A 72,089-nucleotide genomic window follows, 5' to 3' on the forward strand; every position below is an offset into this window, starting at 1 on the left:
ATTCTGATACCACGGAGACACCTTTATTCAAGAGTCTATTTGAGTTTATACTGCTATGAATGAGTATATGTATATTTGTTCTAACCGTTTCTTTTCAGATCTCTCTCCCTACAGTTCCCTGCCCTAATTCCCTTCCCCCCGCCTGGCTTCATCATAACTCTGTGCTCTGATAGCTTTCTGAGTTGGTGACGCCGGGAGGTGGGCCTTTTGTTCAGCAGCTTGCAGATCCAGAGGAAAGGGCACTGTGACAAAGAGCCAGCAAAAACAGGAGGAGAGAGGGGCAGAACAGAAACCTACACCCCACGTGAGGGACTGAGAACCAAAAACAGACCAAGACAGGAGCCTCACAGCAGACCCATGACCACAACAGGAAGCAAATAACCCTGGTGGCCGGAAATACAGGCAGGGCCACACCTGGGAGCAAGGGAAAAAGCTGCGGCCTGCGAACACAAGAGGGGCAAAACTACAGAGAAACCCATAACAAAACCCCGTACCTCCGTGCGAGGGCCTGCAAATGGGACCAGCCAGAGGACACAAACAAAAAAAAGGCAAGGAAAAAACCCTGATACAGTAACAGCCACCAATAGAAAGGAAGAAGGAGAGACAGTGCAAGAACAACAGGAGGGTGACACATACAGAGACCCCTGTACCCCCGCCTACCATAGTGGAAAAAACTTGACTGTGCCCCAAAAAGGAGCAGGGAGAAAAGCCACAATGGTCAGGCAAGAGGCAACGAAACCAGGAAGACAAAGGGATAGAGGGGTATGATACAGGCACACCAGACACAGTCAAAGCCACTGTGACTGAACCAGACCACAAAGTGAGAGGAAAGGGGACCACGACCACACAAAGAGGGAAAAGACCACACGAACTGTGGATAGAATGACCCCGGACCGAGAACCTGCAGAGCAGACCAGAGGAACCACTGCCCCACCCACAAAGGCCCCTGGACTGGCACCCACCGGGGGGTTGGCACAACAAGAATCGCGACCCTGCACAAAAGAAAAAAACAAGGGGCACTGCCACAGCCAGACTGAGACCAGGACCGGGCCCAGGAACCCAAAGACCAGCAGGCAGCGCCACACCCCCTGGAAGGGGGAGCCAAGCGCCCGCCACAGACCGATCTTCGCACCCCACTGGGGGTGGGGGCAAAGCTCGCTGCCATCCGGGTCGAGGCAGAGGAAGAACCAGAGCCAGAGCTGCAGCGGCCCAAAGACGGCAACCAACCACTGATAGGAAACCAAAAAGGAAAAAAAAATCAGGGCCACCCAGGGTGAAGAGGAAGAGACCGAGGCCACCCGCAACCAGATGGGGCAGCCACAACAAACAGGGAAACGAACCCCCATCCAGCCAAGCATGGTCAAGCAGAGCCAAAGGACCAAGAAGTGAGAACCTGGCACCCACTGGGGCCAACAGGAGGAGCAGGGAAAGAAACATATGCCCCCAAACTAGGAAGTGGAAAAAGCAGGCAGGGCACCACAAGAGACCAAGCAGAAAAATAAGAGTGAAAGGGCCCGGAGTCACAAACACACAACACCAGGCCACTCCACAAAGAAAACACCGGAAAGCAGGAGGGCACCACCACCCAGGACGGGTGCCCCTGAAACTGCCCCCAGCAGAGACCGACTCCATCCTCCATAGGGGAAAGCCAGCAACATGGAAACCCAAGCCAGAGGAAAACCGGGTCACAGGGGCACTGGCGGACGCCAGCCAAATACCACCAGAAGGAGAGGGCTGGGTGGTTGCACCAGGAGAGCCACGAAAATGCCACCTCTGCAAGGCGCAGTGCAAGTACAGCAAAAAAAGCACCACACGCCAACTGAGTGCGCCACTGGGGCACCGGGCCCCACCAACCGCCCCCAAGGTCAAAGCACACAGAAGCCAGTACTCACCCCAGGGCCTCAGCAATGCAGGCACAGCAAACTTCAGCAGCCATGTCCAAGACACGCCTCACACGCATGCTCGGTGAACAGTGCGTCCGCGGAGGAAGTCAGGCAATGCCTGACTTCCCACATCCCGTGGCCAGCTCCTAGCAGCCCAACTGACCGGGAGATGGGAAAACGGCAGACCGCCTCAGTCAGCAATGAGAAGGGCCCTCCCAGTGGCCACAGCGAGGACCAACAGCAGTGCGAAACCCCAGCAAGCCAAGCAGGCCGGGAGGCAGTGCAACAGGAATAACCAGTCATCCAAGCTCAGCAGCGACGACCTCCACATGTCCTCGACCAGTTGGAAGATAGAAAAAAGAACAGGCGGAATGCTGGGTAAGTACAGCTTATGTGCTACCAGAGGGTGGGGCTGGGGAGGGGATATCCCAGCATTCCTCATGTTCTTTTTTGTGTCCTGTAGATAGTTATCTCCAATTAGTGATGACTGGGATGAGGACTGAGGGACCTGGGGGTAATTACACCCAGACATAATCACTGAACATTAAAAGTAATGAAAACGTACAATAAGATAGGACAGTAACTTGTGAGATAGTGGAGACCCGGCGTATCGCACATTTATAATTCTGTCACAGAAAAAGCACAGGAAAGTTCTTCAATGTGCCCGCTGCTGCAATCTAGGCATTATATGCAGGGCACAGGTCAGCTGTTTTTTACCATCCCCCTCCAACAACGTGAGCTTACAATGCACCGACCTGGCTGCACCTTTGCAAAATGGCATGGTCAGTCTTTGCTGTCAGCTTTGAACCTTCATGGGGGATTCCTTGTACTCAACAGTCTTAGCACACCTAGCTCCATTTAGAAACACTCAGGCTACTAGTATTTCACACTTCCCTAATAAATCACCAAGTAGACTAAGAGGCAAAGCCAATATTTTTTACCAGGGAAGGGACATTTTACATGGCTCACTGCCTTTCAAAGTTAGTTACAGCAGTTTGTTTAATATCATAAATTCATGAAACATATATATTTTAATCTACAACGATACATCAAGGTCAGGATTTCATAACCTATATGTGAACATTTATTGAAAGGTCTTGTGGGTACAGAGGCCATTAGTGCTACACACAACCCAGACATCAGCCACCTTGTCTATCCCACTACTGTGAGTAATTCAAAACTCTTTATTGTGCGCAGGTTCCTTGCAGCAGGCACATTAACCATGAGCGCTACCTTATCATGAGTCCAAGCTTCCACGAGACAAAAGTATGTTCTCTCTCCAGAAAGAACATTAATTGCCAGAATTAGTTTGACATGTTTACAATATTTGCACTTTGTGATTTGCCTAGTACATGTTCTTTGCAGCAGGCACATTAACCCTCTGTGCTATCTTTAATAATTGCAAGCTTCCAATAGACAAAAGTACGTACTCTCTCCAGAAAAAACATAAATTGCCAGATTTATTTTTACATTATATGCACTTTGTGATTTGCCTAGCACCTGTTCTTTGTAGCAGACACATTAACCTTCTGCACTACAGTATAGTGACTTCAAGCTTCCACTAGACAAACATATGTTCTCTCTCCAGAAAGAACATTAACCACCAGCGTTATTTTGACATTGTTACATTAGATGCTCTCTAAACAGAAAAACCTCACAAATGGAAAAAAAACAGCTGTAACAGTGAGTTGGACGGGTCGGAAGTTGCAGGACATCGAATATATAGGCCCGATGTAGCTTTAAAATTATGTTGCCTCAGAATTCAGTGCTTTAACATTTATATGCAGCAGCAGTTTTATTGCATAGCGCTTCAAAGCTATTTTCTGCTTTGACAACGTTGGTCTTTTTAGGCCTCCACTAATAATGAGTTATTTGTTTGAGCGCAATATTACAACTTTACTGAACTCCTTAATAAATACCTTTGAAACTTGTGCACTGCAGCAGCATCAGAACCCTGTGCGGGCAGCCAACCCCAACTCATGAGCTGTAATTGCAGTCCGTGATGAAAACAGTCATGTAAGGTGCTGAAATCCTGGCTTTGTTGTATTTTTACTATGATACACTACTATTCAACAGAGCATTCCAACTCTAATTTCGTAAAGTTGGAAGCCAGCTAGTATTCATAGAGTTGTCCAGCTCCCTAGTTTGAAATGTGATTCGCTCATTTAGGTTATGTTTCTGCTTTGCATTCTGGGACTTGTAGTTTTAGTTTTAGAACCTAGTACAAGCTGGAAACTAGCCCTTGGAGTAGTATTCGTAGAATTGTCCAGCTCCCGATGTGTGATTTGCTCATTTAGTTTATGTTTTTCCTACAAATACAAAGCAGAAACCTGACTAAATGAACTACACACATTTGAGTCTGTGAAACTTGAGCTGTGTGTGCACGTATTTATAAAATTAACCTTGAGGAGAGCTTACAGTTGATAATGCTATATAATGGTCACTATTTTATAACTAATATTTCAGTTCATGACTAATTGAGGATCATTAATAACAGGTGAGATGGCTCTTCTCAAGAGTGTGAAAAATCATTGGCCTTTTGTTTGACTCCCTACACTGCAGTAAGGTGACAATGATCCAGTAAGCATGTATTCTTGGAGTACAATTATTTATTCATTTCACCCCGGGCAATGTCACCTGTACCAACTGCCAAGTAAATATGTTTTGCACCTGGGAGTAGTTTGTGTTTTTAAGGGCTGTGTTTAAAAAAATACACCAGTAGGCATTTTAGCCCTTTAACTATATGCAGGGCCACTGGAATTATGTGGCAGAAAGGACCAAAATAAGCAGCATAGTTAACCAATTTTTGTGGCAAAAAAAGTCCAGTTATGCATCTACAGTGCCAATAGCTCCAACTCAAGTAGATGTAAGACCTATTGCATTTCAAATGCTTGTCTTGTCCGACATGCTTGTTCTCTCCCTGTTTTGCCTCCTGCTGCAGTTGCTTGCTTCCAGTAACCTCCTATAGACTCACAAGTGCCTCAGCACTGAGTGACCTTGGCTTCTCTGTGAGTACTTTGCTTTGGATAGGAAGCCTCCCCCCACCCCTCCCCCGATTTGCCAGTGCCATGATGCCCCTGTACAAGCTGCACCGCTCATTGCTATGCCCCTTTAACCTTAGTAAATTAGGTTTCACTTCAAAGTCTAAGTATATTTGTACCGATGCATCACAATTATTCTCCTTTAGTGCCCCCTTGATGCAAAGCGAACCAAAAGCAACACAAAAGTGCTTTGTGTAAGAAAAGGTCACCGCTGCAAAACACAATTTACATAGAATACCATTGAATAGCAAAGGACCATGAAAGACTTTGCATCGCTTTGCATAGCTTCAGCCTGTGTAAAGCCTTATTAAATATTGGCCTAGGTCGGCTGCAAAAGAAAATATAACACGCAACTGAGCCTCTGGCACAGTTCACTGCAGACTATAAACCAACTGAAAACTGCCAGAACAACATAAAGAAGCAATCTGAAAGTTACACTGAACCATGAGAGCAGTAAGCTGAATGTTGACACACCATCCACGCTCACCAAAATGCTAGGGTTTACTTAAGTGTCATCACAGACCCTCTGACTTCTAAGGCCAATCATTAGCTCATCAACACCGAACTGTTTGCTACTGTGGAGCCTGGGAAAGGCAGTCTGAGGAAACTAAAAAAGGTACATGTAACTGTGATACCTGTGTTTTTAAAGGGGGAGATGGGGAAGTGCAATGGGTAGCAAGGGGCAAGCAAAGAGTATCAGGCGCTAAGTTTGTCAATCTATATTGACAACCATGCTTGACAACCCCGTCTTTCCCCATGTTTCTTGCCCTTTTATAGAATGCTGAAATTAAAGATGAAGATCGACCCATTTTTCATACAATTTCTGAAGGCAGCCATCTCAGGAACCAGTTGCAGGCACGGCTCGTGGGAGGGAGAAAGGGCGGGCAGCGAAGCGTGGCAGTGGGGGTTGCAAAAAAAATCTAATAATAAAAAAATAAAACTTACCTTTTTTTCCGCGCCGCTCCATCTGCTCTGCTCTGTTCTGCCTTGCATTGCCTGAAAGCAGCGGTTTGATTGGACCGAGCTCCCAGCCAGGGCCCTTTGAGGCAGAGTGGGAGCCTCTGCCTGCTCTCTCTTACCCGGCAATGCAGTGCTGGGTTGGAGAGAGCCTGGTGCTCGTGTTTGTTTGGCCGTCCTGAGACCGCCGGCCAAACATACATGCGCACAGAGGGGGAGTGCTGTGCACTCGCCTTCTGTCCCTGCCATGCCTGTGGCTCCACCCCTTTTATAGTAAAAACATAATAAACAGAGTTTATTATGTTTTTACTCTAAAGGTTTTGCAGCTGCTGACGCAGGGGGAGGGGGGATGACGATCCTTTGCCATAGCGGAGGAGCCGCCCCTGAGTCCAGTTGCCACATGCTACTGACACTTGGTACAGCAACCAGAGGTGATTTGCACTGAATGGAAGATGATGGATGTACACACAGAAAAGATGCACAGAGCAGCCTCTCTTCCAAAAGGCATAGACCAAAGCGATATCTCAATATAGATTGCCTTTGGGAACGTGGAAGTTGAGGAAAGGCAGGAGAAATTGCATGGTAAATGCTACAAATCTGGATGATGCATCAGGCCTGGATACCACTATGACTATGTGGGTGTTTTGACCTACCACACTCGCCGGGTAGATTGCTATTTTGCCACCAGTTACACTCAGATTGGCCACGCGCTGACCAGACAAACAGCCGAGGGGTCCATGTGCCCAGAAAGAAGGCGTTTGGCATGCTCTGTGACAAATGCCAAAGCCCCATCTTCATAGCAGCAAGGCCTTTCTCCACTCTCCATCCTTTAGGCTGCAGCGTACAAGAGTTCGAAAGCCATTCGTTCAGCATGATGATGTGCAGCTTGTGTTATTATTAAGTCAGCCAGTGATCACAGCATTCGCCTTTAATGTGTCCCTGTTGTTCCATCTTGCTGCAGAGATGTATTACACTCACTTGTCTCAGCTGCCTACGGTCATCTTGAATGATAAATGAATTAAAGTGCAGCTATTGTCTAGAGTCATGTTTAATTGAGGCGCCAGAGTGAAAACAAGGTTACTCATGAATGTTTTTATAAAACGTAGTCCTAAATTAGCACTTGAGTCTTTATTACCATCGTTTTTCATCAGAAACCGCTCGTAAAATACAAAGAAAACATTTAAAAAGTATGAGTATCTCCCTAATTGTTCTACACACTATCTGGTATTATATATAATTTACAGATCCCATCAAATTCCAATTATGCTTTTAAAATATGATTGTTCTCTACCCAAAATGTTTTTCAAATATTTAATATTTTTATCTGCCGCTAAAAATCATTCCTAAGTGAATAGATGTGCTTTAAAATTAATGTCTAACTCAGTCGACGAAGAATCTAGCATGCTGGAGGATGATGGCAAACAACAAATGCTCATATCAGATAGGTTTCAGGAGCACAGCATTGGAAGCACAGCGGGCAGAAAATACCTTGTGTTTAGGTGCATGACATATTCTCACACTGATGATTCTAATTTTGCCAATAATTAAAGCATGTGTACACCTCCCAGACAAGGGGTTCTTTTGACATTGTTGCCAAAATTGTTGATTAATTTGGACTTTAGCCCACTCATTAACTGACCCCTCTACCCAGTGGTGGCTACTGCCAATTAAAAGTGGTGGGGCGAAGTGGGTGAGTGGGTATCGGAGGGTAGGTTTTGAGAGGGGTAAAAATAAAAATTTAAATAACTTACCTGCCACTGTTGCTCCTGGTCCTGCTGCAGGTGCTCTCTCTTTTCCCAGCAGTCACGAGTCACCACTAAAGCACAGGCTCCCAATCCAGATGCTGCTCTAAAAGCTAAACTAAGCATGAGAGCAGCCCCAGTATTGACCTGAGTGAGCTGGTTTGATGCTCGTTCAGGCACAGGGAGCCTGTGCAAGTTATCCAACCTGGATGTGTAACACAGCTGGGTTGGAGAAATATAAGTGAGCATGTCGGTTTGGCCAGCCTAAGACGGCCGACCAAACCAACATGCGCACTTTACAGTGCCCACCACTTATCCTCCCTAAGGCCCTACTCACCCTTCCCTAGATTCATCGGCTGTCAGAGAGACAGCGACAAATAAAATGATAATACATTTTTTTTATTATCATTTTATTTGTCACTGCCTGCCTGACTGAGCAGGGGGCGATGCTCCTCCACTATAATGGAGGAGTAGCCCCTGCCCCTTGAAAGTGAACCAGTGCCTCAATGTTTTTTTCCCGCTGAATGCCAATCGAGTTTGCTGCTAATGTCCCCAGCCAGTTGTCCTTACATGACACTTTCTCATTCTTTCTAGCCTAGTTGGAGATCAAAATCTGGAAATATCACTACATGGCAGAGACACTTTGAAAACTCTAATGTTGATGCCTATGTACCTGTCAACTGTACTGATAATCTCCATGACAATAACATTCTGGAAGACATTTTGTACTTATTAGAAAGCATTTTCCTAATAAGTATTGGCCTTCCCCAGGCTACACCTCACCTTGAGCTTCTCTCTTTTTATTTTATTCTTCCCCATCTTAGCTCAACTGTTCTTTCCTAGGACCTCTTCAGTTTGGTAGCTGTGTCTTGGGGCTTTTCCTCCCCACTTACCACTCCCTTTCTTTTATTTCCTGTCTACTCCTTAAGAACCTGTAGACACCCTTCATTCTCCCTGCCATACTACTACTGTATCTGCAGCTTTCTTTTGTAGCTTTTCTTGCTCATTGTTCTATTTATTTTGCAATGTAGCATCTCTCTGAATGATATCTACTTGCTTTTCTGTTCATTTTTTCCCAATAAACATTCTGTGCACAGAGTTCTGACACTGTTAAGGCCCGGTTCACACCTTCGCTCTGACGCAGACACGAAGGTAGTCTGCAGGCAAGGTGCTGATGCAGTAAGTGGACATAGAGACACAATGCTATTATAAATGGAGTGGCAACGAGTGGCTGCTCTGTCATTTATGTATGCCTTTGGGCTGTGCCCAGCCCTTGGGATGATGTGCAGCAATAATGTATGGAAGAGTCCCATTGGCACTCTACATCCCTTTCAACTTTTCTTAACTAAAACCAACTTCTTAGTTATAACACACATACAAAATCTCTCAGTCTGTGATGGTGCAGGATTAGGGCAAAGACCATACCTCTGACTTTGGCTTCTCTCTTCTCGCTTACCAGCCGACATTGATTGACCCGGCATAGGTGTCCGAGCGTTGAGGACCCCATGCAGAAGGAGGCCCACCAGCCCCTGGCATAGCCCCAGAATTACAAGGGCAATCTCATCCACCCTCCCAGGCAGCATTTCAGGCTACAGTAGTGTGGCCCCCCTGGGCAGTCATAAATAAACAGAAAGGGTGTGGGGGAGCATGGCAGTTACAAGAGTAACCCAATGCCAAGAAGTTGTGTTGAAAAGTTCAGTAAGGGGTTCTCCTTTTGTGGGAGAGGTGGTCTCACACACTTAATTGTGTCATGCTTCATCATTGACCACCTCTCCCCACCCTGGTAAGAAAGTACCACCTGGGTGGACTCTCAGTATACCTACACTGGAGAGAGTTCTTAGATAAACGATACTAGATAATAGGGGGATCTGGACCTGCTCAAAATACGTAACGGACTACGGGTCAATTCTACCTTTAATAGTGGTGTCTAGGGGTATGAATGAAAACACATTAGCAGTACCTCTGAGTGTAATGACTCAGCCCGTCTTAGAAAGCCAACATGTTTCTGCCCTCACTCTGAGCCTACACTGGTCGGGGACATTCTTCAGGGCTTAGGATCCCTATTGGGGAAGGGTGAACTATTATTACCTTCTTTATTATGTGAGCATGAACACACTCAAGTCCTAAGTGAAAGGACAACCATCTAGGCACCTAAACATTGGAAGAACAAAGCAAAGAAATTACGGCTAAAAAAACCTCCACAGCTCACAAACCTGCAAAGTATAGACATACACTCTTAGTGCAATGTCGGGAACACTGCAAACCACTGCAATCACTAGTGCCTAAGTAGTGCTAGCCACGACAACACAACATGCAACCTATAACTTTAAAAATGAAATTGTACTTTGGGAACTAAACACCAACAGTGAACTACTTCAAAGCCACCTTTAACATATCATTATCAAAATGTAACGTAAGAGATACTCCTTGTCTCTCTTAGGCAACCTTACCCTAGAATTTAAGGGTACAGGCTTCAGGTGTGGGGAGGTGTGGGGATAGGACGATGTCACACACTAAAGGAGAGAAAAAAGGAAGCAAAAGACAAGCAATGGCAGGAAATATCATACATGACTGGGGTTATGTGATCATAGGGGCAGGTGAGATATAATAGGCCTAGATCACCATCTCAACCACAAAATCTGTGTGAGGGGGTCGTGTGGGTAGGGTCCAGATGCCCTGACGTAAGCAATTGCAGGATATGTTGGCTTATGTAAGAAAAGGGGCAGGTGAAATATATTAGGCCTAAATCACCACCTGACCCCAGAATCTGTGTGGGGGGCTGTGGGGGCAGGGCCTTGAAGCCCCTGTCGTATGTAGTTTTTGTTAAAATCTGGAATGTACTGTGGTTAAAGTGTTGTTAAAATATATATCTAACATTGTTTCAACACTCCCTGGAGCCCACAAGGTTACATCACCCTTACCATCCTCTGTTCATACATATAGAGAGAGTGCAGAGAGGGTCTAGATTCCCTGTGGTAACCTGTAATGATTATAGTCAAGGAATCGCTCTGAGATAAAAAAAAAATCCAGGAATCCCGCAAGCTAATTTAGGCATAGCCTCTGTATCCTTTAGTCGATGGGAAAAGACAGTTGTGGCCCCCAGCACCCAACCCAGCATCTTGCCATGTTGTTAGTCAAGGGTAGGTACTGAAAGCAGCCCACAGGGTAATTGAGTTGAAGGGTAGATGCAGTAGCAGGAAAGAAACAGTTTTGGCCCGCAGCTTACTTCATCAAAACGTCAATTGTGCGGGTTCATCTAATAAAAGCCGCTCCTAGACACTTGTACACTGGTAGGGAACGCCACGCAACTATAGAAAGGCCACCGGGGTGTTGCTACAGTGTCGTGGGGCATGTTCACGTAGGGCATCCCAGACTCCCTCAGGGCCTGCGTAGCGCAGTCCAAAGGGTCCTGGGACAGGTAGTTTCTAGACTGTGTGAAGTGTCCTCAGGACGGCATTTGGAGCTCGGGGGTGGAGTAAGAAGAGGATACCCCTGTAAATGCTCCTTTTGTCATTTGCTTGGCCAAGCCCATCACAAGGTTGGGATAAATAAGGTGTACCTCTTGTCTCTCCTTTTGTGTATAGTGAGTCCACTGGGCAGTCACCATGGTCCCTTGAATATCCACAACATTCCCAATTTACTTCTCAAAAGGTGTGCAGAATGTCCACTGTGTGTGATGATTCCACATAGTGACCTGGTCACCCACTGACCGGTTAGGTGCCACTGCTCATCTGACCTGGCTAGCTCAGTTGTTTGTGTTCCTCTATTTCTACATAAAGAGTTGCATGTTGCAGCTAGGCCCCATCGGGATTCTGTCTCTGGTAAGCAACAAATCCATGGGTGCGCAGTTTGTGATGCGATGCAGATTTTGCTTGTATGCCGATAAGAATCTTCGGAGGCAGCACTCAGCACCTTCAAGAATCTGCAGAGGCAGCACTCAGCACCTTCACCCTGCTCAACCCCTGTGCAGAGTGCTTGGTTCAAAGTGCACATAAAGCGTTCCATCTACCCATTGGCCTGGGGCCACTGCAGAGTTACCTTGCATTGTTTGATGTTGAGAGACAACAGGTACTCTTGAAAATCTTGCCCTAGAAACAGGTGCCTGTTATCCATCTTCACTTCTTTGGGAGGAGCCCTAGCAGGCCAAACACCTTCTCCAGGACTGGTTTCACCTTCAAAATAGTAGTGGATTGCATCAGTTTGACTATTGGGAATTTTGTGTGACTGTCCACAATCACTTCCCTGAGCCAGCAATCTGAGAAACTCGCACAGCCCATGCTGGCCCAGTATCAGGGTCTTAAGTACAGTTCCTCCCTGATTATTTGCGCCTATAGTGGTTCCCCACTGGTATTTAGAAAAGACCGTCAACAAACAGCTGACCACCTTCCTGGAAGACAACAACCTGCTCGACCCTTCACAAACCGGATTCCGAACCAACCACAGCACGGAAACCGCCCTCATCTCAGTCACAGACGACATCAGAACCCTGATGGACAACGGTGAAACAGTCGCCCTCATTCTCCTCGACCTCTCGGCTGCCTTTGACACCGTCTGTCACCGCACCCTAATCCCCCGCCTACGCTCCACCGGGATCCAAGGCCAGGCCCTGGACTGGATCGCCTCCTTCCTCGCTAACCGCTCCCAAAGAGTTTACCTCCCTCCGTTTCGCTCAGAACCCACCAAGATCATCTGCGGCGTACCTCAAGGCTCATCGCTCAGCCCGACACTCTTCAATGTCTACATGAGCCCCCTCGCCGACATCGTACGCAAGCACGACATCATCATCACCTCCTACGCCGACGACACCCAACTTGTACTCTCCCTCACCAAGGACCCCGCCAGCGCCAAGACCAACCTACAAGAGGGTATGAAGGACGTCGCAGATTGGATGAGGCTCAGCCGCCTAAAGCTGAACTCTGAAAAAACGGAAGTCCTCATCCTCGGCAACACCCCGTCCGCCTGGGACGACTCCTGGTGGCCCACGGCCCTCGGCACCGCACCGACCCCCGCAGACCACGCCCGCAACCTCGGCTTCATCTTGGACCCTCTTCTCACCATGACCAAGCAAGTCAACGCCGTGTCCTCCGCCTGCTTCCTCACTCTCCGCATGCTCCGCAAGATCTTCCGCTGGATCCCCGCCGACACCAGAAAAACCGTGACCCACGCCCTTGTCACGAGTCGCCTGGACTACGGCAACACCCTCTACGCCGGGACCACCGCCAAACTCCAAAACCGCCTGCAACGCATCCAAAACGCCTCGGCCCGCCTCATCCTCGACGTACCCCGCAACAGCCACATCTCCGCACACCTGAGACACCTGCATTGGCTCCCAGTCAGCAAAAGGATCACCTTCCGTCTTCTCACCCACGCACACAAAGCCCTCCACAACAAGGGACCGGAATACCTCAACAGACGCCTCAGCTTCTACGTCCCCACCCGCCCCCTCCGCTCCGCTGGCCTCGCACTTGCTGCCGTCCCTCGCACCCGCCGCTCCACGGCGGGTGGGAGATCTTTCTCCTTCCTGGCGGCCAAGACCTGGAACTCCCTCCCCACCAGCCTCAGGACCACCCAGGACCACTCCGCTTTCCGGAGACTCCTAAAGACTTGGCTGTTCGAGCAGCGATAACCCCCCCTTTCCCCCCTAGCGCCTTGAGACCCGCACGGGTGAGTAGCGCGCTTTATAAATGTTAATGATTTGATTTGATTTGGTATTTGATCATGAGTGGCTGCCTCGCAAATTTTTTACCCACCAAGGTGTCCATTCTTGGGGAACCACATATCTCATAGCCTTGCTTTGATTTTCAACACATCTTTGTGGCCTTGATGAGCCAGGTTGATAACCCTGGCCCAGAGACGTTGGGGCATCATTATGCATCTCCCTCTTGGCAGCAGTATCTTGCTGCTACTGCTCAGTTTATCTCTGACCCTCCAGAGCCGGCCAACCATTGTCTGCTCGACTAATGTTAGTCACTTAGCTCCATCTAGGAAAGTTCTCCACTGTTTCCGGAGAAGCGTCACCTTGTCCTTGGACAGACTTGTGTCTGCCACAGTCGCCTCCCTCGATTGGCAGGGCTCGAGGGCATGCTTCATGCACAACCATGTGTACAAATTCTTCAGCCTGTTTACCTTCCTCTATCTCACTGTGGCCAGGCTGCACTTGTGGCTGTCATGAAAGGTAGCCCGCCAGATTGTACACACCAGGGCAATACACCACATCAAAGGAATATGGCTGTAGTTGCATAGCCCATCGCTCAATGTGGGACAGAAGTGCTACGACATTCCCACAGAAAGTGGGATAAGCAGCTAGTGATCTGTGATGATCCTGAATTGTTGTCCGCACAGGTAAAGATGAAAATTGCGGCTAGCCCATCTGATTGCTTGTGCCTCTAACTCGATCTGAGCATATTGAGCCTCAGAGTCTGACAATGCTCTGCCAACATAAGTGTTTGGGACCCACTACCCCTCAGTCTTCTTTCGCAGGAGAACTGCCTATAGCCCTAAGGGGACAGTGTTAGCCACCAGCTCTGAGATGGGCCTTGGGTTGAAATAGGCCCTGAAGGTGTCCATCAGCAGTGCGTCCTTCACCTAGTGATACACTATTTCTGTATGTGCGCCCCACTTCCAAGGGATGCCAGTCCTTGTCAAGACTTTCTGCAGCTTTGATAGGATGGCTAGGTTTGGGATAAACCGGCCACAGTATGTTGCCATCCTGAGAAAGCTCCTCACCTGTGTGGTAATTCAGAGGATCGAAGCCTTCCTTATTGTTTCAAGTTTTCTTAGGTCTACTCCCAGCCCCTCTCTCAAGAACACATAATTAAAGAATTCTACTTAGTTCTCTTAAAATGAGCACTTCTGCTTGTGTAGCATCAGCCCACAGTCTACCAGCTCTTTTAGTGTTGCTAGGAGCCTCACATGGTATTTCACCAGGTCATCAGAGGAGATCAGGATGTCATCGCTGATTTTTAAGACACCCACCAGGCCAGATAGGGTCTTGTGGACAGTTTTTTTAAACACCTATGCTGCCGAGGATATTCTGAAGTTTAGCCACTGATACGTTTGGAGGTCGATGTGGTTCAAGAATGTCATAATGTAACGGCTGCCCGATTCGAGCTCCAATTGGTGATAGCCGGCATTAAGCTCAAGTTTATAGAATCGATGATGCACCATTCAAATCAGCCATTATAGGGATAATGTGCAGGTCATGTCAAATGGCCTTGTTTGAGAGTTTAATGTCCACACATAGCTGAATGGCCCCAGGTTGTTTGGGCTTTAGTACAATTAAAAAAGGTGAGACCCAGGATGTGGGGACAGTGCCATTTTCAATTACCCTTGCTGTTCCAAATTCTGCAGCTCCTCTTCCATCAACAGTTGCGAGTGGAAAGGTACCTTCCAGTGGTAGAGCGCCGTGGGCCTCACCGTGTCATTATTGTGTAGCTGAACTTGTTGTCTTTCAGGCACACTAGCAATTAAAAAACCTGAGGAAACTCTTGTATAATGGAGGTGGCATGCAATTTATGGATTGCCTTGCAAAGATGAGCCTCAGGTCCTCCACCATGTCAACCTTCTCTCTCTCACCACCATCACTTCAACTACTCTAACCAATGGCAATGATTCAGTGCAGCTGTGCAAACGTATGTATTTATCGTCCCCCTAATATGAGCCAGTTCGAGGCCTGGCATCATCCTGTCAAACTGAGTATAGTCAACAACATTGACTTAGGCTCCAGTGTCAATGAATACTCTCATAATCATGGGCAGAGGGCATTTCCAGTTTCCTTATTTGCAGGCAAAGGAGATGGTGAAAAGCCTCGCTTTCATTGTCATCATTGAGTTCAGGGTAGACCATTGACTTGTTCCATGTTGATTGGCCCCTGGCAGCCTCTTTATCAATCAGCAGCTGTTTCAGTGCTATGATTAACTTGCCTTTGAACCCTGTTCTTGGCCCCTGCACTTTGCTGTGGTACACTTTGCTAAAGTGGTTCATGCACCCACATCAAAAGCACAACTGCCCTCCAGCATGGCAGATACTCAGCATTTGGTGTCCCAGATTGCAGTCGGTGCACCTGCCATTGGGTTGTCTTGGCGTGTTCAGGATATGGGGGTCATCTCTGAATGGTGTCTACTCACTCCTCCTTCACTTTTACAACGCGAGTAGCCTCCGGTGGGGGCCACCCCTCTTGCCCTAGCTACCTTTATGTCATCAGCATGACAATTTGAAGAGTTTGTGTGACTGTGCCAAGGCAAGAATTGCAACCAGGGAGATCCCTAGCTTGGATAGGATGACCCACCACCGGATTGCCCACATGCAGTCCTGTTTCAGCTGTGACTTGATCTCCTCAGGCTGGTTGATGTTGATGCACATCCTTGTTAGCTTCCTGAGGTGTGCGTAGAACACGTCCAGTGATTCATCCTCTGTTTCTAAAGGCTGTAGTAGTTTCAACTGCTCATAGTCTGGGTTATGCTGAGGGTGGAAATGTCACTTCAAAGCGACAACAGCATCATCAAAGTCTGTGTCACCACCTGTGTTGGACAGGTTTTCCAACAAGTCATACAATGCGGCCCTCCAAAAAGAAGTAAAAGTGACCTCTTCACCGCTCCATCCATTTTGTGGGTGGCACGTGAAGTAATGTGGCAGGTGTACAATTCGCCAGGTCCACCAGTTTGCTGAACAGCATCAGCAACATGACTGACGAGTGGGAATAGGGAGTGGGGGGTGGTGGGGTGTGGGCCTGCTGCTACTTGGACTTTGTGCGTTCTTTCTCCCGTAGTCCAAAAGCCTCTTGTAGCCTTTGACCTGGGCTGCTGCACCTCACTCTCCACACACAGGAATGTCCAGAGTGCCTTTTCCTGCCAAATCAGGAGTTGATGTGCCAGGCCAGTGTGCCAGGGCACTCACTCGAGCCAGACCCTGATGCGCAAGAGAATATTTTTACAGTGCTCACCTGCATCAGCAGATGGCTCAGAGTCAGGCTCCTTGGCTGTGCAGGGGAGTCACAGGAGTGACAATCTCCTGCAGAGTTGCGTACTCAGGCCCCAGATTTAGTACAGCATCATGCCTTGGGAGGGCACAGGGTGCTGCCAGTATCTCAATGGGGTGACAGACAGCAGGGCAACCACAGCAGAGGCAGACAATACTTGCAGGAGCAGCAGGCAGGACTGACACAGAGGCCCGATCACAGGGACGGATCCAGACTCGCTCTGGGCCCCACACCCCAGGCAGCACTCATCAGCGATGCACTGCCACACGTTGGCTGTGGAGATGGCACCCTCTGACTTGTGACTGTCCTCATCATCAGTGCCAAGTCCTCTCCAATGCAGACATGCAGGTAGTTCAAATGCGCTACACCGTTGCAGTAAGAGAACACAGAGACAGAATTCTGGTATGGTCGGACTGGTCATGAGCGCCAGCTATGTCTTTTATTTATGCTCTCAGGCTGCACCCAGCCCTCTGGATGAAATGCAGCAACAATGTATGGTAGAGCCCAGAAGGCACTCTACAGAGCAAAGCTATGACTGGTGCAGCAAGTGCAGTGGTATTGAGGACCAGAGGTCTAAAAGGCCTAGTGAACTATGATTTTCTTTGTATTTCATTAACCAAACATCAGTAGGGGGCATTTATTTGCTTGCACTTGAGCCCATGACACCACTGCTGTTCCACTCCTTCCCTTCTTCGTACATCTGTCTCAAGAAGTGAAATAACTCATTTCACAAACGGAGTTTCATGTATTTGCTATTAACAAGAGATCAGAGATATTGTTATCCTGAATCCTGAACACAAGTGTAATTCAGGAAGTAATCCTCTACCCCAATTGACATCTGTCCCCCAAATCTTCTTAATTAGAATGCCACTGACCTAAAACCCGTAAAATAATCCTTATGCATTCTATCACTCCTCTATTGAATAAATATAATAATAGTAAACAGGCATGCCTTACACAGCAAATGCCCTGGAAAATGATTCTTAAACCAAATTCCGTCCCAACTAGAGGGATATAAAGACACCTTTATGTACATTAGAGGAAAGCTACTAATAAGGAATTATGGGCCAGATGTATCAAGATTCCAGTTAGCGATTTCCAAATTGCGAATTTTAAGAAATCGCAATTTTAGAAATGCAAAACGCGATGTATCAAATTAGAAAATCGCTAAGAGTGATTTCTTAAAATTCGCAAACGCTATTTGCAAGATGCAAATACCGAATCGCAAAAAAAATCGTGATTCAGTAACTGAAAATCGCAAATAGAGAAAATGGCACACCGGAACAGCCTGATGACATCACAAGCAGGAAGTGAGTCAGCCCATGCTGTTTCCAGAAGCCACACCCATAGGAGCATTGAGAGAGACACAACCCAGCACCAGGGAGTCAGCATTGTGAGGAAGCCAGGATCAAACTGCAACATGGCCAATGCTGGCAATGGGAAGGAGAAGGGAGACAGGAAGAGGAAGCTAAAGTTCATTGAGAAAGAATTGGAGGTGCTCATTGAGGAGATTGTTGGGAACCATGATAGACTCTTTGGCAAGACCTCACTCCAAGTACCTGAGTGAGAAGCTGAAACTCTGGTCTGACATCCAGACAAAAGTTTGCGCAGTGGGTGTTGCACAGCGCTCTGTGGAGGAGATACGCAAGCGATGGTACGACTTGTGGTCCCATGCCAAGGGGAGGGTGGCCAGCAGCCTTAGGAAGGCGAGGAGCACTGGAGGCGGACCATCTACCCACACACCATCCACCCCTATGGAAGACCTGGTGGAGTCCACATTGCTGCCAGAAGCTGTCAGTGGTGTTACTGACATTGACACCTCAGGGACACCCAGCACCAGCAAAGGTAAGGCTAGTGATTATGTGTATCCCCACATGTGCATGTACACTTGCCCCTTAGGAAATAGAACATAGCTTGCTGCACAATGAAAAGTAGTCCATGTCACATCTTACATACAACACAACAGTGCCTTATGGGTCTGGTAGTACACAACCTTAAGGTGAATACACAACATAAATAGCAAGATAGTGGTCAGCCACATAGAGAAACACCACAAACGACGCAGGGTGACACAATTTAATTGTACATTTAAAGCAACACTGTGGAAATCTGTGACAAATGCTAGAACTGACATGCTGCACATTGTACTTGCAGATGACTCGGTCCCTGGTGCTGAAGGATCTGAAAAAGTGGGGGAAGCAGAAACACAGCCACAGTCTGACTCAAATACCAGTGAGTTCTACAGTACTGTTCTGACTAGACACAGGGCAAGGGTGTTACCACTGCCAGAGCACAACCTGGACTCAGATGAGATGCCAGAACACGAACCCACACCACCACCAGAGGCAAGTCCCACAGGAAGACAGCAGTCCCTGCACCAGCGCCAGCGTCAGTCAACTCCCCTCAGGAGACGCCACAATGCAGGCAGACAGGGCACAGAAGAAGGAGTGGTCCTATCAATCTTTGGAAGCCTGGAAGCTTCCATGCTGAAGGTTCAGCGCCTGCAATGCACACATTTGAAGTCACTGCACAGACAGTGGCCCTCATTCTGACCTTGGCGGGCGGCGGAGGCCGCCCGCCAAAGTCCCGCCGTCAGGTTACCGTTCCGCGGTCGAAAGACCGCGGCGGTAATTCTGACTTTCCCGCTGGGCTGGCGGGCGGTCGCCTTCAGACCGCCCGCCAGCCCAGCGGGAAAGAGGCTTCCACGATGAAGCCGGCTCGGAATCGAGCCGGCGGAGTGGAAGCTGTGCGACGGGTGCAGTTGCACCCGTCGCGTATTTCACTGTCTGCGCAGCAGACAGTGAAATACATGTAGGGGCCCTCTTACGGGGGCCCCTGCAATGCCCATGCCAGTGGCATGGGCACTGCAGGGGCCCCCAGGGGCCCCGCGACCCCCCCTACCGCCATCCGGATCCCGGCGGTCGGACCGCCGGGATCTGGATGGCGGTAGGGGGGGTCGGAATCCCCGCGGCGGTGCAGCAAGCTGCGCCGCCGTGGAGGATTCAATGGGGCGGCGGTACACTGGCGGGGGCCCGCCAGTGGTGCCGGTCCGACCGCGGCTTTACCGCCGCGGTCGGAATCCCCATTGGAGCACCGCCGGCCTGTCGGCGGTGCTCCCGCGGTCCTCCGCCCTGGCGGTCTTTGACCGCCAGGGTCAGAATGACCCCCAGTGTGTGTCTCACAATAGCAATATGGGGTTACAAAACAAGAACTTGGAGACCCAGATTGAGGGACAGCAAAGAGTTGTTGAAAACACCAAGGAGTTAACACAGGGGAATTCTGCACTGAGATACGGCAGGAACGGGTCAGCCAGTGCAGGCGCCATCACCAATATTTGGGAAAGTTTGATAGCTTCTGTAGATCAGCCAATCGGCTTGCAAATTCCACAGCCCAGATATCACAGCGTGCCGTTTCCACACAGGTGGAGATGCCACATTGCAGTCGGGACATTGCACAGGGACTGGTGCAAATTACCAACGTAGTGGATGCCATGCAAACAGCATGCATGACCACAACCAGCGAACTGGGTGTTGGTGACAGTGAGGAGTCCTCTAGCCTCAGCAGTCTGACATTCCCTGTGGTTGATCTGAGGCATCGTAGTGCCAGACACAGTACTGCATGTGAACCTGCTACTAGAGGTGCCAGCAAAGGCACTGAGCACTCAAGTGGAGTGGCTACTGGGGACCACATAAACATGTAGAAATAAAGTCATGCTATGATGCTAATAGTGTGACACTGTTAATAGTTCATGTCTGCCCATTGTAAATAGCTATGTCCTAATGACTCATTGTTTACCTGAAGTCAAGGTAATAAAGATACTAACTACTGAAATACATATTATTGAGGTGGATTTGTCATTACTTACATCAAAAATGGTTGCGCGTGATGTCAGCATGTCTTTGCCTGCCTTCTGCTGCACTGGTCACGTCTGCTGGTAGGAGAGGTGGTAAGGGATCATCCTCATCTGAGTCGGCTTTGTAAGTTCAACTGGTATGCCCCTGGTGGTTTCTATGTTGGGCAAGAAAGCACATGTGGCCACAATTTTGCATGTTGTCTCAGGGCTGTACTGTAGTGCACCTCCACTCCTATGGATGCACCTGAAACGGCTCTTCAGCAGCCGAAAAGTGTGCTCCACCACATTGCGGGTAGCCCTATGTGCAGCATTGTACCTCCTCTCTGCTGGAGTGGCAGGGCTCAGGTAGGGCGTTAGCATATAGGTGCGCACTGCGTAGGCACTGTCTCCTCAATGCACAGAGAGTAAAATGAGTACATTTGCTGTCTGATGTCATGCTTACATCAATGCATTATTCTGAACAATCAAATTACCTATTAGATATCCTTCCCCAAACTCCCCAGCTACAGTTGTGTGTGTATCCCGCTGTGGCGAAAGATGTAGGAGTCATGTGTGCTCCCTGGGTATCTGGCCACGAGATTGGTAATGATGTAGGAGGCATTGCATATCACCTGTATGTTCATAGAATGATGGTTTTTACGGTTGCAATACACATACTCCCTGGCCGATGGTGGACAGATTGCTACATGTGTCCCATCAATGGCACCTAGGACATGTGGGAACTGTGCTATCTGGTAAAAATTTAATTTAGTTTGTTGTAATGCCTGTGGGGTGTTGGGGAATGATATGTACAGTTGTATTCTGCTCCGCATGGCATTGAGAAATGCGTTGAAAAATCTAGAGAGGACTAGATCAATTTGACAGTCATAAGATCTTTGAGGAGGTAAGTTCTCTGCTTCCTTCTCATCAACTACATCTTCATATGACGAATACTGTTTGGGCAACTGAACTTCTTTCTCTGCGGCGGTAGCTATGTAAGAATGGCGAACTTCCGATTCTTGAGTTCTTTGGAGACAATGTTCTTTACATAGCACTGATGAGAACACGATCTTTCGTTCAGCCCAATTAATCTCTGGATTGTGATGAGTTAACCATGGCAAGCCAAGGATGATCCCATACTGGGGAGCATGGATCACGTCAAGGATAAGTTCCTCTTTATGTTTCTTTCTTTGATTTTTACCTTCACAAATTATTGTCAAGGGGACAGTCTGAAGAGATATCGGACTTCCAGTCAAGAGTTTTCCATCAACTGCCTGGATGGTTTCTGGAGTCTTATTTTCAATACATGAGATCCCCCATGCACAAACCAATTGGGCATCAACAAAGTTTCCGGTAGCCCCAGAGTCGACTAGAGCCTTCTTGAAATAGGTCTTTTTTTTAACCTGAACTCTTATTCCCAATATTAGATGTTTGGATTGTGAAGGATCCACAGTGACACCCAAGAGCAGCCCTTCTTTGCAACTTGGGTGCTTTAGATTTTCCGACTCGACTGATGCATTGGTTGCAACTATCTGAACTGGGCCTCGCTTGCTCTTTGTTTTGATTGGACAATCTTTGGCGAAATGACCTTTCCGCCCACAATAGAGACATTGCCCATTTTTTCTGCGTAGGTCCTTTTCGTCTTTGGTCAAAGGTCTCCTGATGGTTCCAATTTCCATCGGTTCCGGCGTTCTTTCTCTCGGAGTTCTTGAGTCTTTGTTATCATGAGCATGCCAAGAATGTTTTTCAGTCTTTTTACGCATTCCTTTTTGTTCATTTAAACAATGATCAAGCCTCAAGACAAGGTTTATTAAATCTTGACAGTTTGCAGGTTGTGGGTCGATTTGCGCTAAAATGTCTTTTAGCTCCTCTTTGAGTCCCCTGTAAAACAAGGCCGCTTGTTTTTCTTCAGGCCAGGATGTCTCAGCGACCAACTGATTAAAGTTGGCTAAATATGACACTAAGGGGGTCATTCTGACCCTGGCGGTCATTGACCGCCAGGGTCAACGACCACGAGAGCACCGCCAACAGGCTGGCGGTGCTCTCAAGGGCATTCTGACTGCGGCGGTTTGGCCGCGGTCAGAAAGGGAAAACCGGCGGTCTCCCGCCGGTTTTCCGCTGCCCTCAGGAATCCAGCTGCGCCGCCATGGGGATTCCGACACCCCATACCGCCATCCTGTTCCTGGCGGTTCGCCCGCCAGGAACAGGATGGCGGTATGCGGTGTCGTGGGGCCCCTGGGGGCCCCTGCAGTGCCCATGCCAATGGCATGGGCACTGCAGGGGCCCCCGTAAGAGGGCCCCACAAAGAATTTCAGTGTCTGCTTAGCAGACACTGAAATTCGCGACGGGTGCAACTGCACCCGTTGCACCTTCCCACTCCGCCGGCTCCATTCGGAGCCGGCTTCCTCGTGGGAAGGGGTTTCCCGCTGGGCTGGCGGGCGGCCTTCTGGCGGTCGCCCGCCCGCCCAGCGGGAAAGCCAGAATGGCCTCCGCGGTCTTTAGACCCTAAGTCCTGATTCCTTTGGCGTAAGTCTAATAATTCACGATCTACTGACTGTGTTACAGTTCAACGATCAAAAACTCTCTCAAATTCACGAACAACATTTTTCCAGTTGTACAACAGGGGACTATTTTTACGCACAAGAGGAATAGCCCAGGTAGCTGCATCTCCAGACAGATATGACAACAAGAAAGCTACTTTAGACTGGGCATCGGGGAAAGTATGTGGTCTGCAGGTGAAGTGAAGTTCCACTTGAACCAGAAAAGATTGCGCTTTCAAGGGATCACCTGAGAAGCCTTCTGGGGGAGCTAAAGGAATGGCTGAAGGAACATTGAGGGAAATGTTAGTCGGATTACCTCCAGAAGTCTGAGAAGAAGTACCTGGCCAAGACACACCTGTTGGACTTTGTTCTTTCTTCTCAACCTTATTCTGTAACTGACTCACCCTCTCAGCTAGACTATTTGTAAAATCCTTTGATGATACCACTTCTGACTGGAGCTGGGTGATAGCCTTGACTAGCTCGGCCATGCTGAGAACATACACAAACCAGGAGGATAATAATTCGTGGGCTCACTATTCTGTCAGAGTCACCAGATCCTCGGGGTCCGTGCACGTTCCCAACACTTCCACCACAAGACAGCTCCAATACTCTGATTAGATTTATCACAGAGTCTACGAGAGTCCAAGTGGGGAAAAGGGGATTAGGACGGGAACAGCTGGGAAGGAGACCTGTAGGAAGCAAAAGGTTAAAACACAACATCAAAATTACATCTCATGAAATCAGTACCATGCTACAACTCTAAGCTTTGTCTATTCCGAAAAACATGAACAACCCTAGAATAATCCGAAAACTGACTAGGCTTTAGATGACCGAATACCTGAGGAGGAAACAGGAAAAGTTAAATAGGACTTTCAGATTCAAGTACTTTCTTTAGCATGAGAATCAGGAAACACTCTGAGCAATTTCTAAACAACCATGTGAATCTCCTTTTAGGAATACATATCAGGAACACACAGCATTACATCTAGAACTCTGGTATTGTTGTGTTCATCTCAGAAAAAACATTGGGAAGTAAATTGCGCACATTGCATATTTTTATATGAGTATTAAACACCATAAAGGTTTGTGCACCATGAAATCACACAACGTAGATTCAAGGAATAAATCACGCGACGTGTCAACTTGAAATGCTACCAAGAAAATGTCTTAGAATGGTAGCGCACAGTAACTTACATTATTTATACACGAGGAAAGAATTGCGCGTCTTGCCGATTCAAATGCCACCATACAAATGCCAAGAAATAGTAGCGCACAATGAACAACATGAACAGCACTCCGGGAAAGAATCGCGCGTCTTGTCGATTCAAATGCCACCATACAAATGCCAAGAAATGGTAGCGCACAATGAATAACATGAAAAAACACTCAAGGAAAGAATCGCGTGTGTTTCCAATTCGAATGCCACCATGTAAATGCCAGAAAATGGGAGCGCACAATGAACAGCATGAATTACACATGAGAAGTGAATCGCGCGTTTCGCCGATTCGAATGCCACCATGTAAATGTCAAGAAAAGGTCGCGTGCAATGAACAACAAAGTTAAATGCTCATGAAACGAGTTGCACGTCTTGCCAACTCGTAAAACATCATGTAAATGTCAAGAAATATCAGCACGCAATGACCAATAATGTAATAATGAAGTCAAATCTTTATGGAATAAATTGCGCGTCCTCCCTATTTGCAAACCACCATACAAATGTCAAAAAATGGCAGCGCACAAGTAATCTGTCATTCATTTAAGAATTAAAATCAAGAATATGAAGATTCTCAATTACGGTGTTGGGAAATGTCCAAACACCATCTTACCGCCTGGAAACAATGATCACCAATGAGAGATGAGTGCAGAAGACTGGAAAATCCAAATAGGCCGCCAGGACTGGAGCTCAGGAAGAAGCTGCTGCTCTGCACCGGGACCTCTGAATAGTGAGCACTGGAAGTTGGGCTGACTCTCTTTTATAGAGTTTTGGCCCAGCCTAGAACCACGCCCAGGCATGTTGCAGGGAAAGTCTCCAGAAGGCCCTGGAAGGGACCACACCCTAACACACTCTGAATATCTGCAGCAATACATTGTAAATGTACAGTATTTATAAGCACCTTAAAAATGAATCTTTTGGATGGAATTCTGCAATGCAAAAGGTTAAACAATAACATATCATCACAATGCATAAATTACTTTATCTTGCGAGTGTTGGGTTTTTGCATTCTAGATGCCCGTAGAGCGCGCACTGTCCTGGTGTTGACAAGCATCCAGATAACCAAAATGGAATCCAAATCGTTTATTTCTCACTCACTACAATTCACTATCACAACTAATGGCCCTATTGGTTAAAGCTGACACTGGGTTCTGGCACCCCTCTTATGTCACTGTTGTAGTGGCTACGCTTAGACCAAGTACTAGTATATTAAAATTACAGCAAATCATGTTACCTTGCTTGATTCCCTTCCAGTCCTCAGCGTCATACTGACCCTTGCTCTCTCTCATCAGAAATAAAAAGACATTATCAACCAACCTCAACATTTTACTGACATGTCATGTATGTGTTTTGCAGTACACCATGCACTCCTTATTCAGAGTTAAACCGTGTTTAAGTTTTCAAGGTGCATATCTATTGTTTCAGTGTTGGTAGCACTCAGTTCTCGTACGGGAAGATTCTGGACCACTTTTCTCAGTTGCCATACGAGGATGTACAGCTTGTGAAGGTTGTTGTTTTGTTGATACAGTTTTGACAACAAGTATTCTTAATCTGAGGTGCTTTGTCTATCTGTTCTAGCTTTACGGGATGTATCAATGAATGTATCCTGACTTATGCTATTGTGATGTCTTCCACGTTGTGGTGGAGTACTCTGATTTTGGGATGGTGAAGCATATTTGAAACAGGAAGATGACTTATGAACAATTTAAGTATGCTTATGCTTGCTAAATAACATTTGTCTTCTTGATATTGTGTCTGAATGCAAAGTAGAATTTGTGGTGCACAAAGTGCTTGACCCTTGACTTTGGCTGAACCTTAGGTTTTCAATTAACCTTTTAGACGGCTTTTCAGGGCTAAGGTCTGCAGGCATATACTTTGGTATTAAATGTAAACGTGGAAGGAGCAGCTGTATAATGGTGACTGTTAAATCACTGCTTTGCTAAGTAAACCATTCAGGTTTATTGGCAGCATGTCCCCACATACTCGATTGATGAGTATGAAGAATTTAGTATTTTTGTGCAGTTAAGCATAATGTGGTATATTAGAGCTTCCCCTCCTCCTCTGTATGTGCCTCATTTTATTGTGTATGTTATGGGCTTGTTGGATAAGGATTATTAAGGATAATAATTGAGAACTATCTAGGATAGGTCACAGTGAGACCGAACACGATTTCCTTCTTTGAATACTTGCCTTTTAGCGCCAAAGGTATGTGAGTGGAAAGATGACTATTGGGGAAAGAGTTCATGTAAATGTTTCAGTTTGTGTTCCATAGCATTTGCTTCTGTGAGAAAATGCTTTTGTTGCTTGTCTGATAGAAAGATGTTTTGTGGGTCTTTCGGCTAGCTTACCAGTAACTGAAATGTTCTCATTGATGAGGGCCTGAGGGGCAGCCCTATAGTGGCTGTTGTCGGGGTGCTGATGTCTTTCTACTTTGACCTTCAGCTACGTTGCTTCTCAGCTGGTCATGTTTTGTGGTCGTGGTGGGGGGAGGGAGCTTTAGTGCATTTCAGGCACTTTACCAGTAGTTTGAAGTGACGCTTGAGCTTTGTTAGGAATTATGAAAATTCATCCAATCGTTAGTAGATTTGAGGTTTTAGAAGAAGATGTAGAAGAGCTCCTCAGAGCATCTTAGAATTGTGTCATAAGTCTGGACTGCTATACCACTAATATAGGTGTAAATCGATTGGCTTCGGTGTGGGATTAAAATGTGTGCGGCGAAGTGAGTAATTAATACATGGCTTCTAGATGGATGATATATATGTATATTTCTGGAAATGCAAATGTGAGATGATAGCTTTATTGATTAAACACAGTGCCTTAAATCTCTCTGTTTGTCCACTCAAAGACCAATGTGGTGTGTTTGAGGCCAGAGAAAGGTGGCCTGCTTTTTTCAGACATAAATAATACGTGCTGCGCAACCCGTGTTCTAAAATGCATGAGCAACCACTGGGTGCAATTTGTTTTTCAATACATCATGTGCTTCAAAAACATGCAATAATAAAACATACAACAGATGTCCTGAACCTTCTGTGAAGGGAAATAAACTTTTTGTATCACTAGTGGCCACTAAATAAACAAGGGAGTACAGATAGGGCAGCTAGACCAGTATGAACACATCAGTCCTGCATTTATATATAGCTAGTGTTGCTTACTGTTGTGGGTGTGTGTCAGGCAATCTGTGTTAGGCAATCAGCATTGTACTTATGACACTATGGCCCCTTCTAAAGGTGAACATGTATCCAAGTGTTGATCAAGCTAAGGGGCAGCAATGATTGATTGCAGTCAGTAGCAGTTGTAGCTGGTGACATTTGAAAGTGGTGGGGCTTAATGTTGGTTATGACCTTTATGTAGCAAGTGAAGCAAACAAGCTAAATGGACAAATGTGGGTTCCAAATGAGTCTTCCTCCCAAGGAAAAATTGCAAAAAGATTGACAAATTGTGCATTTAAAAGCAAATTAATTTATTGAGAAATCAAGGTTTATAAAGCAGTGGGAAAGTGTATAGTCTTGAAATATTAAACACATTAAAAACTGCCCTATAGCTTACTGCATTAGTACGTTTAACAGTTACTATAATGTGCAAATTGTACAGCGCACCAACTTCAGGCCCTTCAAGGTGTGTGCTTGCCCAGTATAGTGCACTGCATGCAGCATCAACTTTGGAAGAAAATGCTGTAACAAGGCATCAGGAAGTACCCACAACTGCTGGCTGTAATTAATCATACAGAAATATGTGCAGCTAGATCTTTAAGTGGGATGAAAAAAGTGTGGGTTCTCTAAAAGGGAATATGTACAATACATTGCTTTGATTCCCATAGTGTGCCACCAAGCCTGTATTTTGGTTTCTCTCTGAGATATTATTGCATCCAGAAATATAACACAACTGACTTTCGCCTAAAACCTGTCAGTACTATTGCCTTTGTCAGAGGTTGTTAGCTGTTAAAGATAAATGAACAACCACAATGATTAGTTATAAATAACTAACATTGGAAATGTTTCAATCCTGAAATTGTGAGACTGTGAATTAAATATTATTGAGGCCTATGGAAGGAGTATGGCCTTCAGTTATGTGTGCTTTACTTTAGATATCTATGCCCTTGTTCTCTTCACATCTCATCCATTTGCACATTTTCAACCTCTTCTCGTTCCTTTTCAGCACCCTCTTTACCTGAATGCACCCCCTCACATCATTTTATCACCCCAAACATACACTGCACTCAATCACATTTAAACACTTTATTTCGTATTGCTTTAGCCTTTAAATTTGTTTGACATCTACACACCCCTTCACACACATTTACACTGAATTTCATTTGCAACTGGAAAACATGACCATTGTTCTGTGTGCTCGGTAGAGAGATCAACCACCTGTCAGGCACTTTTCTCTGCCTTCAGCCTCAGCACCAGCATTCTCAATCAAAGCCACTCATAAACACCTGGCACGAGTCAAAGTATGCACTATGCAAGAGTTATACAATGCACAGAAACACAACATGATGAAACAGCTAACTCTCTTGGGGAATGCAACATTATGTAAAATGTGAAATAAGAGGAACTAAGTGGTGGACACACATTGCACACGTTTTAACATTCATTGTTCGCATATCAATCCCTGTTTGTGGCATTAATGTTAAGGGCATGGAGATAGGGCAAGTTTTAATGCCATACAGAAGATAACTGCCTTTAATGTAAGGATGTATTTCTCCCCTTGTGCTTGACTCGGATATTTTGACCCATTTTGGAAGGGAGCGAGAACCCTGCTCATCGTTTTGAACGTTACACTGTCGTGTGTATGCCCTGTCAGAACATGAAAATCAACATTTACGAAAATACTTTGATAAACTCTTAGAGAATGGTTTCATCCGCCCCTCTAAGTGTCCCACAGCTTCTCCTTTGTTTTTTGTTCCAAAACCGAACGGAGAGCTTCAAACTTGTATCGACTATATGGGCTTGAATAAAATCACCATCAAGAACAAATATCTTTTGCCTCTAATTCCGGTCTTACTGGAACAAGTAAAGAAAGCAAAAATCGACACGAAGCATGATCTTCGAGGTGCTTACCATTTGGTCAGAATGAGAGAGGGTGATGAATGGAAAACGGCATTCAAAACAAGATATGGCCTTTTTGAATACACCGTCATGCCTTTTGGTCTGTGCAATGCTCCAGCAGCATTTCAATTTTTCTTCAATGACGTTCTTAGAGAGTACCTCAATATCTTTGCCATAGTTTACATTGATGACATTTTAATCTACTCAGACGTTGAGAATGAACATGTTCAACATGTCAAGAAAATTTTGACAGCCCTACGTAAACACCATTTATATTGCCAGCTAACCAAGTGTGAGTTCCATTTTACCACAGTTGAGTTTTTAGGGGTTATCCTTACCCGTCAAGGTATGTTGATGGCAGAAAGGAAAGTAAAAGCCGTATCTGAATGGCCCATCCCAAAGAATGTTCGTGATGTACAATGTTTCCTGGGGTTTGCAAATTTTTACCGGAGGTTCATCAATCATTTCTCCCAGACAGTGACTCCAATTACTAAGTTATTAAGAAAGAAAGAAAAATTTGTATGGTCCCCAGAAGCAGACCAAGCCTTTTCAACTTTGAAAGAAGCTTTCTCCACTGCCCCAGTCTTGACTCATCCAGATGCGGATCAACCTTTCATAGTGGAAGATGATGCTTCAGATGTGGCGATAGGAGCAGTCTTGTCACAACGAAACAAAGACACTGGTCAGCTTCATCCTGTAGCTTACATGTCTCGGAAGTTGAACGAAGCCAAACAGAACTATGTAATTGCTGAAAAAGAGCTTCTGGTGATTCGTGACACCTTTAAAGAATGGAGACATCATTTGTTGGGAGCTAAATATACTGTCACAGTATATACTGATCATCGCAATCTTCAATTCATGAGTTCTGCCAGACTTTTGACTCCTCTGCAATTACGCTGGATGCTGTTTTTTGCCAAGTTTGATTTTGTGGTAACCTTCCGTCCTGGTAAAGATAATCGCAAAGCTGACGCCTTGTCCCGCCAAGAGTCTACCACATTGCCTGCAGTTCAAACCTCCAGAGCTATCATTGCTCCTGACAAGGTCCTATGTATCATAAAAACAGAAAATTTATTTGAAGACATTCGCAATTCATTCACTATTGAAAAATGGCAGGCGTGGGCCCAAGAAGATCCGAAAAGATCAATCAAGCAAGGATTACCCTTTTACGATGCTCGTTTGTTCGTGCCCACTACCAAACTTCGCAAGATAGTGTTTCATTGGTTGCATGTTATACCTACAGCAGGTCACCCTGGTACTCCTAAAACTCTTGAATTAATCCAACACTATTTTTGGTGGCCTACCTTAACAAAGGATGTAAAAACAATGGTAAACAACTGTGAAGTCTGTGCTCGCACTAAAACAAGTCATTCAAAACCAAAAGGGTTGTTACACCCACTCCCAACCCCAAGTTGTCCGTGGGAACACATCTCTTTAGACTTTATTACAGGTCTGCCAGTGGTTCAACAGCATTCAGTAATTCTGGTGGTAGTAGATAGTCTCACAAAATATGGACATTTCATTGCCTGTAAGAAATTACCCACCTCAAGTGAACTGGCAACTATCTTACTGAATAGAGTAGTTCGTTATCAAGGACTGCCAAAAGTGATCCTCTCCGATCGGGGATCGCAATTTGCCTCCAACTTCTGGAAGACATGGTGTAAAACACTCCAAGTGACATCTACCCTATCTACTAGCCACCATCCTCAAACAGATGGTCAAACGGAGAGACTAAATCAGACTTTGAAGCAATACCTACGTGCTTACGCTAAAAAAGCACTTAATTCATGGACATCAATGCCCTGGTTAGCTGAGTTAGCCTACAACAACTCCTTCCACACTTCTACTGGCGTTACACCCTTCTTTGGTTTGTTTGGCTATCATCCTGACACCTTGCCCATCACAATTCCTCAAGAAAGCTCTCTCACTCCAGCTGTGTCAGAAATCATTCAACATTTGCATCAAACTCAGAAATCGATTCAACAACATTTAGAAAAAGCCAAACAAAAATACAAAAAGCATTATGACAAGAAACATTGTGAGGGACCGCAGTATCAACCTGGTGACAAAGTGTGGCTTTCCATATAACATATAGACTTCAAGACGAAGCACATGTTCAACCCCAAATTTATAGGTCCTCACACTGTTCTTCAGCAAATCAATCCTGTGACCTATAAACTACAATTGCCAAAATCATTACGGATTCATCCAGTGTTCCATACTTCCCTCTTAAAAAAGGCAGTCCAAAAGGTCCGCCCTCATCCAGCTCCTGTTCTAGTACATGGAGAAGAAGAATATGAAGTCAAGAAAGTGTTGGACTCTAAACTGAAAGGGCGTAACCTATGGTACTTAATCTCATGGAAAGGTTATGGCCCTGAAAGTAAATCATGGGTTTCCGCATCTGATGTTCTTGCTCCAGTACTTGTGAGACGCTTTCATCGTCTCAATCCAGATAAACCAGGCCCTAGAGCGCGCCTGGGAGAGGGGAGTACTGTCAACACCAGGACAGTGCACGCTCTACGGGCATCTAGAATGCAAAAACCCAACACTCGCAAGATAAAGTAATTTATGCATTGTGATGATATGTTATTGTTTAACCTTTTGCAATGCAGAATTCCATCCAAAAGATTCATTTTTAAGGTGCTTATAAATACTGTACATTTACAATGTATTGATGAGGACATTCAGAATGTGTTAGGGTGTGGTCCCTTTCCAGGGCTTTCTGGAGACTTTCCCTGCAACATGCCTGGGCGTGGTTCTAGGCTGGGCCAAGACTCTATAAAAGAGAGTCAGCCCAACTTCCAGTGCTCACTATTCAGAGGTCCAGGTGCAGAACAGCAGCTTCTTCCTGAGCTCTTGTCCCGGCGGCCTATTTGGATTTTCCAGTCTTCTGCACTCATCTCTCATTGGTGATCACTGTTTCCAGGCGGTAAGACGGTGTTTGGACATTTCCCAACACCGTAATTGAGAATCTTCATATTCTTGATTTTAATTCTTATATGAATAACATATTACTTGTGCGCTGCCATTTTTTGACATTTGTATGGTGGTTTGCAAATAGGGAGGAAGCGCAATTTATTCCATAAAGATTTGACTTCGTTATTACATTATTGTTCATTGCGCGCTGATATTTCTTGACATTTACATGATGTTTTACGAGTTGGCAAGACGTGCAACTCGTTTCATGAGCATTTAACTTTGTTGTTCATTGCACGCTACCTTTTCTTGACATTTACGTGGTGGCATTCGAATCGGTGAAACGCGCGATTCACTTCTCGTGTGTAATTCCTGCTGTTCATTGTGCGCTAACATTTTCTGGCATTTACATGGTGGCATTCGAATCGGCAACATGCGCGATTCTTTCCTTGAGTGTTTTTTCATGTTATTCATTGTGCGCTACCATTTCTTGGCATTTGTATGGTGGCATTTGAATCGACAAGACGCGCGATTCTTTCCCTGAGTGCTTTTCATGTTGTTCATTGTGCGCTACCATTTCTTGGCATTTGTATGATGGCATTTGAATCGGCAAGACGAGCAATTCTTTCCTCGTGTATAAATAATGTAAGTTACTGTGCGCTACCATTCTAAGACATTTTCTTGGTAGCATTTCAAGTTGACACGTCGCGTGATTTATTCCTTGAATCTACGTTGTGTGATTTCATGGTGCACAAACCTTTATGGTGTTTAATACTCATATAAAAATCTGCGCAATTTACTTCCCAATGTTTTTTCTGAGATTAACACAACAATACCAGAGTTCTAGATGTAATGCTGTGTGTTCCTGATATGTATTCCTAAAAGGAGATTCATATGGTTGTTTAGAAATTGCTCAGAGTGTTTCCTGATTCTCATGCTAAAGTAGGTACTTGAATCTGAAAGTCCTATTTAACTTTTCCTGTTTCCTCCTCAGGTATTCGGTCATCTAAAGCCTAGTCAGTTTTCGGATTATTCTAGGGTTGTTCATGTTTTTCGGAAAAGACGAAGCTTAGAGTTGTAGCATGGTACTGATTTCATGAGATGTAATTTTGATGTTGTGTTTTAACCTTTTGCTTCCTACAGGTCTCCTTCCCAGCTGTTCCCGTCCTAATCCCCTTTTCCCCACTTGGACTCTCTTAGACTCTGTGATAAATCTAATCAGAGTATTGGAGCTGTCTTGTGGTGGAAGTGTTGGGAACGTGCACGGACCCCGAGGATCTGGTGACTCTGACAATGCTAAACAGCATCACTGTTCTAAACAACTCCAGTTGCTTTCTGGTGACTGACGGCAAGTAGTTTGCTTACTTGAGTGGTTGTATGAAGGCTAAGTGTGTCCTGAAGGTATCAATGCACCATTGTACCAAGGTAGCTTGGTTCAGAGATTACAATCTTACAGGAGGCGCACATTGCTATACAAGTCCGCAAAATTATGTGCAATTTGCAGCCCAGTAAATTCATCTATTGGTCTTAAAGCTATGTGCCAACGGAGGCAAAGGATGAACGCTGGTATGTTTTTAGCGCCAAAGTCCAATTGAATACTGCAAATATGTGAAACCCCGCCCCCAGTGCTAGAGAGGAAAACATACATGAGCTGGGAAATTATTTCAATCCCTTCTAGAACAAGGTAAAATGAATAAACACACTGGTCTGGGCTCAGAATGTTTGAAGTCTGCTGTAAGACAGTCTCAGAAGAACAGAATGTGTGGTTTAGGTTATTTGTTTTTTTTAATTGAGCAAGTTATAGAAGCCTTACAAAAAACCATAACACCCCACATTGTTGGGTATATATAAAAAGCCATCAGAATAAGATTCAGATACATTTTCCAATTTTTCCATACGCATCCTGCCTCAACACCTTTTCATAATAAACTTAACTTGCGTTAAACTGCTAAAGTGCTAAAGCATAAAGTGCAATTGTGCTCTAAAAGTGCTTAAAATGCATTTGTAGTACTAAGATGCAATTTAACCCCTCATGTCAAACGACATTAGTACCCTCCTCCACCCAAAACCAAGCATTGTTCCAGCTAGTCAAACACCCAGGGTACAGAGGCATTACAGAAAGCCAAAACAGACACCACATTGTTGGGCACATACAACAACCCACCATTAAAAAGATGAGCTACATCTTGAGTACAGTTCAACTTTCCATCCGCATTCTACCTCAACCCCTTTTCATAATAAATACCTACAGTTTAGAATGCATCAAACTGCTAGAGTGCTAAAGCATAAATTGCATTTGGGCTTACAGAAGTACTAATGATTTAATCGCATTGTTGGTACTACAGTGCAATGTAACCCCTCCTGTCAGCCAACATTACTAACCTCTCTCACTACAAACTGCGCATTATTCCAAACACTCAAACCCCAAGCAACCATGGCTTTCCTTTTAGTTTAATATCGCTCGAACTAAGCTTAAGCCATGTATCTAGCCTATAAGGGCAATAGTACTATCCCCCACAGATTGACAAAAATCCCACATAAGCCCCCACTCTTTTTTGCATAAGGCTCTTCAAAACACTTAGGGGCATATTTAAGAAAAGTGCAGCACCACTTTTCTTGCACCCCTTAGCGCCCCCCTAATTCCACCATGTGTGTGCCTTATTTCAAATACGGTGCACCATGGCAGTAGTTAGGGGACTAGCAATAGATTTTTTGATGCTAGTCCGGAGTTTTGCACGATTAGTGTAAAAAATGTTGATGCTAATACTGCAAAGCTTATTGAGGCCCATTGTAATCAATGGGGTGCCTCCTTTTAGTGCCTGCTCTGAGCAGGCGGCAAAAGTGCCAAAAAAATGACACAAAGAAATCTGTTAGATTTCTTTGTGCCTTTTTTGGCCGCCCTAGAGGGGGAATGCCCTTTTGCATACATTATGCCTGGTGCAGGCATAATGTAGCACTATTTTGTAAATATGGCACGGGGATTTTGGCCTCGTAGGCCACATTAGCAAAGAGAAAATGACACAATGTGACACAAGGAAGCGCCAGGGGCTCCTAAATATGCCCTTTAGCTCTTTTTATTTTTGAATTCCATTGCTGAGCATTGGTAACATTTGTTGACTTCCAATTTTGCAAAATTAGAGAACGTGTCACCAAAATTGCCATTGCAGACACTGGAGGTATTTACTGAACCTGCCGACTGAATGAGAACAGCCAAATAACACCAATGTAAGCTCAGGGCACACACTAACCCGAATTGTTTTACTAATTTCGGAGAATACCCCATTTGAAAATTGTTGCAGCTTGGGGCATGTGAAAAAAATATGCCCCCAATCAACTCTTTCATTCACCTTACACCGAAAACTTTGATTAAGTTTGGATGGATCCCTTTTGTGAAGTGTGTAATACGCTAACCATCTTGAAACATAAGCCATCCTTTTGTAGTTAGCTGCTCTAAGAGATTTGTATCCAAACCCAGAGATAAACTGCCATTTACCAAGAGTTAGTGTACATCCCATTTCTCTAAAAACTTTTCTAAAGAATATGGGACTATTGATTGATTTCAAAACATTTGAAACAATCTATACCAATTACCTACTCCTGCTAATTTGTTCTCACAGAACAAACGAACTAACAGTCCAGTTTCCACCTTCATTTCATGGTACTTTACTTTTAAAAAGCTATTTGCCTAAAACTGAGGTAGAGGCCCAAACTATTACTTTCAAATCTCTCGGTTACCTGATCCCATATAATTAGCTTTGTGCCAACATAAAAAACGTCTAATTTACTAACCCCTTTAGTTTCCCATTGATATATTATTTGCTTCTCTAGTGCCAGTCCCCAAAATTTGCTCTCCTGAAGTCAGGAATACACATGGCAAGATGGTACCTCCCAGTGTTTGAATAGCATTTGGGTACGCTGTTCTATTTCCCTTAGAGTCTTATACTTTGACTTTTTAGGTAGCTTTGGGATCTTCAAAAACACTGGCAGTTTGATACCCCTTTCTTTAGCCGTAATGTTTGAAGAAAACTATCATATAATGTATCTGATAACCAAAGCTGTATCAAACTGTCCAGAAGAGTTGCTTGATAATACATTTTGGGATGTGGGAGTGCCAGCCTCCCTTACATTATATTCAATTCTAAACTTGTCATCTTGAACCTCGGCTTTTTATTTTGTCATATACATTTTCAAAAAATTGTATTAAGTTCTTCAAAATATGCACTTGGTATCAGTAAAGAGAGATTTATGAAGAGAAATAAATGGAGAGGCAAGATTGACATTTTGATTAAAGCAACTCTCCCAACCAACATGAGTAGCTCTCCAGTTAGGCCTTGTTTTACTAAGAGTTGCACGATAATTCAAATGAAAACGTTTATATAAGTTATTGGTGACATAAATTACTAGATAATGGATGAGACGCTGGGGATTGGATTGAAAACCTGCTGCAAGATCTGATGTGGATGCAGTAAATAATACAATTTCCATTTTCGTATGATTTATCTTATACCCTCATAAGTTTTGTAAATTCATTTATTTTGTCTATTGACAGCTGTATATTCCAACTACCCACTATTAAATATAAGATGACGTCATCTGCAAATAGTTTAATTTTAGTCATCCCTTTCGAAGATGGCACAATGAAATCATTATTTTGAATCTTAATTGCCAAAGGCTCTGTAAAAAATATAAAGAGGATTGGAGACAAAGGGCATCCCTGCCTGGTACCACATTAAGGGGGTCATTCCAACTTTGACGGGCGGCGGAGGCCGCCCTCCAAAGTTCCCCCAACAGAATACCGCTACGCGGTCAGAAGACCGCCGCGGTTATTCTGTGTTTCCTGCTGGGCTGGCGGGCGACCGCCAGAAGGCCGCCCGCCAGCCCAGCGGGAAACCCCTTCCCACGAGGAAGCCGGCTCCGAATGGAGCCGGGGGAGTGGGAAGGGTGCGACGGGTGCAGTAGCACCCGTTGCGAATTTCAGTGTCTGCTAAGCAGACACTGAAATTCAAAGTGGGGCCCTCTTACGGGGCCCCTGCAGTGCCCATGCCATTGGCATGGGTACTGCAGGGGCCCCCAGGGGCCCCACGACACCCCTCACAGCCATCCTGTTCCTGGCGGTCGAAACCGCCAGGAACAGGATGGCGGTGAGGGGGTCGGAATCCCCATGGCGGCACAGCAGGCTGCGCCGCCATGGAGGATTCAGCAGGGCAGCGGAAAACCGGCGGGACACCGCCGGTTTTCCTGTTCTGACCGCGGCCATACCACCGCGGTCAGAATGCCCTGCGGAGCACCGCCAGCCTGTTGGCGGTGCTCCCGCCAACCCCGGCCCCGGCGGTCCTTGACCGCAGGGGTCAGAATCACCCCCTAAATCTTAACTCTCCCTACCTCTTCCAAATTCACCACGGCCTTAGCCTCTGCCCCCAGATACAGATTCTTTCAAATACTCAACAATTGTGTTGGGATTCCAAACTGTTCAAGAATATAAATAGAGCCTGCAAATTTACTAAATCCAACTTTTCTTAGCATCCATCATTGAAATTGCAGGTTTCTCTATATTTACTGAAAAATAATCTACAGTATGTGATCTTTACATATCACCGTCTGAGCTACAAGAGCAACCTACTGTGCCATGATTTTCATGAACCACTTTTTGTCTACATGTAGGAGACTAATTGGTGATATCAATTGGCATCTATCACATTTTTATCTTTTTTAAGAAAACTATTATTGGTTCTATGAACGAGCTTGGAACCTCCATCCCCTCTCTGATTTAATTGAACCATAATGTTAGAATAGTAAGCAGCTCTCTTAAAAACATTTTGTAAACTTTCACTGGTATACCATCAAACCCCATCGCTTTTGCGAGAGACGTATTTTTATGGGTTATAACTGCCTCAGACAATTCTTTTTTTGACCAGAGCACTTTTTGGAGAATTCAATAATTGTGGCAGCCGCAGTGCCTCAAAATATTGCTCAAGGTTTGCCAGGGGACCTCCTCTACTTCCTCAGATATATGTCAATAATGGCATAAAAACCTCTGCAATTGCTTCTTCTTCTACTTACAAACCCCCCGAATCTGGATTTCTTATACTGTCTATAACCTGACTGTTCTTTTTAATTTTTGTAGACCAAGCCAAGAATTTCCCAATTTGTTGATTTTCCTCATATAGCTTTTGCTGAAAAGCTCTGTCACCCCAATCACTTCTACTGCAAACATATCCTTTAGGTCTGTTTTTGCCTTCTCTAGCTCGTCTCCTTTCTCTTGATATTCTGCTGAGGGTATAGATTAATCCCTAATTGGCAAGTATTCATTTGAAGTTTCATTGACTGCTCCCTGAAGTGTCTGGATTATTTTGTGCCTGAGCTTCTTGCATCTTGCTTTATAGGCTATAATTTGTCCCTTAAACACAGTTCTAAAAGAGTCCCAAACCATAAAGCCAGGGGCTGTATTACAATTTATTTCAAATAATTATTTTATGAAATCTCTCATCTCTAGTACCCATTTTTGATCCTAAAGCAATGACCCATCGGAATGCCAGCTTATTCTCGCTTGTGGGGTTGGACTCACTTTTATTTGAAGAAAAACAACTGAGTGATTGGAGAAAACGTTAGCCACAATTTCCACTGCCCCCTTTGTACTGAATCTGACATCTGAAAAAAATCTAATCCAGAGGCAGAACTGAAACTATTTGAAAAGGCATGTGTATTGTGCAACTTCTGGGTAGTCAACTTGCCAAGGATCTATTAGCCTGAAATCCAGCTTCATAATTTTCAACAGCTGTTTTTCGTTTCAGTTGTTTTTTTGCCTTTTTTGAGGTGTCTTTCTTTAGCTCCTGAATAAAATTAAAATGCAATTAAAATCACCTTGGAGGACTAATAACCCCTCTGCCTTCATGGCTCGATCATAGATTTGTTCCAGAAGTGTAATCGCATCCATCACTGGACCGTAATAGTTTTCAAAATTAACCATCATATCATTCACTAGCGTCTTCACCCAGATCCATCTACTGTTGGTATCGTGCTCTATCTTTTTTTTATCTGGCAATGTAGTGAATTTGCAAACATAATAGCCACACCCCTCATCACCACCCTAGCTGACCCCAACTGACGCCACCCCAGCTGAAGCCAAATAGGTTTGGGAAAACCTTCCTGGTAAGCGCATTAATGGGGTGCAACTCTTAAAATATGTTTCCTGCAAATAAATGACATCGTATCCAAGTGAGGAGAACCAATTCAGCAAAGCCACTCTTAATGTATTATGCTATTTTTTTTTTTTATCCCAGCACATCTCCCAAAATTACAAAATTAACACCATCAATATTGCCCAACAACCAGCTTTCATATCCAACTTCGAATGATTCGAGCTCAATTTTACCCTACTTTCAACTGCTTCCCCCACCACTATCACACCCATGTCCCACCTTTTCCTTGGATCTTGGGATCACTCACCATCCCCCCCAAGGTTCCCATCCCTCTAGTGATGTCCTGTCACTGCACCCAGCATTTGTTGCGCACCCCTCCTCCTCCTGCCACTCGGATTAATTCTAGAACTAGATGTATGGCCTTATAAAGAGTGTTTCTTGCATTCTCAGCCCTTTAGCAACAATCCTTAGAGAATTCCAAGCCTCAGGACTTTGACATTTTTGATAGTAATGCCTGTACTTCTTCAATCACATGGAAACCCTGAAATTGCCCCTTAACAAGCACTTTCAACTTGGCTTGATAGCACAATGAGGCTTTTACCCCAAAATCTTAAACTCTTTAGCCAATCTTTGAAAGGTTTTCTGCCGTTGAGCCGCTGTTATTGCTAAGTTCGAAAACATTCTCATATGTGAATTGTCTGCAAACTGAAAGTACTTTTTGTGGATTGCTGTTGACAGAATCTGCTCTTTAATTTGGTTGTCTGAAAAGTTACCAGAATCACCTGAGGATATTTTGCGGTTACTGCCAAGAGCGCTGGAACTTTCTGTGCCCTCATGATCATCAGGCCAGATGGCGAATCCACTAAAATATGCATGCTAATGAGAGTGTCCATGAACTGATGCACAGTCTGGATTGAACCTTATGATTCACTCCCTTCCGGGATCCTGACGAACCGGAAATTGGACCATGACACCCCCACCTTCTCTTCTAGGTCAGATATTCTTTGTTCTGCTTCTTGTAGCCTTCTTGGGACTTGGTCAAAGTACTGCTCTATCTTAGTCAATCTCTACTGTGACTTTTCAATTTCTGGTGTCTGTTGTTGCCTTAGCTCATTAATTTCAGATAGAATAGTTTCAAACAAAACTCTTACTGCCTCGACCTGCCAAACGCAGGAGAAATCACTGACTACTTCATTACTGACCACAGTCTCATCTTTAGACAGCCACACTTTGTGGCTCATAACATTTGAGGAACGTTGTCCCAAACAGACACTCTCCGTCTGTGCTATCTCTCCCCCTTTAGGGACCGGAGCATCAGAATCAAAATCTATCAACTCAGTATTGCCCATTTGATTAAACTTACTATTTAAACTTTAGGTTCCATCGCTCGATTGATACTTTCACCTCAACTCATTTTCCAGCTGGCTACCGACTTCCTTCTGAAACAGAGGGTATCCTTTGACCTTTTTTACTGGGCCAACGGCAGACCGAATATCCATGCCTTCTATATTATTGCTGTTGTTGTTCTGCTGTGGAATTTTTATCAATGCCTCTTTATGGCCCTCAGTACATTCCAATACTGGCTACATTGATTGAAAAAGACTATCTTCTAGAGAGGATGGTGAAACATTTACTGTTGGAACCTCTACTCTCTGTGGCTGATCCAAATTAGGCTCCTGTCTGGGGTATAGGTGTTCCTCTATCATACCACCTTTGTCATTCTGCCCGATATTCCTCTGGACCATTGAAGCAAGATGCTCTGTACTTGACTTTCTGTAAGGGATGCATTTGAGCTAGTAGCTGGTCATTTCACTCAATGCTTTCTCATGTTGGTTTGCTGAGCTCCCCGACCCTTGGATCGAGTCCTCCACCACAACTCATTGCCTCCGACCGTTGCTTACCTCAGGATATCAGAGGCTGTTTTGTTTTCATTGCACAGTCTGCCTACTTTCTCCTCTCCAATCGACTCTTTTTTAATCTGTGTGGGCCTCACCCCAGCTTTACCCAAGGTGACCAGTCAGATTGCTATATATCGACCATATCAAGACACCTTCATCTGTCCTTGAGGCCCTTTTTTAGTCCGCGGCTGCCACACCCAGCACTCACTTTTTCCCCTTTGCTCCACATTACTTCAACAAGGTGTCCATCGGTCACTTCTAGCTCTAGACATCAGGAAACACAGTGGAGGTGAGAGAAATGGCAGCTTTTGTGCTTAGGCAGCACCTCCAGCTGCATGGTCAGACCTCACACAGCATGTATAGATAGGAGAAGGAATCATGAGCGAATGTCTAGCAGCATGCCATGTGGGCTCTGCCTGCCGCCAGTATTCTGTTTCCCATGTGTGGTTTAGGTTGTTGACAAGGCCCAAATTATTAAGAGGTGAGAAAGTGTTGCACAATAAAGTTTACATTTAATAATGCTGATGAAATCATTCTTGTTTCCAATTTCAAAGTTATCCATAATTTGAGTGACTCTCAGAGGCTGAAACTTCAGTGGAAATGAAAAAACCTGTACATAGAGACCCACTGCAAAATGCATTTACAGTTTACCCATTTTGTATTGAATGGGTGAAATGAAAATAAAAAGGATGATGCTGCCCTAAATTGTAAAGAGGAGTTACGTAGGAGTACCCTGTTGCCCACTGAGGTAAACCACCAATTATACACTGTAAGATGTTCCCATAGATGGTATATAAAAGAATGTTGTCATAGTCCAAATATGAGCATGCAAACATAAATACGTCATTTACCACAAGCACACATATATAGAACTTTTTATTATCTTATTGGCACATAGTGAAAAATTGATGAATCTCAAGCTGGGGTTTTCAACTTTTCTTTTGCTGTTCTTACAAGGGACCATTGGCCATGTTTGTTTTTTCGTTACAGGTCTTGTAGACCCATCCGGGGCACCCGCAGTCTTTTTACTTTGGGGCCTAATGGGGGATCCTCAATGTACCCTCAGCCTCTGCCAGTACCTTGCCTGGCTAACACTGTTTCTGGTGCCAACATGGGGGCCAACAGCTTATGCCTCCCACCTGGGTCCACACCAGTGAGTGAGACTGGTGCAGAACACACTCATGTTGCTTTCCCTAGATCCCACAGCCTTCTACCTACTTGCAAGGCCCTTGTGTGTCAGTAGAGTCAATGCCCAGTCCACTGAAGTCCCAGGATAACCCTTCAGATACCTCAAGACGGGCCATTCCGTTCTGTTCCTCAGGAGGCATAAGAGGGCGAGCACCAGTGGTTGTGCAAAGACCCATTCTAGTCCTGGGTGCTAGCTGAAGCTTAGAGTCCCAAAGGCCATCCTTGATGAAATTTAGAGGTCTTCATCCTTCCTGCTCGGCATTATTCTGGTGTCCCAGCACCAGGCCCAGCATCTTCTCAAGTGTATATCCCTTGTGCACGGGATTTTACCATGGGGTGGAAAGTTCATAACCAATTTAGCCCAATGAAAGGCTGTGCCTAGTTGTAACATGTCAAAAAGATCTTTGAATGCTTATGTTGAATATGAGGCAAACCAGTGGGCATGTCCACGTAGATGCAAAAAGCTGCATTTGTCAACGTACGCAGCGCACATCCAAGATCGGGTCTTCCTTTTAAGACTTGCTGGTGTGTGATGTACCCTGTGAAGTAATCGGTTCTATATCTGCTTTGCTATAAGATCTGTGTGCTCTATGTACGGTGGTATTCCCACTGTTTGTCTTGTAGTGCCTGCTGTAAGACCTGCTGGTGAGTCATGTACTCTGTGAAATAATCTTTAATATATGTCTCTATAGCTACCTTCATGTGAGATCTCTATGCTCCTAGTACGGCAGTATTCCCTGCCCAGTGTCTATATCCCTCTTCACTCCAGCATTTAAGTGGGTTTCATTTCTTGGGTTCAAAGTAGTGCAATATGTTTCAGAAATCATTTATTTGGGGTTGGGTGTTTGTATTCAGTATGTACGTTCGGTTGGCCCTTCTGGCTCTGTGGGAGAGTGTTAAATCTGTCTTTGATTGCCATTTTCATTCTGCAGCATAAAAACGTGTCCAGAGGTGACCTAGTTGTTATACCTTCGGAATTCTATATCTTTAAAACGATCTTCGATTGTTTTGGCCCAATGTTCTCAGCTGCTTACGCACTTTGGGTTCCAACGTGGGAGTGATTACTGGATTGCCAGTGAAAGGTATATGAGTTAAATATATTTGTTTTGCTCCAGTCTTGAGGTCCAGGTTCTGCCATGCATTTCCCGCATATAATTGGATTCGCTTTTCTGTTTTTTTTTGTAGTGTTCCTACATAATGATGTTAAAGGTATTGGGTAGCAAGGTCTTTCTTGACCACTATATGTGGCAGTGGTGGTCGGGTGGGTGATGGGGGTCGGGGACTTCTAGACTACCAACTTAAATACAGTATAGCCAATGTCATCCACTTTATTTTGAGGTGCTTCCCTTCCCAGATTAGCACGATTTAAGTAGTTTATAGGGAGGCAAAGAAGGTTTGTGTTGGGAATTTGGGAAGTATTGACATTTAGAGTAATTCTACTCCCTGCGACAGTGGCAGCTTGATCCAATGTTCCATTTATTCTGATAATTTAGTAATGTCTGGGCTGTAGTTTTCTATGAGTACAATATATGTGTCATGATCCATCTGGATACCAAAGCATCTCACAGATTAATTACACAACAGCATTGAGAATACCAAAGCGCAGCAGTGTATGTTGCGTGTCAAATGATAAATCATAATGTTTATAGCTGGCACCAGCTTTGTGCCTGATTTAAAAAATGCCCTAATAATTGGAGAGAGCTTATCTCTAGGGTTTCTGACACAAAGTAAAATATCGTCTTCATAAAGATATAAAGAACGAGCCAGGTGGTGAAACTGAGTCCGTTTTGTGCTATGCTTTTAGCAGAAATCGAAAGGGGATAGAGGACATCCCTTTACGGCGCCATGTGTATTAGCAACCTGTAAAGATAACAGCTTCTTCACTCAGATGTTTGCAGTTGGATTTCAGTATAGAATCTTGGCCCACCTCTGAAATCTCAGTGTTTAGTCGAATCCGGGCAAGAAGCTTAAAGATGAAGCTACATTCTACAGACTCAGATGCTTTGGTAACTTCTAGTATTACTGAAAGTTCCACCTCCATGTCTTGGTTCAGTTCGTGAACCATGGAAAAGATTGTTCGGAGGCAGCGGGAATGAAACCTCTCTGGTATTATTTCAGATTGTTCCATGAGTGATGTGTCTGGAATTAGTGGCTGTAACCTCTCCCCTTGTACTTTTGAAAGTATTTTACTATTCTTTTTAATAAGTGATGCTTAAAGGTCTGGGCCGAGGATATAATTTCCTCTTAACTGCTGTAAATACCAATACCTTCCTGGCCCCTGCTACTGCTGGTGCAACAACGGAATATGATGAAATATTAGAGCCTTGATTGTTGAGATTGCATTTTTCTTGTGCTAGAGGTAGGGCAGATCTCTGTCTCTATTGTTCAGTAGTCTGGCAATTATTGGTCTAGCTGGAGTTCCTGGCGAGGGTCTCTGATCCAGTGGCCGCTTGGCTCATTTGACAAGGAGCAACAAGCATTGGCAAAGTCAATAGGACATGCTTATGTAAAACCTATTGGTTTTGTCAGTGTTTTTTAGCCATGTTGAAAATGGCTGAAAGTAAAGATAAAAAGCTTTATGACACAGCGAACGCTGGCTGTGTTATAGCATTTTTTTCCTTCAGCTATGCTGCACTGAAGTCAGCACTGCTCTCTAATCTATACTATAACATCTCTTTAGATCTGTAGTTTCGGGAGCGCAAGTGCCCGCCAGATCTTTGCATATGGTCCTCTGTTCAAAACAGTCAAGAAATTCTTTGCACGTTAATCAGCATGAAATAAAGCAATTAACTAGGATGTCCTCCACAGTTAACTTTTGAGCCACCTCAATTTTTAAAGACATTCTGCAACAAAAGTGTAAAATATGAAAAAGTCTCTTCAAGAATTCCAATAAAATATTTAATTCACATACTGAACTGTTTCATCTTAGTAGTAGAAGTGGTAGTAGTAAAACAGAATAAATCAGTGCAAGTATTTTTTCAAGGAATGGTTTTCAAACATTAATTTTGAAACATTCATTCTTTCATCCACCCTGAAAATGCCAATAGTGAACTAAGAGTCAAGTCAGTTGTGTGCACCCTTTGGATGGCCTGGGTTGCTATTCTACATGGAAAACATCTTAGTAAAATCAAATGTTGGAGACGTTTTCCTACTAAGCACACCCTGAAGGAATGTATTTCAAGATCATATTATATGTAATAATAAAGAACAAACATTGGCAAAGCCTATAGGTTCCACCTATGCAAGATCTATTGTATTTGTCAATGCTTTTGTGCATGTTGCAGATGACCATAATAAAGATGTGAAGTAACAGAAAAAGCTGCAAACTTGGGGGACCGGGTTTGAGTCTTGGCATTGGCTCAAAATCCTGGGATCCTGGCCAAATTGTTAATTTTCCACAGTACCATAACAAGTGTCTTTGTGCTATATGTCTGGTACTCTCATAAAGTGCTGAAATACTTTGCAGAACTTTTAAGTGCTTTTCATAAAAGCTGCCCATACTCTGAAAAAGGTGATAGGTACACTTTTAAGGTGAGGCCAGTGTGCCAAGTAGGGAGAAGAGAAAGCCTGCCAGGGGAAGAAGCACAGAGGAGAGAGAGGAAGGGTGAGTAAGCACGGTGGTGGAAGTGATGGCACTCACACTGCACTACAGGGAGCACTGGCACGGGAGACAGTTGCTACGGAGCAGGGAGATATCACCCATAGCTGGTTCCGAGTTGGGGGTAGTAGGAAAATGTGGCAATAATCAGTGTTCAGTCGGCTTCCTGGAGCTTTTGGCCCCTGTGCCACTGCATCTTCTACACCGTTCAAGTCATGGCCCTAGTGCCTGCAAGGTCACTGCACATGTGACTCCTTGTTTAGTAGTAAAATATAGCAAAAATCGGTGGTCAGTGTGTTTCCTGTAACTTTTGGTCCATGTGCCACTGCACATGGTGCACCATTCAACTCAGGGCCCTTGTGTTTGCAAGGTAACTGCACTTGTGACTACATATTTCATAGTAAAATATAGCAATAATCAGTGTTCAGTGGGCTTCCTAGAACTTTTGGCCCATGCGTACTGCACCTGCTGCACCATTCAAATCATGGCGTAGTGCCTGCAAGCTGTTTGTTTAGTAGTACACTATAACAATAATCAGTGTTCAATGGGTTTTCTACAGCTTTTGGTCCAGGTGCCACTGCACCTGCTGCACCATTTAAACCATGGCCCAAGTGCCTCCAAGGCAGCTGCACTTGTGACTGCTTGTGTACAAGTACAACATGGCAACAATTGGTGTTCAATGGGTTTTCTAGAGCTTTTGGACCCTGTGCCAATGCACCTGCTGCACCGTTCAAACCATGGTCCAAGTACCTGCAAGGTAACTGCATGTGCAACTGTTTGCTTAATAGTAACATATAGCAATATTCAGTGTTCAGTGGGTTACCTAGGGCTTTTGACCCCTGTGCCACTGCTCGTGATGCACCATTCAAATCAAGGCCCTAGTGCCTGCAAGGTAATTGCCTGTTTAATAGTAAAATAGAGCACTGATCAGTTTTCATTGGATTTCCTAGAGCTTTTTGCCCCTTTGAAATCATGGCCCCAGCGCCTGCAAGGTAACTGCACATGAGACAGCTATATTAGTAGTAAAATATAGTACTATTTAGTGGTCAGAGGGTTTCCTAGAGCTTGTGGCCCCTGTGCCACTGCACATGCTGAACCATTCAAATCAAGGCCAGGATACCTGCAAGGTAACTGCACTTGTGATTGATTGCTTAGTAAGAAAAAATAGAAACTATGGGTCTTCAGTGGGCTTCCTAGAGCATTTGTCCCCTGTGCCACCACACCTGCTGCACCATTCAAATCATGCCCCCATTGCCTGCAAGCTAACTGCCCCTGTAACTGCTTTTGTAGTAGTAAAATGGAAAATAATCAGTGTTCAGAGGGTTTCCTAGAGCTTTTGGCCCCTGTGCCACTGCATGTGGTGAACCATGTAAACCAACCCCCAGGTACCTCAAGGTAACTGCACTTGTGACTGATTGTTTAATAATAACATTGAGCAATTATTGGTCTTCAGTGGGTTTCCTTGAGCGTTTGTCCCATGTGCCACTGGTCTTGCTGCATCATTCAAATCATGGTCCCATTGCCTGCAAGCCAACTTCAATTGTGACAGCTCTTTTAGTAGTAAAATATAAAAATAATCAGTGATTATTGGAATTCCTAGGGCTTTTGGCCTCTGTGCCATTGCACCTGATGCACCATTCCATTAACGGCGTTAGTTCCTGAAATGTAACTGCACTTGTGTCTGCTTATTTAGTAGTATACAAATAATCGATGTTCGATGGAATTCCCACAGCTTTCGGCCCCTGTGCTACTGAACCTGCTACATCATTCAGATCGTGGCCCTACTGCCTGCACGATAACTGCACTTGTGACTGCTTGGTTATTCGTAAAATATAGCAATCATTGGTGTTCTTTGGGTTTCCTAAAGTTTTTGACCCCTGTGCCACTGCATCTACTGCACCTGCTGCACCATGCAAATGATGGCCGTAGTGCTTGCAAGGTAAATGCAGCTGTGACTGCTTGTTTATTATGAAAATAGAGCGATATTTGGTGTTTAGTGGGTTTCCTAGAACATGCGGCCCCAGTGTCACTTCACCTGCTGCACCAGCAAAATCAAGGCCCTAGTGCCTGCAAGGCAACTGGCTGATAAGTAGTGAAATAAAGCAATAAACAGTGTACAGTGGGTTTCATAGGGCATTTGGCCTCTGTGCCACTGCACCTACTGCACCATTCTAATCAGGACCCTCATGCCTTAAAGGTAACTGCCCTTGTGACTGTTTGTTTAGTAGTAAAATATAGCAATATTTGGTGTTCAGTAGCTTTCGTAGAGCTTTTGGCCCCTGTGCCAGTGCACCTGCTGCACTATTCACATCATGTCCCTAGTGCCTGCAAGGTAACTTCACTTGTGTCTGCTTGTTTACTAATCAAATATATCAATAATCAGTATTCGGGTGCACTAGAGCTTTGGCACTAGTGCCTGCAAGTTAGCTGTTTGTTCAGTAGTGAAATATAGCAATAATTGCCGTTCAGTGAGTTTCCTAAAACATTTGGCCCTTCTGCCACTGCACCTGCTGCCCATTCAAATCATGGCCCTAGTGCTTGGAATGTAACTGTACTTTGGACTGCCGGCTGATTAGTAAAATATAGCAATAATCAGTGTTCAGTGGGTTTCCTATAGCTTTTGGGCCCTGTGCCACTGCACCTTCTATACCATTCAAATCATTGCCCTAGTGCTTGCAGTGTCTGCACTCGTGACTCTTTAGTAGTAAAATACAGCAATAATCAGTCTTCAGTGAGTTTCCTGGAACTTTAGGTGCCAGGGCCACTACAACTGCTGCACCATTCTAATCCAGGTCCTGCAAGGTAACAGCCTGCATTGTAGTAAAATATAGCAATAATCGATGGCAAGCGGGCTTCCTAGAGCTTTTGACTCCTGTGCCACTGCACATGCTGCACCATTCAAATCAACGCCCAAGAGCTTGCACGGTCACTGCACGTGTGACTGCTTTTTTAGTAAATAGCTATAATCATTGCTCAATGAGTTTCCTAGAGCTTTTGACTGTTGTGCCACTGCACCTACTGCATCATTAAATTATAGTCATGTCCCTATTGCCTGGAGCTAACTGCACTTATGACTGCTTGTTTAGTAGTAAAATATAGCAATCATCAGTTTTAACTGTGTTTCCCAGAGCTTTTGGCCCCTCTGCCACTGCACATGATGCACCATTAGAAACAAGGCCCTACTGCCTGCAAGGTAACTGCTCTTGTGTCCTCTTGTTTACTATTATTCAAATAATCAATGTTCAATGGGTTTCCTAGAGTTTTTGGTCTCTGTGCTAGTGAACTTGCTGCACTATTCAAATCATGCCCCTAGTGCCTGCAAGTTAATGCAGCTGGGGATGCTTGTTTCTGAGTAAAATGTAGCAATCATCTATGTTCTTTGGGTTTCCTATAACTTTTAGCCCCCCTGCCACTGCACCTGCTGCACAATTCAATTAAAGTAATGTCCCTAATGCCTGCAAGCTATCTGCACTTCTGTCTGCTTGTTTTATAGCATCCAAATCAGTGTTCAATGGGTTTCCTAGAGCTTCTGGTCTCTATGCTTGTGAACCTTCTGCAGTATTCAAATCATGGCCCTAGTGCCCCCAAGGTAAATGCTCTTGTGTCAGCTTGTTTACTAGTATCCAAATAGTTGGTGCTCAGTGGCTTTTCTAGAGCTTTGGCCCCTGTGCCTGCTGTACCATTCAAGTCATGGCATTTGTGTCTGCAACGCAACTGAACTTGTGACTGCTTCTTTAGTTGTAAAATATAGCAATAATCAGTGTTCATTGGGTTTCATAGAGCTTTTGCCCCTGTGCCGCTGCACCTGCTGCACCATTCAAATCGTGGCCCTAGTGCTTGCAAGGGAACTGCACTTGTGATTGCTTAATTAGTGGTAAAATATAGCAATAATTGGTGTTCAGTGAGTTTCCTAGAGCTTTCGGTACCTCTGCAACTACACCTGCTGCGCCATTCATATCATGGCTCAAATGCCTGCAAGATAACTGATTTCTAGTATAATGTAGCAATAATCGGTGTTCAGTGGGTTTTCTAGAGCTTGTGACCTCTGTGCCTCTGCACCTCCTGCACCATTGAAATAATGGCCCTGCTACCTGCAAGGTAACTGCACTAGTTACTGCTTGTGTACTAATAAAGAATAGCAATAATGAGTTTTCAGTGGATTTCCTAAAGATTTTGGCCCCTGTGCCACTGCATTTGCTGCACCATTCAGATCATTGCCCTGGTGCTTGCAAGGACACTGCACTTGTGACGGCTTGTTTAGTATTCAAATATAGCAATAATTGGTGTTCAGTGAGTTTCCTACAGTTTTTTCCCTCTGCCACTGCACCTGCTGCACCATTCAAATCATGCCCCTAGTCCCTGCAAGGTAACTGCTTGTTTTAGAGTAATTTATAGCAATAATCGGTCTTCAGTGGGTTTCCTAATAATTTTGGCCCATCTGCCACTGCACCTGCTGCACCATTCAATTCATGCCCATAGTGCCTGCAAAGTAACTGCACTTGTGACTGCTTGTTTATTAATGAAATATAGCAATGATCAGTGTTCAGTGGGTTGTCTAGAGCTTTTGGCCCCTGAGCCACAGCACCTGCTGCACCATTCAAATCATGGCCCTAGTTCCTGCAAGTTAACTGCTTGGTTAGTAGTAAAATATGGCAATAATCAGTGTTCAGTGGGATTCCTGGAGCTTTTGGCCCCTGTGACACTGCATCTGCTGCACCGTTCAAATTATGGCCCTAGTAATTGCAAGTCAACAGCTTGTTTAGTAGTAAAATATGGCAATCATAGGTGTTCAGGGGCTTTCCTAGAGCTTTCGAAGCCTCATAAAAAGTGTGGACAGCTTGGTTTGTGGTTCTATGGAACCCCCCTTCCTTAGCCCCACAGATTTGTAAGATGCTTGGCATTTCAGGGGCTAGATTTTCTACATAGTCACTTGATATAGCGTTTACTGATAATAGTGCAGCTATCTTGGTCTTGGATATAGAGAAATGGTCTAACATAGTGGGTGTGCAAGTCAGCAAACACATTTGCATGTGGCTGGTCTGCCTGACTATGTTTTGATATCTCTTCTATACACTCTTCTCAAAGTTGGAAAAGTTGACCGGGGTTTCTAAGGAAAAAGGACTCTGTTCAAGTCATCAGTCCAGTGAAGTAAACCTATATCATATGCTGCCCTCAAGTTAGAGAATAATTTTCTTGTGTAGATGAGTTTTTTGGAACCTTGTTCAGTCCTGGATGCAAGACAAGCACGTATCTGGTTATTTCTGGCAGGATAAAATAATTGATTCCAGATTTTTCTTCTGTTTATCAATTATTGTGTTTCAAAATTTTAAGAACTGTTTATCTGAGTTCACAGTCCTGCCATTTTATGAAGTGCTGTAGATTTGGTGATGGTGAAAACTATTGTTGGCGCTGTAATATGTTAACAGAGCTCAGAGACTTTTCCGAGTTATTGTTATATAAAATAACCAATTTAGATTAATTGTTTTTTAAAGAAACTTAGCTGTGATTTATTAGTTTGAAGTTTTGAAAAGCAGTCAAAGCTGGGAATAACCAGCCACTTTGTAGCAAGGCTGAGATATCTGATAACATGTATCCTTAATAAAACAAAGGTCACTCAATGGTATTTTTATTTCCCAGCATTAGGCCACTATGTGGCTGAGGACCTCACTGAACTATTTCATTAATAAACTAGTTTGCAGCTGAGTGCCATTTAGATTGGACAAGAACGTTCGCATGCTGCCTGACAAACGTTCTGACGACCATTTCAATTAAAGCTGGTAGAAAGTGAAGATAAACAGATAATTACAAACGTCTGCAGTGTAATTCAAGGCACATCCTGAATGCTGCTATAGACCTAAAGATCTCCTGATGAAGTGAGGCCACATATCTGACAGTACTGATTAGAATCTGGACTGTCAGAGTTTTTTTTTTTTTATTTAAAAAAAAAATCAGATTATGTCACAGGACCACTCATTGCTTACCATTTGTTGACTTCAGTCTCACTCTTCCTCCTAATTGGCCAGCGTTTGTTAAGACAATAGGCTATGGTTTGGCTTACATGTCTGATAATCTTGAAAATGGATTTTGTATTAAACAAAATCCATCTAATTAAGGCTATCCCTGCGCTTGCAATAATTGTAATGCATCCGCACAAGTTTGACATGACACATGTCAGCAATGTGCCATGAAGGAGGCAGTTACATTTAATTTACCATACCCCAACGGTGGACAGCGATGTCAGAATGCTAAATGAAAATGTAAAAAGAAATAATGGAAGTGAGTGGGTTTGGGAGCAGTGGGGAATGATGGCGGAAGAATGAAGAAAGTGGCATAGGGACAGAAAGGATAAATGGAAAAAGAGCAAGGAAGCACATGCACTCCAATAGAGCTCTCAATCTAAAATTGTAAATTTCACCTCAAGGATTTTGGTTGAAAAACATTAATATCTGTCATAAAGAATCAGGATTTGAAAGGGGTAACCTAAACATGTCCTTTTAAAATACAGATTCCTTATTGTTTCCTTATCCCATTTAATGAATTGGGAACCCATTTATGAATCGATAATTGGGTTTAGTAAATTGTTTTAATGGTTTTAGCGAATCTGTGTGTTTGCTACCCATAAAACACTTTATACGTTAGGCCCTTTGTGCCTCGATGCCGAGTGGTAATGTCAGATATAAAATATTCAGTTATGCTTTCAATAAGGGTGATACATACAGCTAAAACACAATAAAAAGAAGATGAGACTGAAACACTCCTGTGTATTGATCCAAGAAGTCACCAACAATGTCTTAAGTTCAAGCCTAAAGGCTCTAGCGCCACAGAAACTAGTGGTTAAATTAGGCAAAGGCAAAGCATACTAGAGTATATATAGAATACAGTGTTTACCCAGAATGGTGCAGCACTATTATATGTCAGACCTAACCATCAATGGATTAGGTGCCTTTATGCATCGACTTTACAATTGAAATAGATTTACAAACTTTTCAAAGTTTGAACAACTTACATATTGGTAAAGCCAATTTGAGGAAAGTGATAGACAAATGAGTATATCACACCATTATATCATAACTAGTAACATATCTTGTTTGTTGCTAAATACAAGACTATAATATGCAAACGTCATTTTGATTATGCGTCTTTCACTCATATATTTTTGCTTTGGAATGAAGCACTCCTCAGAAACGAACATAATAATACCTTTGTGGAAAACTGAAAGCAAATACTGTGAATTCTGATTTTTTTACTAACAAATATTTATGTATAGAATTTAACTGACATAGAAAATAATGTGTGACATGGGAAATGTGCCCACTTGAGTAGCCGTCATTAATCATGAAGTGTCATTATTCAATGCATATTAATATTAATTGAAGTGCTTATGTTTAGGTTATTTTAGTAATGTGATGTATTAATGAGTTTGCATTATGTATTCCGCTTTATTAATTATAGGCCTAAGTTAGCGATGTTTGGGCCTTGCACTAGTAGATGATACAATGTATAGTTTGATGAGTAAGACAGCGATGTTCCCAGGAACTAAGAATGGATGCACTGACTGGAGTAGGGGTGGATACAAAAATGTTACCTGACGAGCCTGACGGTGGGAACAGGAGAAGAGGAGCCAATCATCAATATATGAAAGACAGTTTAGCTGTATCTTAGATGTGCGCTTTTATTTCTATTGGACTAATTGAAAATGTACAATTCTTTGACTAATGGCACCGTGGGAAGTTCTTCAGTTGATGTTAACTTAGTCCGTCTGCACAGAGAGAAGCCCGCTCATTCCTATTTTGTCCTCCGTACAGGTGTGCTCATTCCTAGTTCTATTTCCTCCTGGGAGGATTCTACCTTTAAATTTATTGCTTAAAGTACCTATGCTGAAAGCTGGTCCTTTAGAGATTGCTTTCTTACATGGTTTCGGATGGCTTAGATTCCCCATTTCCGAACCATTCCCTTTCATGGCCCGTTCCTGAATGCTGACAAACAGATGTCCAACTCACAAAGATAATCGCTGTTTGCTAATCCCTGTGAGGAGAGGTATAACAAAATGATATTGTGCTTGTTGTAATTTTGTCTTCTGTTTCTAGGTACCAACCTTTATTTTGATAGAACCATAGTTAGATGTTTTCCAAATTTATGTTGTCTAAATTGTTTTGCATGAAGCCCAAACTTGCTATTCCAATCAGAGGGCTAGTAAGGGAAACCCTGACATGTTAACAGGTTGTTATTAATAAATAATTGATGTTGCTCAGTTGCTGATCCCATATGTATGCCATTTCTATTGTGCAGTTACTCTTATTGCTAATTTGTACTGTGACTATAGAATGTTTAGTGATCAGTGCACTAGTTAAATTGAGATTCTTTCGAAAATTTGATCAACCAGTGTTGTTTTTGTATGTGTACCATTTGGTTTTGAGACTAATTTACGTGATATTAGCATTGTTAATACAGAGAAATAAACTTTTAAACTTTACCTAAAGGTATGGTTATTCGTGGCCAAATAGGTCATGGTGTGTGAAGAGTACTGACTCCAAAGTTTATTAATAGTGTTTATTGATTTTATTGATGAAATTGGTGTTGTATTAGGGATTTATGGTGGGAATCACTCTAAGCGCAGTCAAAAGCTCCATCGAACCTCTAGCGCATCCCCTTATAAATTAAAGATAAGAAACCAAATAGGGTCAGACATGCTAACAATACTAAGGCATATGTGAAACAGAGGATTATCACACAGTAAGGGCAAACTAAAAGGCTTGTAGAGCTCCCAATAATATTTTGAAATGAGAGTATTTAATTCCGTATGCTTAAGGAAAATGATTTTTAAGGGTGTAAAAAGTAATTCTTCTTGGTGATGGGAGATCAGAGGCCTGTAAAATACATTTACTTTGGGGTACTTGGATTATTGTTGATATTTGTACTTTAGCTGAAGAAAGTATGTCACCTAAATGGAAATGTTATTTTAACAATTTTCAGAGAGGGCAGTTCATTGGCAGATCTTGTGTCACACTGGTGCCTATGGCATCTGTCTGAAAATGAGTGTTTCAGACAAGGTTTCCAGCAAAGGTAGCCTTTGAGTGTCCATTGAAAGTCCAGAGAAATGTTCCTGTATGTAAAATAAACACACACAAATACATACACATGCGTGCTCCACACACAAAGCTCCTACAGTGGATACACTGATACCGATTTATTAAAGCTTTGTACCCCGCACATATTGCTATACATCGCGCTGGAATTGTGCCCCTTTCTGAGTGCAACAAGTGATTTTGGAGCATTTTGCATTAATTTGCACTGAAGGGGAGTTACTTGAGCCGATCAGTGCAAGCAAAGCTAGGTTTTGAAGCAAAGCCCTGCCTACTACGATAGACCGAGCTTTGTCTAAAAAAATGTATCTTCGAAGCAGGCATTCAGAAGGGAAATGTGTTCATTTCTAAAAAACAAACACAAACATTGCATGCGTGCTGAAGTGCACAGCACACATTTAATTCATACGATTGTTTGGAGTTTGTCTAGAGTAGGAATTTGTACTGAAAGGCCATTTTCCAGTACAAAGACTGTGCTAGACAGTGCACACTCACCTCTGCACGATCGTCTGAGGGTGTGCCTAGCGCAATGTAGCCTTATGAGAGCACCGGTACATCAGATGATGACAGCAGCAGGTGGATGTTAATAGGTATGGCTCTGCACAAAGCCCCTGATTTACAAACATAAAATGACACTTTGGTGTAAGGTTACTTTTTTTGCTATTTACAAAGTATGGGGCATATTTAAACTATGCTTGTGCTAGATTTGCGTCATTTTTTTTAACGCAAATTCGGCACAAAACTAAGACCATATTTATACTTTGACGTCCAACTCCTCGAACGTAAAAATTTCGCAGTATGCAGCATTTTCTGGATGCGTGAAATGCAAGGTAGGCGTTCCCGTCCAGAAAAATAACTTAAACACCCGTGTGCCATATTAATCCAACTGTGCAAAAATCCCACACGGCTGGGAGGCGGAGTCGAAAAATGACGCACAGCCCGATTTGCATAAAAAATTAACGCCTGGGTCAGGGCAGGTGTTAAAATGGGGCAGACACACCAATACTTGAGGAAAACACACAGAAGCAACATCAGAGCTCCAAAAGGAAGACATGGAGGTGCCATTCATCCAGCATGCACGAAGACACAGAGCACAGGACCAACAGCAGCAGCTTCCACCACACCAGCAGGGATCCCAAAGGCAACACCAAAGGCATGAGAGGATAATCCGGACCAGGACAACCCTTCAGGGCCTCAGGGAATATAACATCAGCCAGAGGTACAGATTAAACTGGCAAGCCATACAGCAGCTGCTGAGCCACATTGAGCCACAGTTGGCACCCAGCTTGCAGACACCCCACATCATTCCACCAGAGACCAAGCTGCTAGCTGTCCTCCACATGTTGGCAAGTGGCTCTTTTCAAACCACTGGTTCCCTGGTTGCCGGGATCTCACAGCCCTCATTATCTGCCTTCGGACCCAAGGTACTGAATGCCATCATCTCCCTCACACCATGCCACATCAGCTTCCCCAACACACAGCAGAAGCAGCAGGAGACCAAACAGGGCTTCTAACAAATCAATGGCTTCCCCCACATGCTTGGTGCCATTGACTGCACACATGTACAGATTGCGCCACCTACTGCAACTGAGCATCTATACGGCAACAGGAAGCACACGCACTCCATCAATGTGCAGGCCATTGTGGATCACCGGGGATTGATCACCAACATTGTGGCAAAGTATCCTGGAGTGTACATGATTCGTTCATCTTCCACCACTGCACCATCAAAAAAACACTTCCAGGATGGACGATATAGAAATGGCCTACTTGTTTCTAAATACAGAAAACTAGTTATATACACACTGCACAGCAACCCTGTAGGACATACAACACATACACCACTACATGGACACGTGGCCAGGGAGACAATGAGGTTGTGACACTGCTAGTCATGTTTGAAATCCTGACCCAATGGGATACACACCTATGGACAAATGACAGATACAAATAACAACAGATGCCATGCCAGAGCCACAAGGGACCAATTTAAAACCACACAGAGACAATGCCATGGCCTTAACTGGCAGTATAACTTGAAAGATGAATCTTACAATATCACATCAATAAACACTCAATCACACACCCTTCCAAGCAATACACACTGTGTGAGGGGTGTTTAATGTGGTTCGCTGCAGGTCAAACACCATGAGACACATAGCATGATGATGATGACTCTAATGAAGGTGACATGGAAACATTGAGGCAGTACCAACATCTCACATCACTCCTGGGGTGACATTGCCTGCTACCAATAAGGAATTGGACTGTGCAAAGAACACATATTGATGTGACAATATTGCAAATTGCACATTGCTACACATACGGATGAAGACAATTACACTTTTACAAAACAGATGTACAGGCACATGGACCTTCTGACACTTAAACCTTCACCCCCACAACCAAGTTAGCCAGCTTACCTGGACCAGGTTCAGTAGTGTTGGTACACATTTGCACAAGAGCCAACTTGGTAAGGGCACAAAAAAGGTTTGCATAGAACTTTTTATACATGGGATATTTGTGCATTGTCAATTGTGAACAATTCAGTGCTGCATACTTATTGAGATGTCTTGTACATTGTCCCCTAGACAAAGCCAAGGGCCTCACTGTGTTTTTCACATGTAATTACATATGTTGAATTGGATGGAATGCTTAGGCCAGATAGTGCTACCGTCCTACCGCCACAGTGGAATCAATTCTGTGTGTGGAAGTATCATGTCACCTCCAGTGAAGGCACATGGACACTTCTTTCACATGACAAAATGCATGGGAGATACACAAAGAACTGCAAGTTTACAAATATACCACTGATATCAGGTCAATCAGCATAACACCAGTTTAGATAAATAAAGACCCAATGCTGAAAGAACATCATGGAAGCCTAGGATACCACACAATAACACAAACACAGATGAGTCACAGGCGACACAAGATAACAACTGCCATGCAAAGTGATAATCAAGGTGCAAGCAACATCCAAATATTTACACTCATTTTCTCTTTCAGCTGATCAGGGTTATGGGATCCAGCCATGGATCATGACCCCATTTGCCAACCCAAGCACAGCAGCAGAGCGTGCCTATAATGAGGCACATCGGAGGACACGCACCATAGTAGAGAGGACTTTTGGCATCCTGAAGTCAAGATTCAGGTGCCTCAACATCACCGGTGGCAGCCTCTTATATCCACCTGAAATGATCTGCAAGATCATTTTGACCTGTGCCATCCTGCACAACATTTGTGTAAGGAGGAACATTCCTCTCTATGAACCAGAACCACAAATGCCTGAAGAGGAGGATGCTGTTTGTCAACATGAGGGGGACCAATCAAACAGACACTGCTGCTGGATTGCGTCGGAGACAACACATTGTACAAAACTTCTTCGAACTATAGTCACCATCACCACTTTCTTACCATATGTCATTAAACCAGACACTTCATCATTCAGTCATGCTCTGGGTAATTTTTTATGCATTACCTGATCCCTGGGAATCATAATCAGAGTTTAGCCTCATGGAGTATGGCAGAAATAAAGATTAGGATGCTGAAAAAGCAACATCACATTTGATGGGTATGAATGTACACCCAACATCACACACAGTGGAAATGACATATGTCCTGTCTATTTCACATGTGAAGGGAAAAATCAGAGGACCACAGCTATGACACACATCCATGTTGCCAAAATGGTTCACTGCAGCACACGACACACAACTAAGACACCATCAATCATAAGGTAAAAAAGTATTTCATACATGAGGCAGTGGATGTGCTATTGCATTGGTAACAGGAATGTATGACCAGACCCTTGACAGCAGTAAGTATGACATCAGCTATCTTTGCAAGGAGCATGTCTGACAAGGAGTCCAACTATGCTGAAAATGGATAGCACGAGTGCCCCAGGCATGACAAGCATTGCTAACAAGACATACCCTTCGCATTCCATCCCAGGTAATAAGTCCTGCCGCTGCCATGTTTTCAGTCCCTGCCCACCCTTCTCTAGGGGGCCCTGTAAATGGACTCTCTGTACCCTGATAACCTTCATCTACACACACCCAGACTCCCATTCTGACTCCTGTGTGCTTCCCTCTTCAGTATGGCATGCCATAGTCATAGTTCATATCAGTCTGCATGGACTTCAGGTCCGATAATGCACTGCCTGGTAGTCGGTAGGACCTGTAATCAGCTGTCCATTGCTTCCCATGTGAAAGGTCCAGTTGGCCCTTTTAACTTGTTTCTCAACTACAGGACTTGTGAGAGACTGAAGCTGCACACACCTGTGAGCACTTCCATGCAGACCAGCCATTTGAACCTGCACCACCATTGCTGCTGCCTGGAACTGCTTAGAAGCTGCCATTTTCTGAATATCCTTGTTGTGCATTGCCGTATAAATTGCTTGTGTAACCCAGCCCTTGGGGGATTGTGTAACGTTGCAGCCCACAGCACAAATACAGTTTTTTGTTCCGCACAGTGTTGTTCCAGCTTTTCCCAGAGTCTGCTCACAGTGTATTTGCCTTGTTCATGTTTGTTCCTGATAGAGCATGCATCCTGTTAGCCTGACTGGTTCCTGTCTTTGCATTAACCATAGAGGTTACCTGTGGCTACATTTGTCTCACAGTTGCTTTCCATGACCTCTCTTTCCTCATGGGGTATTGTGTCTGGTAAGTCTATGATGAATCCTAAAGTAGATAGTATAGTGTAATCAGTTTACTTATCGTATTATGGTCTGGGACATGTATTCAAATTGCCTAATCCAGCCCCCATCCCTTGTCTGGGTTTTATGTATTCATGAGTGACAAACAGTGACAGTGTACTGTGGCTGTATGCATGGATTTGGTACGGTGCCTCCAGCACAACAAACAACGTTTGCTAATGTGTATGAAAGGACAAAACATGTTTGTGCCCTGACGGTCCACACACAGATACACATTGGCCGCAACCTATTGATGGTGCTTGTGTGGTGACTAGCTGTGAGATTAATCAGCACAGAGGCACTGATGTTCCCTGTTGCAGTGGGAATTTTAGAGGCCACCCTGTGTACAAATGTTCTGATGAAACCTGCCTGTTTCATATTACTGATCCATAAAGTTTTTGAGGACACCAAGGTTGCCCTGTTGTCAGCCTTATAAAAGTTCTGCAGTGCCATAGCTGGACTATCCCCATGTGTGTCGTCAATTTACCTTTAGCTTTAGGTCAATTCTGCTTTGAAGCATACTCTGTTAATGCAGGGAATGAATCCACAGACTCATGAATACACTTGCACGTAACTGTGACAACATGGAGGCCAATACTGACACAGGGTACACATGGTCACACGCTTGAACTGGACATCTTTGTGAATTGAACCACTGGAAATATGTGAACCACTGGAAATATGTGAACACATGCAGCATGGTCTGCTGGTCCTTCACTGCCACAGGAGAAACATAGGTCATTTATTTGACTCAAACTGTGGTGTAACCTAACATTTTTGGATTGGTTTTGGGACTCTGTGTCACAAACACTGTACCTCCCTAGCATTTTCAAATGCCTGACTCCTGGGTTTTGTATTTAGTTGCGTAGTCTTGCTATCCTCAATTGACGCAGCACGTGCTCAAACTAGGGAATACCAATTTTGATTCCAAATGTTTGGGTTGCTGTTGCGTCAGTTAAGAGTGCTAATCCGGCACAACAACATGAGTATAATGGTCCACAGTAGTGTGGTCTGCCACATGTGCCCAAACACTGGAACACACACAGCAGGCCCTAAAAGCCTATCTCTGTATAGTTACAGTGTCCATGTATGTTAAAAATGAGAAAAATGACACAAACACAGTTAAAGACAGATATTTTGACGCTAACGCATCAAAAAAGAGGCATATGGGTCAAATTATGCCGCATATGCGTTGAAAAAGGACGCTCACAGCCATTATACATCCATTGCTCCCTAGCAGTAATTCCAACACTGCACCCCATGAAATTGGTTATCCATTAAAAATATATTGATCTTTGAATGCGGGGGGAATTTTTAAGCATTTGCGTCAAACATTTCTGACGCAAAGCCCGTAAGTGTCATAAACTTTTCACGCATCAGAATATAAACGGACCACATTTGAGACAGGAAGTGATGTAATAGGATATCCTGTTTACAGAAGTGGTACAGTGGGTGTACTTTCACTTTCACTTTGCAGTCTGTGATTCTTCTAGACTGTGTGGCTGTGCTGAGAGTTTTGTCTGTCCAAATTGTGCTTTTGTCTCTTGTGTGCCATTCCATTTGTCATCTGTTGTATTTGTAATTGTCTCTGTAATTCAGTGTAAGTGTGTATCTGTCATTTATTGGGTGTGATTTTGTCTTTGTACTATTGGGAGTGTGTAGTGGGTATTGTTAGTTGGGGTATTGTTGAGCTGTTTGTGGGTTCTTTAAGTTTCATTTTCCTCCCTCTTTCTCTGTTTTTTCCTCTTTACCCTATCCCATCCCTATTATTTTTGTCATGTTGGGAAGGCCACGTCTGGAGAGAACGGGTGAGGAGGAGCTGGGGCTTTCATTTGGCTGGTGTGCCACTTCCTCCCCCTGATGTTAGAGGCTGGTGGCATGGTGATACAGGGGTATCACACGGAGGCAAGGAGGCTCAGGTGGTCAAGGTGCTGTACCATCTGAAGAGAATATTCAACACACAGCGCAACAACCACCAACTCAAGCATCGCTGGGATGACCTTGTTGCCAGAGAGCAAGACCTGCTAGACCACCTGGGTGTGGTGATTGGTGTCCCTGTGGTGAGTACAATTCAGACTAATGTGCACATTTAAATGCTCTGTAGTGACAGTAGCAGATTTATTGACATGCTGCATGCAACGTTTGAGAACATGTGGAATGCAAGTTAAATATACAGTGGCCCTGATTGATACAATATTTGCTACACATTACTGTCATTTGTTGACGCAAAAGCTGCACAAACTTACAAAACACAACTTGATCTTGTAAATTAGTGCTGCTTTGATGTCAGTAGATAATGGTAATGCGGCTCAAACTTATGTTTTATTCATGGTCTGTGAGTGTGCCAGGAATGAGATGTATTTCACACGCTAAAGCAAGGAATGAATGTAGTCCCCAATTATTTGGAATACATGTCTGAACTGTATTCATGGCCATACGTACAAAGTTCTTCCTAACCTCTGGTAATATCTTAGGCTGATACTTTGACTTGGTTTGTGCAGCATTTAAATTAGAAATGGATGCCAAAGTAATGCACACGGGATAATATCTAAATGTTTGGTGCTACTTTCCATAGCTGTAGCGTAAAACATGAAGCAAATGCTACACATTGAAGAAAAAAATATCTGGCCTTCTGTTCATTGTTCCTGTGTGTTTTAATTTGCCTTGGGCACAATTGCTGGAACAGAGCTGATGCATTTGCCATCTGTGTCACTTTATAGCCATGCAATTCCCCTAAGTTAATGGGTCTTATGGGATATCTGAACTTTGTGAATGCATGGTCACAAATTATTACTTGCATGATGTTGTGCGAAGGACCCCTGGGCGCTTCCATCATACATATAAAGTGACAAAATAGTTTGCTAGTTTACATTTGGTACACCCCTGCTGATCTAGTGCAGCATATGTACAATAGTTAACTTCTCAGAATGAAGGCTATCACAGACATGGGTGTATGCTAAGATCAGCAGACTAGCATTCCTGTGACTGCTGCCATTCCCAAGGTGCATACAAATTGAGACCTACCTGATCAAGTTTGCCACAGTAGGACATTTGCTAAACCATGTTTCAATAAGGGGAAAGTGTCAGTTTGTTGTATACCCACAGATCAGCTAACTTGGCAAATGTAAGATGATGAATGTGGCTAACTGTGATTTACAATACCTGATATAGGTACACAGGGCAATGAGTAACCATTTCAGGTGCAATGACTACACCTGTGCCCATGCATTCTTTCACGGATGATCAAAAAAGACACTGTGAGCATATATGTCTTTGTTGTTTTGATTTAGATAAATGGCAAATCCATGTTTAGCGTAAGATTATCATCAAGTAAGGCATAGGATCCCTGCCATCACGGTGTCATAGGGGGCATATACGGCTCTGGGTACGCTGGCAATGTGGACTATGTAACCTACAGACAACACAGGCACACATATAATGGACCATAGAAAGCATAATAATTCATGAGCTAAACTCAACCCACATGAGCATTACACAGTAACTGATTGTCCCTTGATGCACAAGCCACAATACCTGAGTGACTGGTATTCCAGTGCACCAGGAATGTGTCTTGGCATGTCTCTCATAACAACAAATTAAGAAATGGAGTGCCCTCTATAAATGAATCTGTACCCAATTGGTTAATCATGTTTGTCACCACATGATTGTTAGGGCCACTGCATGTGTGCATATGTGTGTGTATCACTCACTGGAGTGACAGGGTCAATACATGTTTGCAGTGGTAGGTCTGTTGGGGTGTCTACAAACCTGAAGTGCTGGTCTATCATATATAATGTCACACCCAGTGAGTTTTTGTTCCAAGTGTTGTACAGTGCGCAGACATTGAGCACATTTCACCCTTCCATGTTTTACAGGTGGACCAGCCCCCTACACAATTGGAGAAGTGGCTCGATTTGCGGACCCAGACATATCCAGTAAGTGTTGATATGTTGGTTCTGTGTTGTGTTTGCAGCTGTTGTGTGATTGACTCCTGTGTGTCAGACACATAGCTAGGTATGATGTGCTGGCACATGATCTGATATGTGACTTGACTGGAGTTTGACTTGTTTTTCCATTTTTGAGTTGGACAATCAGTGGCGTAAATTCATATTTTGCGAATCTAGTGCTGCGCTGTAGGCATGGGCAGGTGAACAGGGAGATATTTGTTGCTGCATTTATGCCAATGAAAATTTTGGAGGCAGCATTTTAATGATTTAGTCAGCAAGTCATAACCTGATTCACACAGACCAGTGATGCCAAAGTATTACCCACAGACTTGGGCCTCCCTGTTAACTAATGAACATGTAGGACTGCATGTTTGACTTCCTAGCAGTATCTAGCTCCACATGTTGTGCTGCGTTTATGTGGCACATGAGTAGAATGTCACAGGTGTGCATGCAGCTCAAGCCCAGATGGGCGCTTGCATCTATGTGCTTGTTTTTGGAAAGGTATTAGTGATATCAAATGATTTAGGAACATAAATGTGGAAGGGATTGTCCAATGTTTGTGTCTATCCTAGTTGGAAGCCCTCCTTACATGTGGTGGACTGACTAAACCCACGGACAGCTGTCCACAGCTTCCTGGCTGTCCAAAGCTTCCTGGCTGTCCTTGATGTTTGAAAGTATGTGTTGCATGTGCATCACCCCCTGAGGCACTGGGTTAGGTTTATGAAATATGGGTAGCTAGGTGTGAGGATCCCAGTGTAGAAGACAGACATGTAATTCCAACATTCATTTGTTCCAGCCTAGGATACCCCCTCATGATTAGCAACTACATACCGTCCTGGCAATTCCATTTACAAATCACAGATCTTGTAGCCCTTTATTGTGATCCAGAAGATAGTCATTAGTTGGCCTGTCGCATGTGGACTACTTGCAGCATGCATTTGTTATGTGACTAATTGCAGAACAATGATGCATAGATCATTTAAGTAGGTGCACAACGTTTTGAGCATTGCTGTGCTGTTAGATAGGAGATGTGTAGGCTGCATTGGCATGTAATTCCTCAGGGACAATCTATGATCTGTACTGTGATTTGGGCTATTAAAGCTAATTTTGAGGAAGTGCTTGAATATCATCAGTAGATGTATCACACAATGATGTAACTAATGTTTGGCTTTCTCTTTTTTTACAGCTGCCAACATGGATGCCAATCAGATCCGAGAATTCCAAAGGAGGGCGATGTGTTACCGCCACATTCTGGATGTGGAGTCTGGGTTCCACCACATGGCTCGGCGTTATTGCCATGAGAGAGCCACAGTGGTCTGGAGGGCAATTGCCCAAGGGGTGGCCATCCGTGCCCACAACAGCTGCCACCACCAGCACCACCACTCCGACCCAAGTGGCACCAAGGATGACAGCCCCGTTGCAGGTCCGTTGACATCATCCGCTCCTGGCCCACTAACAGCAGCTCCTGCACCTCCCCCTCCAAGCAGGCACTGGCACCAGCACAACCATCCACTAGTGGCACACAGACCACCCATGCTGCAGTCATAGACAGTGCAGAATTTATGAACATGCGACGTGACATGCAACGGATGTTGCTCAGGATGGACAGGCTACAGCAGGAGGTGTCCCGCAATAGCAGGAGACTGCGTGGGATAAAGAAAATCCTGCAGAGGGCAAACTTGTGACTGTAGGGCCCTCAGCCATGATTCCCTCCCCTCCCTCCTCTTTCCTGGTTCTTATATTTAGTGGGTTGAGGGGGCTTAGTGTTAGGTTAGAATAGGCTGTTAGTTTAGTTAGTATTAGTGGGTTGGGGGTGGAGGAGGTTTAATTTTACATGTGTTTTTTTTGTTGGGGGATGATGTTGGGGTTTTTGTGTATAAAAAAATTCACAAAAAATATAAAAACAAAAAATACCCCAAAAATATATATTTGTTTAGGATAAGATGGTATGTGTTTAGGTTAGTATATGTTGTCCTACATGTGTCCCATCATATAAGGGGGGTGGGGGGTTCAGTTAAATGTGATAAGTAAGTTTAGCTTAGGGTAGTTAGGGCCAGTTGTTGGTAATGTGTAGTTAGGATAGGTTGGGTTAGTTAAAGTGTTTCCCCTAGGTTTTGTATCATTTTTTACTGTTAAATAAATATTTAGGTACTCCTTTACAGTATGTGTCATATGCTTGGGGATCAGGGCCTTGGCATGGGTGAAAGGTGTCAATTTGGTATTTGCATTAGTGTTTAATCCTGCATTCAAATCCCATCATTGACATGGTTATTCCCAATTCCAATTGAGGTGTCACATTGGCAGCAACACCAAAGCGACTTCTCTATGCATCTGCCATCCATTGCACCCACCACTCAAGGTTACTATGGTTCCCAATGTGTTGTTAAGTTTGGATGTGTGTTTTGAATCTGTCATCGTTTGAGACCTGATTTGGAATCTTGGGCTCTGTGGTACATCTGCCTGCAACCTGATGCTCATGTGAACCCTGATAAGGTGAATAATGGGGTAATCTTATGTAGTATTGTATACATAACTCACACCTATCATTTCTTACATTTTATTCCCAGGTCACATATTTGTCCATACACTCGTACACATCCATTCCTGCTGTATGGTGTGTGAAGAACGTTTATAGTCAGATGTCACATACATAAAGATTGTCTAGAAGGGAATTTTGAACACATTGTTTATCTGCTTGAACATCCCTTGAAGCTGACTTTTTTTTCAACACAGCATTATACTGTTAGTTTTCTACTTACTACAGTAATAACCCTCAGGAAGTGCAGATGATGATACAATCCAGACCCCAGTGCATAGTTATCAGCCCACAATCTTTCAAGGAAGTTGTATTGACATTCTATGGCCATTGACATGTGACATACATCACTAATGTCCTACACAGTTGATGTGTCACATTACACGGAGACAAAGTGATTGTGTAAGTGCTATTTATTTTAAAGTGCTGTAGGGCAATATTTACATAGTCCAGGATTGTGAGTCCATTAGTGTGACACATTCTATTGTGATACTACACAGGTGCAATAGGACATGTCATTGGACATGCTGGGGTGAAGTATTAGACAGTGCAGAGGAACATGACTTGCCAATGAGGTAGTGAGAGACAATCACAGAGCATAGTGTCAAGGTAAACAGTAGGCTGGAGAACAGTGCATGTGAGCAGCTGTTGCAAGACTGGCATTTTAACAAGCACAGGACCTAAGATACAAGTGCCCATTTGGCATCGACTTGTGCTACCGGGTACTCTTACGGGTGAAGGTGATCTGTTCCACGTCTTCATCTTCTGATGTGTGTGTTGTCTCCTCTACCCTTGGTGGTGGTGGGTTTGAAGGGGCAACACACACTTCAGTGTTTGAAGACGTGGAGTCAGAAATCCCAGTAGCTGCCAACTGTGGGGATATTAAGGGCAGTACTGCAGCAAGGAGGAGCTGCTGGTTCTTAAGTATAGCAGCTACATCACTGTGGTAGGCAGCCAGATTGGCCCTGAGGGGGTCATTATTGCATTTGTGCATGCAGTGACAGGTTTGGTGTGCGAGGTGTTGTGGCAACTCCCTTACTGCTGTGCTGTTTTCCTTCACACCTTTTTGAAGTTCTTACAGGATAGATGTTTGCCCTTGCATGGCTGCTGCCTGTTCTGCAGATGACATCATGCACGAATGCACCCCCTCAAGGCTGGCTAAGATATTTTGCATCCCCACCCGCACCTCCTTGGCCATCTCCCACTGTACTCCAACTACAATCCTCTCAAAGCTGGTGCCAGTGTCGTCAGAGTCCTCAGATGGGTTGGAGCTGGCAAGTAGTACAATTGGGGTGGTGGGTGGGTCCTCTGTGATGGCTGCTACTTCTGTGCTCCTTCTTGTGACTGAAGGTGGGGTCTGTAGGGTTCCAAGGACATCTTGGAGGGTCTGCTGGCTAATGTTTTTCAGCTCGTCATCCATGTCATCAGGGAATTCCAGGACAGGCATATCCCCAGGATAGCCATCGACCTCTGCAGTGAGATATTGTACAGTTAGTGTGTCTGTGTTGTGGCATTTGTAATGTGACGTGCCTGACTTCCTATTAGTTGCACATTGTGATCTTGGTTCCTGTTCATTGTTCCTGTCATTAATATAGGCATTCTCACAGGCCTATGCCCCACCTGCATGTCACATGTAGTGTGGGCAGTTTGGGGAAATGTCTGCCTCACATCCTCTAGGTGTAGGTTCTGCCCAAATTGTATGTTGCCACCTTCTTGTCCTACTCAACCCTCCCTCTACTTCCATTATCATGGTGTTGCCTTGCACTGGCTGTGGGTGTTCTGATGGCACTTGCACCACACTTAACAATCTGGAACTGATCCAGTCTCTGATATTTCACATCCACCTATCTGTTGCTGAGACCTAGCATATACTATGTATGGCATTGGCATGGCACGATACGGGTGTCAGCATTGGTAGTGTGTACTGCTGATGTTGGGGAATGTGTGCTACTTTGGATTGCACTGATGGTCCTAGCAGTGTTCCATTTCCTCTTATGACTGTGTGGGTGTGTTTCACCAGCTGGAAACATATGTCCTCCCCCTCAATGCTGTTGTCTTAGCACTATGACACTTGAGATGTTGCATGGTGGCATTGCAGCTATTGTGACCCAGGCACAGGGTAGACCCCCCTGACATGTGCTGCTTGTGTATGACATTACTGCTGTGTACCTCATAATGTTACATACAATACCTGATGTTTGTAGCGCCTATGGACATGGGCATTTGACAGGATTTGCAGATTTTTATTCATTACAGGGGATTGATAACATTGTCATCCTGAACCCTCTAATTTGGGTGTGTTTGATCCATGGGCACATAACTTCCATTAGCTACTTGACCTGCACACACAGCAGAGCTGTTAGTGGCAACTGTTGTCAATGGTAAATACCACTTCCGGATATGGCCTGAGACTGGAAATTGAGCCCTAGTTCATGTAGCGACAATTCAAGCTGTTGTGTGAGAGCAGTCCAGTTTTACGTTGCACCCTACCGTCCTGGACTGGCTTTGCTTTTCCAACATCCTTGGCATGGCTGAGTCCCCCCATGCAAAGGTTGTTGGTGTAGTGTTGTGCTGTGCTGTGCCCGAAGTTTGCCTTGCACAGCCCATGTCCCTGTGCCGTGCCCCTTTACCCTTTCCACTGCCTGATTATCATGGCTTACATTCATTGTGTATTAGGTATGTCCCCCTGCTTGCAGTTAACGATTAGGCCTTTTAGTTCCCCATGCCACTTACCCTGCATCTGTGTTGTATCCTGGTAGTCTGTGCTGTCCTGTCCTTGAATCCCTGTGACCATCTCCTCAAGGATGATGGCTGCCATCATCTCCTCCATGTGGTCCAGGGCCTCCTGCGGTGCTGCACTCCAACCTCCAGTCTGCAGTGCTGCCTTCCTGTTCCTTGGCATTTTTTCCTTGGTCCTGCACTTGCAGTCATGCCAGCGTTTCTTGCATTCGGTGACTGTTCTCCGTACTTCTGCCACACTGTTGATCTTATCGACAAGTTGTTGCCAAATTGCCTCTCTTCTCCCAATTGGCAATTTAGAGGTGACAAAAAGTTGATGCTGGTGTTCCGTCACCTCTTTCACCAGTATTTCATGCTCCTCTGCACTGAACCGGCACTTCCTTTTCTTCTTCTCCCTCTCCGGGGTCTTGTGTGGGTCCTCCTGGCTGGTTCCTGGTCGGTTGTCATCTTCCTGGGGTCTCTCATAGCTTCTGGGATCCATTTTGGGGCTCCTTTCCACATTTTGCTGTGTTTGCGCCACTTTTTTACGCTATTGCATCAAAAAATGGCGCGTATCCGGTTTGCGACTTCGTAAACCGGATTAAAGTAATTTTCGCTGCGTTAACGTTGTTTTTCTTTACGACGTGGTGCATTGGTTTGAGTAAAAAAAATGACTCTAACCAGTGGTTTGTGCCGCCGTGCGTCAAAGTATAAATTTGACGTCCGGGTGGCGCAAAGAAATGGCCTTAGCCGGCGTTAAAGTTGGCGCAGTTTTGCGTCAAAAAGTATAAATATGGCCCTATGTGTTAATAGTAAGTTTACTACTACTTAGACTTAGCAGTCGAGGCGGATGAGAAATAGACCTGTCCTATCCTTTTAGGCGCGAATTTCTCTACCCAAACTGATGAGTCTCAACAGTTGTAAACTTACTATTAAATCGTCGTTTGTGAATAACGAAAAAATAAAATTCTTAAACTTACACCAAAATGTAAGTTTACCTTTGTCAATCAGGCCCTCAGTTTTTCCCCCTTGCACAAAATTGTGCAATGTATTTGTTTGCAAGTGCGCAGCGTTGCATGAAAAATTACTAAATCTAGCCCACTGACCGTAGCAGTACCTGGTTCAAAGAAGGAAACCAGACCAAACTCTCTGATCCTTCAAGGATGGGTTACATCTACGAACTTTGTGAAAACTCACATGGGAATATGACTGTTTGGCCGAGTTTCTGTTCAAGAATATCATCACTTAATGTGGTAACCATGACAACTTTCTAACAAAGACTTATGTGAGATTACTGAAGCAGTCTCAACTTTGGGGATCACAATAAACACGGTTTTTCGGAAAGAGTGCCCGCATCTGTGATAAGAGCCGCAGTAAGAATATTTGATCAAATTTCAGGAGTAATATTGAGAGTGGAATTCTGACTAACAATGACCTCTTTCGGATAATCTGTGGCTTGGTCGCCTGGGCTCCCACGTCACGCTCGGCACTTTCTCCTTTGGACTTCAAGCTGTGATAGAGTCATTCTAAATTCAAAGTCATCCCCAGCAGGGCCATCGTGGGAATTGTAAAAACATTAGGTCACCACATGCTTTATTTCTCTGGGGGGGCTTCCATTACTTGTTAGGTCTCAAAGTAAGGAATCGCAGCTGCTTGCCTGCCCTGCTGTTGCTGGTATAGTGAATTGTATGCATCCATATAAACATCTAAAGTGCCAATCAAGAGTCCCAAGAGATTTCATTCGTTGTTGTGCCGCAGTCTCACGTTGCTCTTTCATTCTACCAACAGTTTTTCCCTGCTCTGTCATTCTGTAGTCACATTTATTCAGTGGTGTAGCAAGAGGGTCAAGGCCCAGTAATCCAGGCAAAAGAGAAAGGCCCCCTCTACGCCCAATTGGGTAGTAAAAAATAAGCAAAATGTGGATGGAAAGCACCTAGATTGCCACTGCGCCTCCTAAACTATTGATAACCACAGCTCTGATTTATTTCTGTTCAAATGGCAATTACGTGCTTTGATATGTGTACAGACAATAATACAACCCACCTTTAGTGTGTTTCGGTGTATACGTCTAAACACATGACTTGACTTGAGTGTGGTGAATTTGTACATATTCTCCCTTTAACAGTATTGATATTGTCATGCTCCTACTCATGCTTGTATATGTAGCTATTTAGAGAATGTTTCAACATCATCAAGTATATTTAGTGGTAAGCGTTACCGCCCATCACAGAAATAAAACAAAGTACGTTTTCATTTAACGAAAATAAAATCCAAATAGCAAAGTACCATAGATAAACTCAACATTGTGCACAACCTCATTTTATAAGTTTAGACAACATTTGGCAACAACTGCTAGGTACCACTTTTCAACAAAGCACACTCCATTATGAGACCAAGTCAGATGTGGGAAAACAACACCCTAGCTAGCCCCTTAAATTTAACCCTCTTGTTCTCCCAGGCCCCAATATATGACCGCTCTCCCAGTGGACATTTTAGTAATACCTAAGTAGTAAAACAAGACACAGACTGCACAGGAGGATGGGGGGAGGAGTAAAGCAACTGAGGCTTGTGATGAAGATGCGTGGATGCCAATGTAAGGAGGATTGCCAGTAAGTTTTCAGAGGATTTCCATTTAATTCCTACTGCTACTCACAGTACTTACAATATGAGTATTTATCAAGAACCATCGACTCTTAGTCTGTCAGCTTTCAGCTGTTGTCAACAAGCCATGACACACTCAGGACTTTGTGGTTGAGTTTGCTTCACAGCATTACTAATTTACACAAGTTAAGAAACTATAAAGTCAATAGGCACAGATGAGTGACACATTCAGCTCGTACTTAGGGCCCATCAGACCTTCACTGAGCAGAAGGACAACCTATCCAGAAGATGTAAGGCACCCAACAACGAGAAGTCCGAAATAAAAAACTGTAGAGAAATAAAGCCCACCCATGGGTAAAAACATCAAACACCTGTTTGATCCAGATTCAATTCACCAAGTGGGAAGACAATCCCCTCAAATATTCATACACATGCATCACAAAAGATATTGGAGTAAGTATGGTACTCTAACTGAGAACAAGATAGAAGCCCCCTAATACCAAACTTATCTATGAGATATTGTCAAATAATTTGAGCAA

The sequence above is a fragment of the Pleurodeles waltl genome, chromosome 9 (genome assembly GCF_031143425.1).
Source record: "Pleurodeles waltl isolate 20211129_DDA chromosome 9, aPleWal1.hap1.20221129, whole genome shotgun sequence".
In the NCBI taxonomy this organism is placed as follows: Eukaryota; Metazoa; Chordata; class Amphibia; order Caudata; family Salamandridae; genus Pleurodeles; species Pleurodeles waltl.